Source organism: Electrona antarctica (genome assembly GCF_951216825.1).
Source record: "Electrona antarctica genome assembly, chromosome: 17".
Classification (NCBI taxonomy): domain Eukaryota; kingdom Metazoa; phylum Chordata; class Actinopteri; order Myctophiformes; family Myctophidae; genus Electrona; species Electrona antarctica.
Window position 1 is genome coordinate 11689692 of NC_136798.1, and position 68689 is coordinate 11758380.

Sequence of the window (68689 nt, forward strand, 5' to 3'; positions counted from 1 at the left end):
TCCAGTGTCCTGGTTTCCATGTCGGGCATAGGATGAGGTCTTTAGAAGCTGCATCATCCTACGAGAATAAGGGAAAAAAAGTTTTAATGTAGACTGGCATACAACGTTTTTAGAAGTTAGAGCTTTCATTTATATTGATCAGATAAGTTTGATGATCAATTACCGGTAGGGACAGAAAGGGATCGTCATCATATGGTGCCTTCCATGACGCCACCACATACGCATCCATGGTGACTACATCCTTTCCCTGTAAATACATACTACCTTTCAATATGTCCAAAAACATTTAAATAATTTCTTAAGAAACACAACTTACTCGACATCTGGCAATCTCAGAGATCATGGTGAGACAGCAGTTGACAATCTGTAAAGTTGCATGAAGCATAAGTTGAGTTTTAGAAAATTGAGATCATTGCCTTTTGAGATCATGATATCGTTGCTGTCGGGAAGAAACCTCCTAAGTCCATTTTAGATTTCTTTGTTGTTGCATAAATCAGTGCTATTGAACACCCTTTATGTCTGTGTGTTGTTTTGCAAATATTGAACCAATGGAAAGTAGTAAAAATTACTTTGGACAAAACCACTTAAGGCCATTGGACTCCACCACCTCTACTCCTCTCATGGAAGTCATTGACAATATAGAAAGTCACAACACCAACTTTGATGAGACTGTATTGCTTTGTTTTCAAAATATAAGGTTTTAATTTCCTGAAAAATGAACATTTTGGAGTTAGGTGGTTTCCTCCCGACAGCAGAGATATAGTACTCACCTTCCACCTCCCTCTCCAACCCCAAAGTCAGGAAATCTTTGCGCTTTAAAGTTATTGCGCCGACATCAATAATGTGCTCTTCAGGAGAACGTTTCCCATTCAGCACATAGTCAAGCTTTAACAGTCAAGGAAAGAAATTGTACACATTATTGTAGCAATGTCACAACACATAGTCTGACAGGTTTCTTTTTTTTTTCTTTGTACCAGTGTCTGCTGTCCCCCATGGAAAGCGAAGTCCCAGTCTCTTCTTCCCCGGATGTTTTCAGGTGATGTTAGAGCCTGGCAGCCATCGTCACATACTGACAGAACAAGATGAAAACCGAAAGACAAAAAGGACTGCATCAGCTACAGAAAAAAAAGTGTGTCATATTAGCCGAGATACCATGCCCAATACCACTGCATCTGTCACCTGGTTCTGCATGGTATGGCTGATCCATCAGTGAATCCTGTGGAGACAGATCCATGTCCCATGATCCTTGAACAAGATCCTCTGGCAGAATCCCTTGGACAAGATCATCAGACGACACAGGGTCTTGTCCCGAGGACACTGGCAGGTGGTCTTGTACATCAGATGAAACTGGCAGGGGGTCTACAGCAGAGGAGGCTGCCAGAGGGAAATTGCACATTTACAAAAAGATAGGGCATTTAACATGAAATCTTTCTAATTAAAAAGAGAAACATAAGTACCCATGACTGCCGGGCTGTATACATTGAATTGGACCGCTTTTCCAAAGGTGTTTTCAATGCGTGTTGTAGTCTCCTTATTCAGCCTGGCGTTTCTGTGATGCAACATATTTCTTAACATGAAGATGTAGGTTGCTGGTGCCGTGTTGTTGAGGAAATAATTAGCTTTCCTCATGTGTGCGAAGAACTGTTCTACAACTTGTGTGTTGAGAAGCCCAGACAGCTGTGGCACCAAACCCACACTTCGCAGAACATCCTTTGGATCTGTGGAATTGCCTTCGTGGAATTTGTCACTCAGAGCATAATGCTCTTTGGAGCCTGTGTATGGATGACAGTCAACAGCAGAAGGATTCTGCATTTCCGACAGCCAAGGAAGATCAACATGAATTCTACCCTCTCTGGCATCTCTGATGTTTTCAGGAGTTGGATCCAACAGCCGCCCCTCATGTGGACTGAAGGTGATGGGTGACCTCAAGTTGGTGTGCCTAGCCAAACCTCTTGCAAAGTCATACACACTAACATTAGGCATGTGCTGCCATGACAGAAGGAGATCTGCGTAGTCCCTTGGGCTCTCTCCCCTGAGTAGAACCTTCAAGCTGTACACAATGCCACATGGGCAAAGTATAGCTGCCCAGCCACCTGGACAGAGATAAATTATTAATAAATGGAGCAAACATTTTTATAACTATCCATCATAAGTAGTCAACTATCCATGAGTCATCGTTATAAGTCCTTAACTGTTAGTTATTAATGACTTGTTAAATAGTTAACGGTTTCTTAATTATGTACTTATAACTTATAATGAACCTAGTTATTATAAAGTGTTACCAAAATGTGAAAATAAATCATGCATTATGTAAGAAATACCTGATGCACCCCATATCTTTTCAAAGATCTTGTCATAGCCAGCCCTCGATGACATCTCAGTCTTCAGTCTCTGAATAAGGTCGTTTCTGGAGCCAACAGTATCCAGGCCACACTCTTTACATAGGTCTCGAATGACCCCAGCCTGGGTAATAATAAATGCAGAGACTTTAAATGTAATGAAAATTTCTGTTGCAATTGCCATTGTGTAAATCTGAACAGGCATGCACAATATTCCATACCCGTTTATTCATGAGCTCATCAATAAGACGACTCTCAGTTACACTCAGTTCCGCCTCATTAACAGAAACTCTAGCTGTAGGAACTTTGTGGAATTCAGTGTTCAACACAACTGCAGACTTCCTGGTCTTGGGACCAATCCAAGGAGCCCAGTACTCGTAGGATGGTGGCACAGAGAAAGGATTCTCCTTATTACCTTAATGGAAGAAAGAAATGCACAAGAGTGTACTGTAAACTTTTATCAATAGGAATCTTTTCAATAAAGTTTTACATCTCCATTGTTGAGTGCAAGTCAGCAAATCTTTTGTACTTACTAGTAAGAAACCCCCTGGCAATCTCTTGCTTGCCAACAGAATCCCAGAACTCTTCCACATTCACTTTTCCCTTGTAGCCCTCAGGTGGCATTTTGAGGTCACTGGCTACAAATAACAGACTTGTATCAATATTATGACCACCACAGAGAACCTTACAATCACATAAAAGCAATAATTTTCTGCACATTTAAAAATAAATGAATTTAGGAAGGGAAGTTGTGTAGTAGTGACCTTATACTATAAACACCCTCCCCATCTATGATTATGAGAAAGCCAAAATGTTTACCAGACATGTTGAACACAGCTTTTCTATGGAGATCCATGACGACAACTGGTGGATGGTCCCCACAACGCACACAGTTGTAACTGTAGTCATGCTCAGATAGAGCCTCAAAATGCAGGTACCCGTGATGGAGTGAATCAGCCAAGGGGAACTTCTTCTCTGTAAGATATTCTAGAGCCAGAATAGCACTCCCAATAGACTGGTTGGTCTGAAAGGGAAGGCAACATCAAAGCATTGTAAGGCATTCACTCTGCCTCCTATGCATGTATACCTAGGATTAAATTCCAATGAAGAAACAATATTTAACCATTTTGTTGACCAACTCAATTAAGAAATAAAATTACACTGTAGATAATTGCAGCATAATTAAAGAAAAATGCAAACCTGCAGATTAGACCTCAAATGGAGACAGAAGTGAAGACTAAGAAGTATGCTGTCATTGAAGTTATGTAGTCCATCTGCAAACTCTTGGTACCGATAGTACATGCCAATCATGGGACACCTCTTGCAGTATGTACTTATGTCTAAAAGATAATACTGTATATTAGTTCTTAAAATAAGATTTAAATTTAATATATGACTTAAATCAGATTTACGCCAATTAGATTTAAACTTACCTTCAATAATGCCGTCAGTGGTGACAATTTTAGCATGAGAGGTGATCTTAATGCAGTCACTCAGGGGCACCCTTCCAGGACAGATGGAGCACTGGGACTCGGGAGGAATCAAGTGTGTCGGGTAATCCTCCTTAGTCTTCCTCTTCCGCAAGTCCTCTTGCAGTACAGCTGGAAGCTTCTTTCGGTTGAATATGTATTCGACCATCCTTTTCAGAATCTCACCTTCAGGAGGGTATACCGATTCATCACTTCCATGTTGTCCAACTTCTTCCTCCATTTGCAATGAATGCTCTGTTGATCTCACCCGCCTGAAGAGGTCTCGATGTTCCTGAAAGAGGTGCCACTTTGCAATGTATTTGTGAGCGCATGACCTGCAAGAGCTGTTGCAACCACAATGCCAGGTGTTCTCCTCCTTATTATAGACGACCATCACCCGCCCAAGACGACTGTAATAAGAGACTGATGGCTCATAGACAGACACACAATATTTTGGAAACATCAGGGTGGTACAAACAGACAATGGAGCTTGCTGTGCACTGGCAGCCTCTTTTCTTTTCATGCACTCCCTCAACTTGTCTTCCCCAAACCATCTCTGCGTCACCATCAACTGCAAGGTGTCTTGAAGCAACTCTGGGGCTGTAACCGTCACTGTACACAGTAGTCAAGTGAGCGGAGGTGAACACATCTGAAGCTTGTGAGATCACTTCTTAAGGCCACTTCTTGATTCTGCCGACAGCTGAGGGACTCGCAACGAAGCTTGTGGTCTCCTCCCCAGGACCTCTGTTGCACATGCAAGGGAATAGTGCATCCATGCAGTGTCTTGAGAACAACAAACATGCCATTTTTGGGATCTAGTATGCACTCGCTTCTTAGGTAGGATGTTGCTGTGATGTCCTTGACACTATGCAGCTGGGTGCCTCTCGGTGTTCCTCGTCACCGCCGGAGGGTCTGCCGTGTGCAGCGAAGAGCTCTGTGGCCACGCCCAAGACTCTTGAAGGGGGAGGAGTCTTGTAGCTGCAGTACGGCCAATCCCTGATTGTCCTAGTGGTTAGGTTTGGGGGTGGGGGGACCCAGGCCAGGCCTGGCTGGTTGGCTGACCAGAGAGGCCTGGCCTATGTGGGTCCCCAGAACGGGCAGCTGTACTGCCGGCCGCACTTGACTGGCACTGGCTGGTCGCCAGATTTCACTTGTATAATATACAATATATAGAAATATAGTCACGGTATCATATATAATACATACCATCATCGAGTATGTAACACACTGTGTTGCAGACATTTATTAAGTCAGTTTAATATTGTTTTGGAGACATAGCACTCTATATTGTATATGCAGTATTATTATATAGATATTCCACTGTTAGGTTCTTAGCTTACGTATGATTCACATGACTATTTTTATGTATTACCATGTTTTTGTTCTTGCTCACGGAGCACGGCCCGCTCACGGAGCACGGCCCGCTCACGGAGCACGGCCCGCTCACGGAGCACGTCTCGTCTGCGAGGCTGCAGCTGGGTGCCTCTCGGTGTTCCTCGTCACCGCCGGAGGGTCTGCCGTGTGCAGCGAAGAGCTCTGTGGCCACGCCCAAGACTCTTGAAGGGGGAGGAGTCTTGTAGCTGCAGTACGGCCAATCCCTGATTGTCCTAGTGGTTAGGTTTGGGGGTGGGGGGACCCAGGCCAGGCCTGGCTGGTTGGCTGACCAGAGAGGCCTGGCCTATGTGGGTCCCCAGAATGGGCAGCTGTACTTCTGGCCGCACTTCTCCATCACTGGCAATGGCTGGTCGCCAGAATTCAGAACTGATATGCGTTTCTGAAAAGGAAAGAAAAAGTGCTAAATCAATATTCAGGAGTATGTTAAAATAGGCAATATTTGTCATAACCATCAGTCTGAAAGTTTGACAATAGAGACCACCAAAACCACTTGTAAGACCAAATACTGCTGATCCACGCCTTTTTTCTCAGCTTGATTACTGCAATGCACTTTTTTCTGGACTGCCATAGAAAATTGACAGATTACAACTTGTCCGTGAACAAATTCCCACTATACCTTCAACAGTCAGCCTCTGTACACTTTTAAAGCACAGCTCAAGACCCACTTCTACACTCTCGCTTTTAACTGATCTTTTAAATTCCTTGTTATTCATGCCCTCACTGTATTGCATTACTGCTATTATTTTAATGTTTTATGCTTCTTCTCTTTTTCTCCATTGCTCTGTAAATGCACTTTGAGTTGCATTGCATGTCACGAAAGGTGCTATACATAGTTTTATTATTATTATGAGTTGGCAGGTAATTAAGTTAACAAAACATGTTGGTTGTACAACATGAGTTTGTAGAATAAATAATGAAGTCCATTATCAGGCCTTCAAAATAGCATTAGGCAAATCATTAGGTAAAGAGGTATAATTTATGCCACTACATTCAATACATTACCTACAGGAGACCGTTTGTCTATTGAAACTAGCTGTACTGACAGTTAGCTTAAATTCATAATTTGAAACTGTCGTTTCTTGGCATTTCTTCAAAAACAGAATCTAGTATTTCTGCATTCAACTGCGCTAAGGGGCACAATGTTATTGTTAGATTTGCATGTCTTCAAATATGCACACTTACCAACTAATAAGCTTTAAATGAAACTATTTCAAACAAACTATATCAAACTTCTATATACTATATATATAAACTTATATACTACTATATCTGCGAGACTGCAGCTGGGTGCTATTGCAAACTTTTCCAAACGGAGCACGTAATTATGATTAAGCACAGCTGGTACTACCAACCGGCATTTAAGCGCACACCAGCAAGTGCGTGGCGTGCACGCGCATAATGTTGCGCATGCGCGTGCGTGCGTGCGTGTGCTCTTGTGCACGTTCAAGCGGAAAAAAAGCACTTCCGGCACGGATCACCCATAGCCCTTTCTGAAACCAGTCCCTTGACTTGAAGTGCTCTCGGGAGGTTCCCTCGTCAGAAAGTGCCCCTCCAGCTGAATCAAGTTCCATTGATTAGGGTGCTGGGTATAAAAAACTGTTTGGAAATACACTCGCCCTCCTTGTGCAGAAACAGGAAACAGACACCATTCGTTGCCATGGTTACCATCACGCAATTGTGTTACCTGTTATTTTGTTTGTACAGTTATATTGCATGTTTGTGACATGTGGATTTCATTAATATGGAAAAAGGAAATACAGCGTGTCAAAAATGACATGTCATATACATCCATGGTGTTTATAAATCATAAGTTGTTTTGTTTGTGTGGTTTCATAACTTTCATTTATCGTTTTTTTCACGGTGGGGTAAATAAAGAGCCCTTGTGAACATCAGTTGGAGTGTTGTCTATTCTGCATCAGATGAAGATTGTTTAGGAGGAGTTTATTTATCATTTATTTGTGGTGGTACTTACATTTGTAGGTCGCGTTTTCCATGCGGACAGAGAACAGGGCTGCACAAGGCAATCGAGTCTAGATCGGCACAGACTCGCTCTTGAGGGCTTTATAAGCCACTTCCACTCAAGGCTGCTTGGTTTCGGACGACACTTAATATGGCGCAGCCTCGCGTGAACGCGCATATCGAGGGCAAGTGTGTAGAGCGAGTGGCGAGGAGCTGGTTTCAGAAAGGGGGATAGAGTATGGATCACCGCCCTCACGGAGCACGGCCCGCTCACGGAGCACGTCTCGTCTGCGAGGCTGCAGCTGGGTGCGAGAGACAGAACAGAGCTGGTCAATCATACACCGTATCACTTCAGGGATCATGCCGCTAGATGGCAGAATTGGTACAATGCAACAACATTAGGGATAGGCCCGGATAGGCCACATTCGTCTTATTCCAGAATTATAGTTCAGTCAGTTACAATTACAAACATATGTGATGCAATGGGAATCTGTCTGTATTTTTTTTTAAAGGTAATGTTTTCCTTCTGTCCTATAAAAAAACCCAAATTGAAATAAACAACCTGTGATTGATTGATGTATTAATAATAATAATACAACTTTTTTTGTATAGCACCTTTCATGATTTGAACATGGTGGACCCTATTGGAAACAAGTGTAATGCTTAATTGGGTCGTCCACTCACAGTTAACAGCCTTTGTATTGAGTTTGTACTTGAAATGTACTGTAATTCTGCAAACTGTTAATAAATTCTTCAATCAATCAATCAATCATGACATGAAATGCAGCTCAAAGTGCTTTACAGAGCAATGGAGAAAAAGAAAAGAAAGGCATAAACATTAAAAAAACAAGAGCAGTAATGCAATACAGTGAGGACATGAATAACAAAAATAACTTAAGTTATTCAGTAACTCTAGGAAACAAAATTATGCCATTGACTGCAGGCCACCATCTGAAAAGGAGGGCACCACATAATAGGGGATGTAGACATGCATTTACAGTATAACTGATTGATTGATTGATTGATTACTGCATTACAGTTGTAGAATAAGCACAGGAAAGCACAGTTCAAACAAGGTCTGCTAAAGAGGATTAAAAACCCACAGCTTGTTTACAATTTAGGCATTTAGCAGACACTCTTAATCCAGAGCGATTTACAGTAAACAAGAACTACACATCAGATCTTGTAGATCTGCTATTTTCGGGTCCCTGCTTCATCTCTCTCAGCCTAAACACGTTGAACATGAATCCAATATGTCGTGGGGGGTCCCTGCTTCATCTCTCTCAGCCTAAACACGTTGAACATGAATCCAATATGTCGTGGGGGGTCCATGGAAACAATACCAGTCAGAGAATCCTTTATTCCAGATAGTTGCATATTAACCCATTTAGACCTGAGGACGATTCTAATAATGTCTTCTAAATCCTGACAGTTTTCTGAAAAATCCTATGTTTCTATGTCAGTCGTTCTCAAACATTTTCATGTCAAGGACGCCCAAAAATCAATGTAATTGGCCGCCGACCCCCACCTGAAAATATGTAGTTCCAGGGACCCCACAGAAGCAAGGCGTTGAGTTAAAAACGTTCGCTCTGAAAGAATATATATTCAAAGATTCAAATACCAGACCTACAAGTTCATAGCGCGGCACCGTAGATCAGTAGATCTGCTATATTTTCAATAGCTGAAGTATAACATAATGCTTTAAACACCAAAAGGGGTTAATGAAGTTCATTATGAACCCATTAAAACTGGCAAAGCATCTGTGTACTTTTCATTGTTTGGCTATTCAAAAATGTCAGATGTACAAGCTCACAGCATGCCACTTTGTGCCATGTTGCAAGCTTGTACAGTTGGGTGCCACCGATATTGTCCCTTATCATTTGACCCATTTAGGCCTGACCTCAAAATTTTAAAAAATCCTTCTAAATCCTCCAGTTTTCTGAAATAAATATTTTCACGATTTTTCAAAAATAGCAGACCTACAAGCTCGTAGCGCGCCACTCGGTGGCGCGCTAAATAAAAAATATTTCTCATCAAAATATATTGAAGTACAGCAATACATGGCAACTTGAGCTACTCTTGTTCACATCATGAAGGTACTTAAAGACCCACCCACCTCAGACATCAGCAACATTATGAAAATTACAAAAATATAATCGCCTGCTGGGTGAGAATCACCTGTGTTTAGTGTTCCAGGGTTAAAACGATCCTTCAGTAAGTTGGTTCACAGCTGCAACAATAAGGCCACAACTCAAAACCACCACGCATCTGCACATGGTTTTTCCCACTCAATTCGTAATTAGCCTTCCAATTTTGGGGCTCTGGCTCATGGACTATAAGAAGCGAACCGGTTCAACACTGGTGGAAGAGGGGCCTCAAAGTGACATACTCGTATACGGGGCCATTTGGAACTTTCAACACTTTGAGACCCACTGGTGTAGCGGAGTGTTTCCAGTGAGCCAACACATGCACAATACTGTAGCTGTAGAAGCAGCACCCTGACTCTGTTTGACCAGAATGGAATAGAGCCTAGTATCATCGGTAAAGTCAGAAGAGTGCAAACTGCAAAGAGCCTGTTGGATTCATGCTGCTGTCTAATCCTGTGTGGTCTTTCGTTGTGTTTGCAACTCCGTCGTATACGACCAAGGCTTAAAAGCATCAGACAGAAATAAATAATCTAGAAAAAGGTAAAAACAAACTAACAAAACAAAAACATAGATGTTCACAAAGACAGGGAGAGGGAGAGCAAGGTAAAAACAAATCTAAAAACATTAACGTGCATTGATTACATTTTGTGCAGAGGTTCTTTGTTCAGCTTCCGTCAGACAATGTAGCATGGGTAATAATAGTGAAAGTGAAAGAAAAATAAATAGAGAGAGAAACAAGAGCTTAAAAAAGAAGACTCTAGTAGCCTAGGCCCAGAATAAAGGAAAGAAACTGTAGTGTTTGTGGTGAGAACAGAAAGCCGAGAGATACACTGTCTGTGCATCCTGAATGCATTGAGATATATGAGGCAATGGCAATAAAGCACTTTACCGCACACGCACGCACGCACGCGCACACACACAGTGCACAGTGTGTGTCCAGTTGTCCACCTATTGACAATTAAGTCAACATGCAAAGTTGCCATCTGCTGGCCATTGGAGCGCAAGTGTGCATTTCTTTACACAGGCATTAGAATTAGATCATGTTTTTTAAACCCTGTGTATGGGTGTGAACATCTCACGTATTGCACCTACAGTACCCTGGCCTCTCTCCACTGGCTGGGGAGAGGTGGTTCAAAATAGTTTTTTAAGATTTTTCCGTTTGTTAGTGCCTCCTCTGGACGGGTCAACTGACTTGGGTTGCCTTTGCTGTTGCACGGCATAGATAGACTATGGAACATAGTGGCAGCGGTGGCCGAACGGATAGCGGCGCGGTCTAGATACCGGAAGGTTCCCAGTTCGAACCAGCCGTCCGACACGTTAAAAATTACCACCGCTGAAATGCCCTTGAACAAGGCATCAACCACTACGATGAAATGTGTTCTATGAGCAGGGCCTGGCTGGAAACAAGTTCTTGAGCTTAGCCCAGATACCCTGGGTAAATATAGATTTCATTTCATTTCATTTCAACAGCATTCCCTCTGTGTCAGATCTAAGCTGAATGGCCGCGCTCTTAAGTCCAGACTCAAAACTCTCTTTTAGTGTTTGTATCCTCCTGGTGTGGCTGCTTTTGTCTTGTGTCCATGTATGTCTTGTTGTAGTTCAGTGTTTGTTGTATTTGTGAGTTAGCTTGGCACTCTGGTCAAGATTGGTTGTTTTTAAGTGTGATTCATGCATTTGAAAATGGATTACCAAAATGGATTGATTATTAAAAAAAAATAATGCTTATTTTATTGTTTCAGAACAAATTCAGCAATTGATTATCAAAAGACATGTTTAGCACTACATTCAGTGAAGTAATAAACACATTTGCAGTGATAATGAAAATAGATAAAGAAATGCCAAGGAAAATATAAAATAAATACCACTGATTCATACAAAAAACAAAGAAAAGGGCTTACAATCTGTTGTTTAAAGTACACAAGTTGTCAGGATAGACATACTGTATTTTCAGCATGCAACAAAGTCTAATCAGCCATTATGACACTATCAAGGCCTGGCAAAATACATTTCAGTCAACTAAATCAACTGTAGGTTTAAAAAATCGTATGATATTCAGTCGACTGCATTTTCAACTAAAGTCGACTTTAAATGTTCTGATGAATTGAAAATGGAGGACCCTGATGTAAAGTCTTAGTGCATTTTCTGGTTTTATCTTATTCTTAGCAGATTTTGTATTGACCTGTACCTTCCTTGAACTGTACCCATTCTACAAACTGTTAATACGATTTTCAATCAATCAATCAATCAATCAATCAATGATTGATTGATTGATCCCCATCTCATTTTTATATAGTAAGCTAAAACAATATGTACATAAAACGTAAACTGAGGTGGCATCATTTGAAACTGAGGGTACCAGGCCCCCTTCTGGCACACCTGTGGTGCCGGGCCTGCTAAACTAAATCGAAATGCTGTCAAAATCAACAATGCGGAAGTTGCCCTGTATCCCCAGAACCTTCTACTTTGGCTCGTTATCTCTGCCAGGCCGAAGGCTGGGAAGCAGAGCAGAGATCATTGCTTGGGTGCTGTGGTGGTGTGCTTCTCTGCATAGTCCATGGCCTCCTGGACCCATGTCTGAGTTGGGTCAACACAGAACTTCATCTTATTCTTCATTGAGAAACTAGAACAGACAGAGAGATAGAGAAACATTTTCATCATTTAAGGTGTTTCACTTTTCATTTTGTTTGTTTATATTTATGCTATTACAAAATACTAGCATTTTGCACTATAAAGTAAAGTAACTATAAGTACTCAAGTACTGTACTTATTTTTGTATTTTTTTAATTCTTTTTTTTAACTTTACTGGAATAGGCCTATTTAAGTAAGTTACAAACCAGTATCTGTATGTATTGACCAGTATAGTTTGTCCACAACTGGTAAAAAACGTATAATACTCACACAACAGCATTGTGGGCACAAAAAGTGTGCGTGCGTTGGAATTTCACCAGTCCTTCTTTAGGCAGGCGAACGTGGCAGAGCTTGAAGCAACACTCCGCTGGCTGGGCACGGCCAGCGTTGTCTGGAAGAGAGAAACGAGACACACGAGTGAGAACTAGACACAGAGACACAAAGAATAACAATAAGAATAACAAAACAAATCTGTTCATCATTTAAAAAAAAAAAAAAGGTCTGTCATGATTAACATCAGACAATCCAGTAATAATAATAATAAATACCAACAAAAAAGTAGTAGACTTACTCTGTTGCGCCTGGACATCCAGAGATGAGAACAGCAGCATGCAGACCACTAGAATAACTGGTATCTTCTTCATCCTCAAAGTCATCGTCACGATCATTAGAATTGTCTGTCGGTCTGAGCTGTCTCTATCTCTGTCTCTCCGTCTCTCATGGGTTTATATGTCTTTTAGGAGATGCATAGGTGGGTGGAAACATGTGTGTGGAGGAAGGGGGCGTTGCTTATTAGCCTTGGAAACCCAGACGTTTAAATTTCCACTATAGAATTAAGGACATGTAGGTGTTAAGAGAGGCCATGCGCGTGACATCATTGACAATGATTGTGACAGTTACAGTGCAAGGGTTCAAAATATATCATTAATAAACAACATATTCCAGTCCATTTATGAATGTCCATCATTGTTAACAACGGTGTCGTTCTGTTGGTTTCTATATTCAGTCCATTTCTTTGTAGTCTCAGTGTATGAGTTAGTTTCCCCATTACAAATATCTCCTCCACAATGCTCAGCCACTGCTCACAAACTGGAGGTTCTGGTTTGTACCATAGCCTTGTAACTGCTTTTTTACTAGCTGCCAATAATACTTTGACCATATCTTCTCTCTGTGTGTTATCCTGTGTCAAAAAGCAAGGCATAAACATTAAAAAAAACAAGAGCAGTAATGCAATACAGTGAGGACATGAATAACAAAAAAAAAGTTAAAAGATCAATTAAAAGCAAGAGTGTAGAAGTGGGTCTTGACCTGCGCTTTAAAAATGTCTACAGAGGCTGCCTGTCGAAGGTACAGTGGGGGTTTGTTCCACGCCGTTGGCCCGTAGAAGCAAAACGCTGCTTCCCCATATTTTTTAGTTGCCATTTTTTTAAGCAAAGTGAGCAGGCTAGCAGTGGAAGACCTTAGGGGCGGTTTGGGACATATTTAGGCAGGCAGTCATGTAGGTAGGAAGGATTACTATTAATAGTTTACTATTAATAGTTTGTAGAGTAAGCACAGTTCAAGGAAAGCACAGCTCAATACATGAGGTCTGCTAAGAAGAGGATTGATATTCCAGCAATTACTGTGACAAATCATTGACACATTTAGGCCTACATTATGAAATATGGTGGCTTAAATGAAAACCCACTCAATTTTATTTTCATGACTGGTTTTATTAACAGAAAATGAGAACATCAAATATTTTGTAGAAATTGTGGAAAAATAAACACAGTTACCCACCTAAAATAGTATAGTTTTACTATAATATGTACAACAGAACTAAACCAATTTCATTTACATTGAGGTAAATTCATTTTAGGCTATAATGACATGAGCATGAAGTGAGATCAGTGTCACTGTCAGATTATGACTGTGTTTTTGGCAATCAGATGGGGTTCAATTAAGGTCAGGTTTTTAGCCATTAACCACTAGACATGGTTAACTGCTGAATGTGTCACTAGTCGAAGAATTAAGAACAGTGTGCTCGAAACGTCGCTCAGCCCACTCAAGTGTGTGTGGGGGGGTGGGAGTTCCAGACCCACAGGATGCCGCCCCAGGGTGCCGGCCCGATTCCAGCGAGCCACCCCGCGTCCGAACGGTTGAGAAATGACAGAGTTACCGTGTGGGGGTCCCTCTACTGTACGGTACTGTCGCTGTACTGTACTGACACACCCGAAATCACCATATATACAGTTAATATATGTGCGTGTGTGTGTGTTAGGTTGTGCACAGGTGGTGAAAAACAACCATGCTGTTTTTGTGCTCAGACCCAGCCACCCAGCCAGCCACCCACCCACAGACATAGCTCCGTAAGGGAGTGGTTGCACCACTCAAAAAGAGGAGCTACAGTGTGAGAACTTTTATTTTGTCTCTAAGTTTGTGTTTTGAAGTCTAGCATCCATTAAATGGAAAATGGATGTGCGGTTGTGCACCTCTTGACCCTCAACTGCAGAATGTGGAAAGCTGATGTTTTTAAGCCAATTTCAGAAACAAATAAGACAAACAATGTACGTCTAACAGAACAGACTGTGTTGACTTTGGCATGGACAGAATAGTTGACATGAAGAACCATCTAAGTCCATAATAATTATCCATAATGTATAAATTATAAGGTTTGTTTTGGAGAGGGGTCAGAATAAATTATTGTCTTATATGGTTCTTTGTCTCAACTGTTCAGTCTTTCAAGAGAGCCATTGTAGACTTTATTGTAGCAAAATTAGTATACATATAATTGTATATTGATCTATTTTAAACTAACTTACACGGAGAATCTTGCTGCGTAAGTTGTAGTCACTGTCTCTGAATAATTATGCACAGTGAGAGAACACAACTATGTTGCTGTAGATAAAGTAGCAGTTTTCTTATATTGACATTTTGGAACATTATTAATACTGGAAAAAGCAGAATCTAAGAATCAATAGTTGTTTTAAATGATGAGTTAGAATATACAATAGTAATAATGATACAGCAATTTACAGTACAAAATAGATATTCTGTAAGCCTCCCAGCTATCATGCAAACAAGATTGCACAGGATGTATTGGTACTTGGTAGCCTTCAATCATTGCAGATTCACTGCCACTATACGAGGCATGAATGCAGTGTGTTATTTTAGAAAACGAAACCAGTTACAAGATGTATTTATATTGGCCACAATATATGTGTAGTGCCCTAAACAAACATTAAAAGTCCATAGACGTGGCTGCCATATGACGTAATTTCAAAAGCCATGCATAGCCCCTCCAGGCTAGCGCCCCTCAAAAAGGAGGTATTGTGTTTGGCTTAGAGGTATATGGGCTTAGTGGTGACATAGTCGCAGTACATACATGTTGGCCATTGTTATTATTGTATAAAAATGAAACTCAAATATATTCACGGAAACAAGACTCATAGCGTGTAGATAGAGTACATACAGGTTCTATAGTATACTGTGTTCATATAGGAACTGGAGCTCTGAAAATGAGCTGCTGAAGCTCAAGAGGTCCATTAAGTCCAGTCAATGGAAAAAGAGGCATATAAAAGTATAGTTTTAGTTCGGCAATGTAAATCAAACAAGTTTAACTTTGGCAGTCCACTCTCCCTTAATTGTTTCTTTCTTTTTATCTCTCTCTTTTTTTTAGCTGTAAGGAAGCTGTGACGGACACAGAGAGGAATAGTATGAAAACAAGGAAGGAAGCTTCTGATGGGCTTCAATAGCCCAATCGCATCTCTGAACAGGTCTCAGTAATCTCTGAAGCATGTACATGTAGATCCGAACGTGTTTTGAAGTCACTTTTATGTTCACATGAACAATGACAATGTGTCATACCAAAGGAATCCGAGGGGGCAGGTTTCCTGAATCCTGCACCACTGTTTTGTCACATGCCCCTCAGCTCTGAGGAGTGTATGAGGACAGACCGAACCCCCCATTGGCTTCCCTCAGTTTTTCTTTGTTTCGGGCCTGCACCAGACCAAATACAACGCCGGCTAGCGTGTTGCGGCCTCCTGATCGCGTCCCCGTGTGGCCGTTCCTCTCAAGGTTGGCTTTCTTGCTCCGCACGCTGCTGATGAAATATGTACGGACTTTCCCCTGGCGCTCACTCACCTAGGATAACACAAGGTGGTGGTTAGACTGACAGATATGGTACGATTTTCTTGTGTTCACTTCACTTTGGGCTCATGTACATGCAACCCAAACCTATAATCAGAACTTCTGAGAGGATATGAATTTAACACTTTTCAGCACAATATTTAGTGCATCGTTCTATACTGGACAGGCAGGTGACTGGTCTGTTCAACATCATACTGTCTTGATTCTGTGTACAGTATATTCTTGCACAAACTTTAACAGGCTGTCTACAGTATAAACCACTGTCATTTAGATTTCTGATTCTCTATAAATATTTTCTTTCTATTTTACTTGATTAAGGTTTTGTGTGCAAACTGAGAGCAACCAACCAAGTCAAATTCATTGCGTGTGTGAGCGTGTGTGAATGTACTTGCACAATGAATTGATTCTGACCCTGCTAATACTGATATACTACTGTATGCGGACAGATATTGTGAATTCGACATATTTTCTCGACTATAAACCAAAACCTGTATCTATTGGCTGTACAACTTTTGAGCAACTCACCCCTTTGACGAAGATCTCACCACGTAGGTCCAGGACAAATCCCCATTCTGCCAGGACCTTGCGTGTGGCCTCAGGCACCTGGATACGGCCAGTCACCCCTGTGCTGTCCATGCGACTAGCCAGGTTCACGGTTGTCCCCCAGATGTCGTACTGTGGCTTGGTGGCACCGATCACTCCGGCTACCACTGGCCCATGGGCAATGCCTTTTTTCAGTCCGGAGAAGATGTTAATGAGGTTATTAAGAGGCATTTAATTGCTCAAGAATTATAAGAAAATGTGAGTCTTCTCACAGAGCTCTATTGTGTTATGAGATGCAGGTTGGATTTGTAAGTGTAACTGTAGGATTGGCTACTTACCAATACGCAGCTGAAAGTTTTTGGATAATTGCCTATTAATCTCTTTCAAGGTCTCCTGCATGGCCAGTGCAAACAGGACCATCTCACTCAGATGGTTCCACTGATCCATATGCCCCAGCTGCTGTGTGTGTAAGAAAGTGTTTGAATAAGCAAGACTGATGAAGCACCAAACAATGTTACTGGAAAATAGGTCTATTCTATACCATCTGTACAATGCACATACAGTAACTCACTAGCATCAGGTTTCTTATTCCTTTCGTTCATATTGTATTTTTATTTCCATATGTTAAATTATTTATGTTTCTCACCATGTTGTGTTATTGTGAGAACACAGAGACCAATCAAGTCAAGTCAATAAACGGCCACTGATTCTGATTAGTTTCATGTTTGCACTGTCCCACCTGTCTGTCTGGGTCTGCCAGGCCAGATGCTGCCATGTAACAGCCGCCAATGGTTTTGATTTTCTCCACTTCGTGAAAGTATGACTCCTCTAGCAGCTAGTGAGAAGAATGAAAGAAATAAAAAAGTATATAACACACACACACAAAGTATATAACACACACACACACACACACACACACACACACACACACACACACACACACACACACACACACACACACACACACACACACACACACACACACAAACATTCAATACAACTAAAACGTATGGACCAAAGAAATGAACCAATAGGAACCAATAGAGCGCACGCCATTCGCGATCCAACACTCACCTCATCAAAGCCAGCAATGATCTCATTCAACATTCTGAGGCAGTCCACCGCTTCGTGTTTGATCTCCTTTTGTTCTTGGAACTCATTGAACCCAGCGATGGATGCAAACATGACTCCAACTTCATCATAGGACTGAGCGTAAAGTTCCTACAGCAAAGACAGGAAAGCATTGTCTTTACTTTACTTTCATTTTTTGTTTTCTGTGTATGTGCCCTTGAAGCCTTCACGTAATTATCCTTTCGTTTATTGAATTTTCTACTTGGAAAATAATAAAAATGGTAAGTTACAAAATTCAAGCATGTTAGTAAAGTAAATATTGTACGTCAAATGGTTAAAGGGGCATACCACTCATTTTCAACATTTTAATATGTCATTAATATACCTTTGAGCTGTTGTGTGGAAATAATAAAAAAAAGTCCCCCCCATTCTGTGTTTCCTAGAACTGGAGGTCTGAAAAAAATCAGACATCATCAAGATGTTAATGATTTTTTTCAGACCTCCAGTTCTAGGAAACACAGAATGAGGGGACTTTTTTATTATTATTTCCACACAACAGCTCAAAGGTATATTAATAGTAGTAATAGTAAAATGTTGAAAATGAGTGGTATTCCCCTTTAACAGTATGTAGTTCAAAGAACATATTTGAAGGATCCAGGCGAGCACAGCTATCGGTATCTAGAGGTCAAATAAAGGTGAGCTAATATGACGTAGTTTAGGGTACAAAATCATCAAACAGAATTGTCCTTACATTATTATTCATGCTCCTCTGCAGGAAGTGTCGTGCTACGTGTGCAGGCAGGATGTTGTGCAGCAGACACTCGTTGTGTTCCCGGAGCTCCCTCATGTCCTCTACTTCCTGTTGAGCTTGTAGACGCCACAGGAAGTCCAGCCTGGCTGTGGCCTCCCACTGGAGTTTAAGAGGCAGTATATCATTATCACACATACATTTCTTTTAATGACTAGTTAGTATGAGATGCCCCTACCCTCAAAACCCACCTCTTTCAATATCGCTTTCCACAGCTAACTCCACCTCCCACATTCCACTGTTCATATTGATTTTACTACTTAGTCTTAAAAAAGGTTATCTTTGAAAAACAAAGAAGGGTCCCGCACACTGTCAGAAAACTTGCCAAAAATGTTGCTCTTTATTCAACGTTTCGGTCTATTCGACCTTCATCAGGACAGACAATACAGGACACAATAACCACCAAACATGTATAGACCACACTACTTAGTCTTAGCCTTTTCTTAGTGACCCCCCCACCACCACCAATAAAGTTGTCACAACTACCGCTTCTTGACTCGATTACACTCAGATTACACTCAGATTACACTCAGATTACTCTCAGATTGATAAAATGACTAATGTCAAACTATTGCTATTGAGGTACAGTATGGATGTACGCAACATTAATAAACAAAACAAATTTCAAGTACAACAAAACCACAACAAAGCTAAAGTATGCCAAACTCAGTGCCTATTGCCTCAACCGTTTTTTCAAAAAACATAAAAGGAAGAGGAATAGTTTAGGCTACCTGCTGTCCTTTGTAGAACACCGCCACAAGAAACATGGCCATGACAAGAATGGAGATTCCTTTTCTCCTCAGATAATGAGACCTGTGTACAGTATGTGATTAAATAGATGTTCAGAATCAGAACAATAGCAAAGAACAAACAAAAGAAATAACTCATTACTCACCATACACAAATGATGAGTATAACAGTGTATGTGTGCTGGAGCGCTCGTGTGGACGTGTGTGTATTTAAAGTATACAGAATAGATAGACAGTACAGACCTGTGCAGCGTGTCGTGGCTCAGTGTGTAGAAGGCCAGGTGGATGAGGTAGGAATAGACAACCACCACCATCAGCAGCACCACCAGCTTCAGCAGAGAGCTGAGGCGCAGGAACACTGCACATGTCACCATGGCGATCACCACGCTCAACACAAAGAACTACACCAAGGGGGGCAGGCACAGAACAGCCCATGAGCGGGTTTATTGAAGAATATTGACATAACAATGACTATATCAGCTATAGCCAGTGTAAATGTTGTAAAAAAACAACAACACACACCCGTGTGAAGTGAGGGGCGCTCTTATCATCGTACATCATCCAATAAAAAAATACTTCCTCATGAATTAACTTATGTTAACTTAAAAGAAAATATTCAACGTATTTAATGTTAAAAAAAATATATGTAATGTATATATAATATATAAGCCCAGAGCTGAATTAAAACGATGCACTGTTTAGAAAAGTTGATTTGCTCGTCCATATATGACGTAAATTATCCTTTCATTGTCAATGGTATTTAATGTTTGTGTTCCGAAAAATCCGATTTGTTTAGACACATATGACGATTCATTGTCAATGGCAAATGACACGTGTTGTGACGAAAAGCTGTATATAGGAGGGGCTAGCGCCCCTCAAAAAAAAAGTTGTGTTATATATGGCCTTGAAGACTGGACTAACTACACACTCACTGACTGATCCAAATTCAGTCCAGTCACTGTTCCTTACCTCAGGGTATGTGCAGGCTGTGAGGGGCCTTTGGTTTGGTGATGAATCTGTAATGAGCCTGTCCTTAACGTCAGGCACTCCTGTGTCAGAGTCCATAAGAATGCACCACAGCTGGACCCAGTCCACAAAACGTCACATGTACAAAGTTGTAGATGATTAGTACATTTGTGATATTAACTTTCCGTCTGGAAATCCGGGACTACAGGGATGAGTTTATTAGTGGCAGAGGGGAAATGGCTGTAGTTTCTCTGGCTCAATAATACAGAGAGTGCTGACAGACTTAGCACCAGGTATTGGTCAGAGTTACGCCTATTGATAAAGACATGAAGATATGATTAGAAAACAGTGGAGCAATTCTTGATGTGTAGACTAGAGGGTCATAAAGCATATTAATTAATTTCACCTCTCCCGAGTAGGCTGCCCCTAGAATAGATTAGATCTAGATTAGAACTACAGTAGGCGACCGGCTGCCTCAGATAATATAACACTGGCAAGGACAACCTCCACTACTGAGCTTTTGCATCTCTCACCGTGTCGGCGGAGGCCAGGCCAAAATTGAGGGCGATGGCAGTTAGGGTGAGGAGGTTGCGAGCACTGTTGTTCTCATGGATCCAGCAGCATAAGTGCTGCAGCACCAGAGGCATGTTATGGAACTCCTCGGCCAAGGCCAGAAGTAACAGTATCATGTAGGCGAGCAGGAAGATGGAAAATTGGACCACCACCGGGTATGGCCTGGCAGAGAAAAGACAAGGTGGTAAAGTTGTTGCAAAATGAAGATGTGAATTGAAAGAGCAATTGAGAAAAGGAGAAACGAAGAAAGAAAGAAAATAAAGAAAAAAGGAAAAAAAAATATATATGAAGAAATGTATGTTTTTTAAATTAAAATAACATTTGTGTTTTCCAGGGAAATCCCTTTCTCTGCTGGTCCACTATCACCACCCATCTGACATACTGTGCACATGCATGGCAAGGTATTGTAATCTAACCCCAGTTCTATCTGTGTGTGCAAAGAAGTCTTTTCTACCTGGGGGCAGGAATGACGGCCTGGGCAGCCATGAGGAAGAGGATCATGATGAAGGAGCAGACCAGGTTGGAGTTGAACATCTCATCTCTCAATTGGGAGAACTGGGACAACAAAAGGAAGATATATGTGATGTTGTGATGTGCATTGCAACAAGCAATGGTTCTCAATGTAGGCACCCTCTTCAGGGTTCCTTGAGGGGGTTCCAAATGGACCCTTACAGGTCTGTCACTCTGAGAGTGTGTAAATGGAACCAAATGGACCCTTACAGGTCAATTTGCTTCCATTTGTACATTCTCAAAGTTATCCGAGTACTTAAAATTAACGTTTGAGAACCACTGGTCTAATAGTATACCCAATCTACTCTAATCATAATGAATACCAAACGAGTCGCCCCTTTACCAACTCGCCCCGGGCGTACATCCGGCGGAACTGCACGGCCTGGTATTCCTAACGTAACCTAAGTAAATTATGCTTAAACGGTTAAACCTAACCTTATTCCTAACCTTAACCTCAGTAAAACTATGCCTAAACCTAACCCTGTACCTAAACTTAACCCCAGTAAAACTATGCCTAACCCTGAAATTAATTCTAACCTTATTCTCAGTAAAACAAAATAAAGAATACAAGAACCGCCACACCGGGCGGTCGGCGTGAGGTCGGCGGAGAAATCGAGGGGCGAGATGGTTTTGGTGGCGACCGTACCTGAAAACTAGTTCTCTCATCTCACCTTGGTCTCAAGGTGTGTGTCCTTGAACACCAGTGTCACAGCAGTGATGTGCTCCCTGTGCATGCGCTGACTGCTGCGCACCTTAATAGCAAGCTCAATACGCTTGTTAATCTCCTTGGAGGTGGACTGCCGTTCGTTCGGTAGCTGTGGCATGGAGCCATTAGTAAAGGAGGCCAGTATCTGTGAGTATAGATAACAGGAGGTTTGGTTAAATGGGTCAGGGGCGCATAATGTAAGCATTAACCACATGAACCCTGGCGGCGCTATTCTGGGGCAAACATTCAGTGAAAATACATCTACAAGCAACAAAGTATACATGGTTCAAGGTGATAAAACCTTCATGTTAGGATTATACTGAACTGTGGTCTAACAGTGTAATTACTGCATGTTCCTCATGTAAAGGTGTTTTCAAACGTTTTCCTACTTAGTCGTGTTTACATTACATATCACACACACAATATGCACTTCTGAAAATTGAGTATATATATTTTTGGAAATCAATGAATCGTCACAAAGAATTTCTACTTTGATTAACCCTTGCAGACTTAGGAATTCACGGTGCCACAGAAACACAGAGTGGTACAACGTACTTCACAGTCCACTAACACCAAGGGTGCCCACACTTCTTGGACCACCAAAAAAACTATTAAACCATTGCTGAAAATAGTTTAAATACAGTATGTATGTGAGGGGGCTTTGGAATACCGGAGCTGCAGGCGTTACATATAAAACATATAAAACCTAGGTGTTTGTAAAGACGATTTTAAACTAGTTATGGTAACAACTGATGAGGTAATTAAGAAACTGAGTGCCCTCCAACCCCACAAGGCCACAGGCCATGACAATATTCCCTCCAAATTTCTCAGAGACTCAGCCATCTCTATAGCTCCAATCATCACCCACATAGTAAACCTCTCCATCAAACAGGGACAGGTCCCCCAAGATTTCAAACTGGCCAAAGTAACCCCCTTGCACAAGAAAGGGAGTAAATTAGACCCCGGCAACTACCGCCTATTTCTATTCTAAGCTCCATCTCGAAAGTGATGGAAAAAATAGTCTATGAACAGGTTGAAAAGTATCTTGCCACTAATAAATTAATGTACGAGTTCCAATCTGGCTTCAGAACGTCCCACTCCACTGACACATGCCTTCTCTATTTGAGCGACCACATCAAACATGAGGTGGATGCTGGCAAATACTGCGGCATGGTCATGCTGGAGCTCCAAAAGGCTTTTGACACAGTGAACCACTCCATACTGGTTAACAAGCTAAAAACAATTGGTTTCGATAGCACATCAGTGAGCTGGATGCAATCCTACCTGGAGGGGAGAGAACAGATGGTGGAGGTGAATGGAACACTGTCCCCCCCCCCTCCCAGTGAGCTGTGGCGTTCCACAAGGGAGCATACTAGGGCCTTTACTGTTCCTAATATATGTTAACGACATGACTTCAGCTTGTGACTGCAACTTGTTCCTGTTCGCAGATGACTCGGCACTGCTAGTCTCGGACAGGAACAAACTGCAGGTTGAAAAGGCCCTCAGCTCGGAACTCGGTAGAATCTGCACCTGGCTCGCTGATAACAAACTATTTTTACACCTGGGAAAAACAGAATCCATTCTCTTTGGCTCTAATAGTAATCTCAGCAAGGCAAATGGCTTCTTGGTTAGAGTGGGTGACAATGTTATCACACGTAAAGATGAAATTACCTACCTAGGTTCCACCCTGGAGGCTAATCTTTCCGGTGATAAAATGGCCACCAACGTAATCAAAAAGGTCAACCATAGAACAAGATTCCTTTACAGGATCTCCTCACTGGTCGACAAAAACACCTTGAAGACCTTAACAGGAGCCCTTGTACAGGGTTTCTTTGACTATGCATGCACCTCCTGGTACCACAGCACCTCAAAGGCCCTTAAAACCAGGCTCCAGACTTCCCAAAACAAACTGGTCAGGCTCCTATTTGACCTCGCCCCCCGAACCCACCTCACCCCTGCCCACTTCGACAGGCTGGAATGGCTTAGGGTCGACGACAGAGTACAGCATCTTGCAATGGGTCTGGTCCACAAGATTCGATACACCACCAAGATACCCATGTACCTGTCTAGATACTTCCTTAATGTTAACGAAGTCCACACCCACAACACCAGAGGGAGTGCAACGAACCATGTACAACCCAGATTCGGCACAAACAAGGGACTAAATTCTTTTCGCTCCTATGCCACCAAAATGTGGAACGCCCTACCAACAGTCATTAAGACATGCGAATCCCTTGACTCCTTCAAAACCGCTCTCAAAGGGCACCTACGGACGGCTGCAATTCGAAACTGGCCCCTGTAAAATCGGAATCCCTCAAACACGGACGCAAGGACAACACAAGAGACGGTCGCGGCCACACAGCCAACTCAAGGTATGGCCACTGAGCCGACTTGGGGACCCAACGCAAGGACAACACAAGAGACGGTCACGGCCACACAGCCAACTCAAGGTACGGCCACTGAGCCAACTTGGGGACCCAACACAAGGACAACACAAGAGATGGTCACGGCCACACAGCCAACTCAAGGTACGGCCACGGAGCCGACTTGGGGACCCAACGCAGCTCCTCCAAGGAAAACAAAGAAATGAACGGAGCTGAACGTGAATCCCCCCCACCGCCCACCCCTTTTTTCCCCTCACTGTATATGTTTCTTTTCCCTTTTTACCTCCTTTATGATGAATTCCTGTTCTGTCCTTTGTCTATATAGAAGTGTCTATTTGTACGTCTCTAAATGTTTTTGATGAATTGAACATTGTGGACCCTATTGGAAACAAGTGTAATGCTTAATTGGGTCGTCCACTCACAGTTAACAGCCTTTGTATTGAGTTTGTGCTTGAAATGTACTGTAATTCTGCAAACTGTTAATACATTTTTCAATCAATCAATCAATCAAACAAACAAATGCACTTGGAATGCGAAATAGAGCGGGAGAAATGGAATAGGTAGGCCTGGGGTTTGTTGTATTCATTTGTAATGCTACCAATGTTTTTGTACACAACACTCTTGAAAACAAAATAGGCCTATTGCATTGTGGGTTTGAGCTGACCCTTTTGATGTCAATCAATCAAGTCACCTTAATTCAAGTGGCAGATGCCACTATTTCAATTAAATATTCCTTAGGCACCTGTCATGTGATCTACCTTCACAGCATCTACTGGTATGTAGGCCTTTCACTAGACCTCCTAGCCACTAAGATGACCACAGGCCCACCACTTAAAGACCACATGTTAGGGTGCCCAAATCTGAAGTTAGGTGGTCAAATTACCTGAAACTGAAGCAATTCAGTAAAGGTCAACGCTTCCTCATGGGGTCATTTTAGGGCCTAGGACCTCCAGTAAAGGGTAAAATACTCTTCTCGGTTGTGGGAACAACATATCCAATGATGAGGACCCCAGGCCCAAAGATGTCCCCCTGGCAACTGTTTCAACTTTGGGTCAGCCTACATGTAAAAGTGCCCAAAGTTGAAAGAAGGTTGTCAAATGAACTGAAACTGAAGCAATGGTGTAATTATGCCCAAATCTGAAGTTAGGTGGTCAAATGAACTGAAACTGAAGCAATTCAGTAAAGGTCAACGCTTCCTCATGGGGTCATTTTAGGGCCTAGGACCTCCAGTAAAGGGTAAAATACTCTTCTTGGTTGTGGGAACAACATATCCAACGATGAGGACCCCATGCCCAAAGATGTCCCCCTTGCAACTGTTTCAACTTTGCCTACATGTAAAAGTGCCCAAAGTTGAAGGGCAGAGCTTCAACTTCAGCTACCCAGTACCCAAGGTTGAAGCCCTTCAACTTTGGGCAGATCTACAAGCTCGTAGTGCGGCACCGAGTGCCACGCTACGAGCTTGTAGATCTGCTATTTTTCAGTGGGGTACATTTAATCACTGGTCCTGGGTCAATTCAAGGGCCTACCACTCCACTCTCTTGATATGTTGTTCCCCAACTCTTGGAGAGTATTTAGGCCTTTTACTGGAGGTCCCAGCCCCTAAAATGACCCCAGGAGGAAGTGTTGGCCTTTACTGAATTGCTTCAGTTTGAGTTCATTTGAGCACCTAAATTCAGATTTGGGCACCGTAGCATGTGGTTTTTAAGTGGTGGGCCTCGGGTCATCCTAGGGGCTAGAACAGGGGTGCCCACACATTTATGACGTGAGATCTACTTTCAAAATAACCAGCTCAACAAGATCTACCCACTGAAAAAATAAGTGTACCATTGCTGAAAATAGTTTAAATATATAATGTACCTGGGGGGGCTTTGGAATAGGGAGAAAATATGACAGGCAGTTTTCTGTCATATTTCCTCCCCGTATTTAACTTAAACGCCCAATGTATTCTCAATGGCAATAGCACAAACTTTGGCATGTTACTAGTCCTACATACTACACCTAGAAACCCCATTCAAACCTATTTAGGTTCATCTTACGGTGGACATGTTTGCCTGAAAAGAAATCTTTGAAATGTTTCATAGTTTTAGAAATATAGTGCTTTCAAATTTGAGAAATTTATAATGGGGCTCAATGGCAGCTCTATGGCACGTCAAAAAAATACTTTCACCTAGAAACTCTATTCACACATTTTATAATTCAGCTTACTGTGGAGACACATGCTGGAACTTTTTACTTTGAAATGATTTGTAGTTTCTGAGTTATTTAACTTACACAGTTCATATCAATGGTGTTACTTGATGGGAAATCTGGGTTCCAGGTACGGATGATTCTTTTAGGGGGCGAAACATGATGGTCAATGTTCCCCTCCTCCAGGGGGCAGATGAGGAAGGTGTCAATCTTGTGTTTCCGTAAAAACTCGCTCCTATCACTGCCACGAACGTCCTCAGTCTTATAGAGGCCTTGCAGGCAGTCCCGCGTGGCCCTGGAGATGTGTATCCGCCTGGATGGCACAGAGGGAGCTTTTTGTTGATACCCGACAGGTCAGCATATGCAGGTGACACGACACATGACAGGCAGTCTCTCAAAAAAACACGTACTACATGCACACTACACGCATACACAATACACGAGCATACTCTATTATCCAAAGTGATTTAAAAATTGCAGCATGAACTATAGTGACAGTGCACAAACACAGTATAAGCAGTCAAGCAAATAAGTGCCAGCAAAACAATTGCTACAACTAAGATAGCAGGTGCCAAACACAGCCTATGTCTAATAATATACTAACCCAGATATAGAACCCACTTTCAGAACCACTGGAGAGACGGATGGTCTACTAGCAGTGCACTTACCCTGGTATGCCCCCTGCCTCCAGCATGTTGGCGATGCCTACATCCCAGGACCAGACATCAAACTGCCACTTCTGGAGACCCAGCACCCCGCACAGGACCGAGCCTGAGTGAATTCCAATCCGCATGTCCATGTCGTAGTGCAACTGCTTTCTCACATATCTAATTACGCCAGAAAATCCAAATTAACAACTGTCCACAGGACTGTTGGCCTTCCGACATCCAAACTTTCTGAATTTTTATATGAACAACAAAGCCATCACAATGATCACACGTCTAGCACTCACCATAGCAAATTATAGTGATCATCCCCTCAACCGTCACTTTACAATATTTGGACAAAGATGAAAAACGCTCTGGATTAAGAGCCTAAATGCCTAAATTGTAAATTAAAATTGTCTTTATGATGAATTGTACCAGTATATTGTTCTTATATGTTTGATGTTTATAGGCTGTGAAACTCTGGGACAATAGAGGATAATCTAACATTGAGAAGGGAAAAAAGTACAGTTTGTGGATTCATAAATATTCATAAATGCCCAATATCATTCCAATATGGCTGCCACCGCTCCAGCAGATGGACTAACCGTATGGTGCTAATCATATCCAGACCCATCTCAACACAGTAGCGTGCATGTGCTTGCTGCGGCTCAGGGACTCCTGACACACAATAGTAACAGTCTCCTAGTATCTTTATCCGCAGACAGTTGTGTTCCTGTGAGGAGAAAGAGAAGAGGGAGCACTAGAAACACTGTTCAGCTGAAAAGAGATAAGGCAAATGCACACAATATGAAACTAATAGCCATGAGAAATTACAGTATATTATAAACTTATCATTTATGGTGTGGACACAGTGAGTTCATACAGTTAGAGATGCATATTTAGTGATGATTTAAGAAGCAAGGGCAGAAATAATCTCTAATGTCTAGATGGGTGCACACAGTGAAATCCTGATGGTCCATAATTGTCTATTTCTAATGAACATTTATTTAACCAGGTAGACCTGGAGATAAAATCTCTTTTACAAGAGGGACCTATAGGCCTATACAGTATACCAGTAACATTATATTACACATATGTTAGAACTAACAACTGTCTTTTTGCAAGGCATGTATTAACAATAATTCTTTCACAAATTGTGGTACGGTAACAACACTCGAAAATGGGATCTATCTAGGAATTCCCCTATACTTGTCTTGGGTCAGAATGTATACAGTATTGCCATGTACAACATGTACTGTACCTGTTTAACTCGATGATTGAATACACAAGACCACAATGGAAACAAGCCCTTAGGTCTCTTTGTATTATGCTTTTAGCACTATGTATAATCGTACCACTGTACGTTTTGCAAACTGTTGATAGTATTCAATAAAGCAATAAATCAACAATCTTATTAATAAAGTATTAAAACCGACAATATGTAAGTACTATGTAAGTATATATTGTAAGAATATGATTTTCTTTACTGCCAGTAATGAAAATCATATTCTTACAATTATATACTTACAGTTATTTACTGCTAAACAAAGTTTGGGGGTGAAATCTATGGCAGAAACAGTATATGTTATATTTCAACTGATATCCCATGAAATTGTACATGCTGTCACCTCTGCCAAGCGGTCAAAGCGTCCAAAGAGTTCATTAAGGGTTTGAACTAGCTCCTGGGCCGACATGTTCATAGACAGCAGAGTAAAGCCTTTGATGTCGGCAAAAAGTATACTATAAAAAAGAAGAAATGAGAAGTAAACAGTTAACCAGTTAACCAGTTAAACAGTTAAACAGTTAACAAGTAAAGTAAAGTAAAGTAAAGTAAAGTAAAGTAAAGTAAAGTAAAGTAAAGTAAAGTAAAGTAAAGTAAACAATGTTGGACACAGTATCGCTAATGGTCATACTGTCATACTAGATAAACAATCATTAAACGTCTATAATGCATTATAATCACATTAAGTATGCATTATAATGTATGCACTAATAACTAAGGCTTGATAACACTTGTTTTAAATGTTTATAATTATGCACAACAACAACATAACAACAAAGTTTATGAAGTATTATAAGTGCTGGTCATAATGCTGCATTTTGCTACAGTCACATCCCCACTAAGCTCTAATAAGCCTGAAAAGATTGTTTTTCCAACTCATTATTTCAAAACGTATGCTATGCAGTGCTCTGTGTGAGTGCATGCGTGTACCTGACATTCTTGTACTCTTGAATATAAATCTTGTGAAACGCTTGGGGACTGAGTTCATCATCCAAAGAGCTCATGTCAGCGATCATCTCCAAGGCAACAAAGCGAGGCAGGATAGACAGCACCAGCCGTTCCTGCTCAGAGACACAACAGGCTCTCATTAAAGACACTTACCGGTAGGTACAATACATATGATGATCACAGAAAGACATAACCAAATTCAGCATGAAACTTGGACAGTGGACACAGACAATTTGCAGCCCACACAGATAATGACACACACTGAAATTTTGATGAAGTATGACTTGAATTTGAAGTAGTTCATTTGAAAGCAACGCATGAACACACACACACACACACACACACACACACACACACACCTGTCTCTGGTTCTCTTGCTCCAGCTTGAGGCGTCCCTCGATGCAGCGCCGCGTCTCCAGGAACGCCTGCCTCTGGGCACGGTCAGTCAGGTAATGAATGAACAGGCCTGCTGTGTTCATACCCAGGTATAGCAGTCCTTTGGCAAACACCTGTAGCAATCATGACTTCAAGTTAAAGTTAAAGTCCTACTATTTGTCACATACAGTACATTGCTGTATGCAAGATTTGTTCTCCGCATTTGCCCCATCTCTTGGAGCAGTGAGCCACAGCCGTGCCGTGCTCGGGAATCATTTGTAGTTGATCTAACCCCCAATCCAACCCTTGATGCTGAGTGCCAAGCAGGGAGGCATTGATGGATCCCATTTTCACAGCCTTTGGTATGACCCAGCTGGGGATCGAACTCTGACCTCCCAGTTTCTGGGCGGACACTCTAACCACAAGGCCACTGAGCTGGCACCGAGCTTATACATTCATTCACTTCCAGTCACCGGAAAAAAGGTCGTGAAAATCTTCTGTGACATATGAACTGCACAGTGAGGTTTACCCAACATTGACAAAATTATTCTTTGTTTGTGGAGGAAATGCAAACAAACTAAAAATATAAAAATGAACCCACTGATAGGGAAATTGTGTATGCTTGATATTATGGTCAAAGCTGTGAAAAGACATCACAGTTTTGGTTCTCTCACCTTCCTCAACAGCACAGCATCATGGTAGTGCCGCAGCATCTCCAGCGTAAGGTGTAGCACTGAGGTGAGGGAGCCCGCGCACATGGCCCAGAGCAGGGGCAACGGGAGCAGTGTGTACGTGGCGAACAACGAGAACAGCACATACCACGACGGATCCTTCTCCAGCCCGTATGCCAGCCCGCCAAGCACCTGCGTGGTCTGAGACAGCCAGCTGACCAGGCCAGCATAACGAAGCCAGCGAGGGGAGTCTCTGCAGATCAATACGAAGACACAAACTGCTAGTGATAATGCCATGAAGATGCCTGTCAACCAGCCATGCAGGGTGTCCGTGGCTGCATCAGGAGCCACGACCAGGTACAACACCAGTATGTGTAGCTTAGCAACGGCGTCAATCACATTGGTGATGGCTAGCGAGGTGTGACGTTGGTGACAGGAATGTTTCTGGTACAGTTTCTCCAGGTCACGAGACTTAAAGGTGTGTCTCAGCGTGGGCATGTAGACGCCATGCACAGTTTGACCCCAGCGGACGAAAAAGTCTGCATCAGTAACGTAGTCACTTAGGCCCTCAACACTGCTGCGTGTGCTGCTGGTGGAACTTCGATCGTTTATGGGGTGGATGCGAGTAGAGGAGGACCGCCGCTTGGTGAACCCACGTGAGGCCTTGTTGCGTATTTCCTTGTTGATCTCCTCAATGTAGGCATCCGTCACAAACATTTTACGTGCTGGCTCCACACCCGCCTGTCAAAGCAAGACAGAAGAATGAATGTACTCACATGCATCGTAACATCATTCTCTGTTCCCTTTCTTTTTTTTTATATATAATTTTTATCCCACGATTTTGTAACCCATTTTTCACCCCTGTGTCAATTATCTAATGTGATCCTGGGCTCTACACACCCTCCGCCAACCTAGTTCCCATATATGGGGGACATGGGGAGAGCAACGGACTTGAACTCATGCTTCCTTCATGCCTGAGTGTCCAAGTTGCTCCTTTACACCTGACAGGGGGGAGTTTCCCTGGTTGGACGTAGCACGTGGAAGGAACACCCTTTCTGAACTCATTGCAGCTCATTTATTATTATTAGAAGCAAAAGCAACACAATCCTTAGGTTAAGTTCAACTTAACACAAGTTTTCAGCCATTTTGCCATGTGATCAAGATGAATGTTGATTTCTCAGATCCCATTCCAAGTAGCTATGACCAAAGTTTGCGGACACTGCTCCTGCCCTGCCTATAGGCAACCAGCTGGCCTGGCGAAGAGTTTGATCAGATTTTCCTCCTAGGACTAACTCGTTAAAAGTACGACTACTGTAATGGCAAAACAAATACATTAATATATCACAGTAAATTCAAAATGGCTGACTTTCTGTTGGGATAATGTTATGGATTTATTTGTGCAAAGAACAATAATAATTACAATAGTTACAATACTTTAGATATAGAACTTTAATTAGGGTCCTAGCACTGGTCCAGTGCTAGGACCCTCTCTAATTAAAGTTCCATTTAAAGTCCATAGCCTCGCAGAATGCATCTCTTATAGAGCGTCGCAGTCCCGCCTCCTACCCTGGACCAGGGTAGGAGGCTCTATAGCCTGCAGTCATAAAGATGACATAGTAGTTGTTGACCTAAATATTCTGGAATTGAGGTCTTTGCTCTACTGGCAGCATGCTCAAAAAGAATGCCGCTTAACGTCAGACAGACTGTCACACACACACACATACTACACATGCACATACTGTACAAGGGCAAATGCATGGATCTCCTAACAGATAGATGTGAAAAATGTAAGAGCACCATTCTTCGTAACCCTTGTTCACTGAAGCTCCAGAAAATTGAGATGTGTGAGGTCTTGACTAATGTTTATTCACCTGCACATCCAGCTCCTTCTGGATGATGATGTGTTTAACAGCATTTTGCCACATCATTTTCTTGCGTCGCAGCCCAGGGGAGAGGGGTTGCATGAGGCAGGAGGGCTCACGCAACTCCATAGGACTGGCAAAAGTCACCATGACGATGACCTTACTTGATCTTTGCTTGTTTCAGCCCACGAGAGGACAGGAACGGGAATACAGCAGGGCCACATTCCCTGTGGTGGTTGAAGAGAGATGATGACGTTAGAGGTAGTACATTTCAGTGAGGTTTTTTTTTTACATTTCAATGGGTCAGACCATAAACAGATGACAGCGGTCTTTTGAAGACAGCTGGCCTTGAGGTGATGTCTACTGATTTGGTTACATCGATGTATAAATTATAAGCAGAGTTACAACAACTGCTGTCTATACAACAACAACAATATTATTATTATTACAAACGTTGATCTCAGAATAGATGATCTCCTAACACTACCATGCTGCTATATTATTAGCAAGGTCTGCTAATAAATAACCGTCATGATTACTACCATAATTTCAAGGTGCACTTCCACCTACACATTGTTCTTTTTGCTCTCTACCAAGATGATTGATTACCGTATGGTATGCTATAAACCATTATGCAAGTATTAACAAAGAAGCCAAGTCGTTTTCATTTACACACTGAGCTACATCGGGCCTCTCGTTTCACAGTCACAAATAAAAAGATAATTCCCAAATTATTCGTCCAGTGCAAGGAAATGTGTTAGGGTCATATGATCAATACGGTATATGTTTTAGAGGAGGCTACAGAAATACAATATTCCCCAAAGACTATAAAAAAAAAATATATATTTTTTAGCTTCTCAGCATAAATTTACACCAGGCATAAAAGAGTGCATGAAAGTATTTTGTGCAAGCATTCTACATATTGCAGTTCTTTTCAAATTATTAGTTATTATCTTATAATATGATGTTTCTATTATCAAAACAAACACCTTTTTTCCATTATGATCTCTCTATAGTGTTTAGTGGGCATTACCTATACCTATAATAAACAAACAGGCCACGGCCATTCCCCAATTAAGAGAAAATATAAGAGAAATTCAAGATAATGTTGCTGATACTAGATACTGTAGGTGCAGTATAGAGAGACAGGAAACCAAGATCAGGGAGTGAAGGACGACATTCTTGCAACCCACAAGAAGTACGACAGTACGTGGTCAGTGCACGGCCACATGGTACCCTGAAAGAACCTTTTATATAATATGTGATACATTATCTCTGTTCAAATATTGTGGCGCAGTTCCCACGTGTTGGACAATGTACAACACAAGCTGCTGGTTGACAGACTACCCTACCTAGTCTGTTGCCATATTTAGACATGAGCTGGTTAAAGCCCAGGGATAAACTCCTCATGGCTTGCACTTAAACATGGAGTCACAACTCAACATAGATCTATAGCAGGCAGACTGGATATTATAGGATGTTTGAGGACATGGTTTGCAGGTCAATTGTTAGCAATGAAGACTGAATTAAATTAATTGAATTATCTCCCAACCTATAACTATAGTAGTGAATGTTAGGATGATAGGAATAGTCTTACAGAGTTGCATGTGCTTGTGAAGCTCTCTCAAGTTTATTTCTATGGCAAGATCAGTAGATTACACATCCATTACAGCCATGGAGAGTAAACATAATTGCAGTCTCATCAAGTAATAAACACTTTTATTTCCTACAATGAATAATGAATTCTTTATAACTAAAATATACTATATACTATTATGCAGAATGCAGATTACGCAGATCATTTACTTCTCCCGATTGTACACACAGGTACTAAACTGCCTCTGAACTGAAAACACTGACCTGCATTGACTAGCACACTGTAACTCCCGTCCTCACTTGTCCCGTCCTCACTTGCCATAGCAGATCAAGCTGGGTACTCTTAAACACCTCATAATCCACCTTTGCTTGTTTCTGGCACAATCTCTGCGGTGACGTCCAACAGTTATGAAAAACTAAATAGAATAAAACAAAACAAAAACATGTCCAGGAAATATGTATTAAGTTGCTCTGGCAGGGCTATGGCTCACCACCAGCATGGAGATAGGATTGGTACAGGGCAAAGCTTCAAGAGTGATTCAAAGAGGATTACTTAGTCAGCAACCATAGCCATTGTGCCTATGTGCCATTGTGCCTATCTTTGGATCTAATAGTAATCTCAGCAAGGCAAATGGCTTCTTGGTTAGAGTGGGTGACAATGTTATCACACGTAAAGATGAAATTACCTACCTAGGTTCCATCCTGGAGGCTAATCTTTCCGGTGATAAAATGGCCACCAACGTAATAAAAAAAGTCAACCAAAGAACAAGATTCCTTTACAGGATCTCCTCACTGGTCAACAAAAACACCTTGAAGACCTTAACAGGAGCCCTCGTACAAGGCTTCTTTGACTATACATGCACCTCCTGGTACCACAGCACCTCAAAGGCCCTTAAAACTAGGCTCCAGACTTCCCAAAACAAACTGGTCAGGCTCCTACTTGGCCTCACCCCCCGAACCCACCTCACCCCTGCCCACTTTGACAGACTGGAATGGCTTAGGGTCAATGACAGAGCACAGCATCTTGCAATGGGTCTGATCCACAAGATTCGATACTCCACCAAGATACCCATGTACCTGTCTAGATACTTCCTTAATGTTAACGAAGTCCACACCCACAACACCAGAGGGAGTGCAACGAACCATGTACAACCCAGATTCGGCACAAACAAGGGACTAAATTATTTTCGCTCCTATGCCACCAAAATGTGGAACGCCCTACCAACATTCATTCAGTCATTAAGACATGCAAATCCCTTGACTCCTTCAAAACCGCTCTCAAAGGGCACCTACGGACGGCTGCAATTCAAAACTGCCCCCCGTAAAAATCTGAATCCCACACCGCCCCCCCCCCCCCCCCCCCCCCCCCCCCCCCCCCCCCCCCCTTTTTTTCCCCTCACTGTATATGTTTCTTTTCCCTTTTTACCTCTATGATGAATTCCTGTTCTGTTCTTTGACTATATAGAAGTGTCTATTTGTACGTTTCTAAATGTTTTGATGAATTGAACATGGTGGACCCTCTTGTAAACAAGTGTAATGCTTAATTGGGTCGTCCACTCACAGTTAACAGTCTTTGTATTGAGTTTGTGCTTGAAATGTGCTTTCAATCAATCAATCAATCAATCAAACCTTAAAGGCAGAGCAAAAACAGTCTTTTAGTGCAAGTGCAAGTCAGGTCATTTGAGACAAGACCAATCAAGTCTCAAGTCTGTCAAAGTCTGTCTTGATGGGATTGAGGCGGTTAGTGTTTGAGGAGCGGAGGTTACGAGTTGAGGTAGGGAAGGAGCGTTGCCGTGGATGCATGGATGGGTTAGCAGGGATATCTTGTATTCAGTCCGAAATGAGACAGAGTCAGTGGAGTGAGCGGAGGATGGGTGTGATGTGCTCGAATTTACGCATCAAGATCCTAGCAGCGCTGTTCTGAATGTATTGGAGTCTTTGAAGTCTCTTGCTAGGGATCTCGATGAGAAGTGCGTTACACTTCCAACCTGGAGGAGACAAAAGCAAACATAAGGCAGAGTGAGGGTGGGATGTTCTTGAGGTGGAAAAATTATGTTTTGCAGAGGTGTTTGATATGGGCCTCATAGTTGAGGTGGGGGTCCATTCTAACACCCAGGTTTGTGACAACAGATGCAAGTGGGATGTCCTGGGCAGAGAAGGTGATGCTTGTTATGGGGGATGATTGAACCTGGTGTGTGGTGCCGAGTAGGTGAAGGACTCTCCTATTGTGGTGTCGCCTAGAGTGATTTGTTCTGCATAGCAATGGAAAGATATTCCATGCTGATGACACAGCCGAGGAGGAGCATATACAAAGTGAATAGGTTGTGGCTGAGTACAGAACCTTGGGAGACACCACAGGTGACAGGTTGGGTCTGGGATTTGACACCTCCCAAGGAGACGCACTCGGTTCTTTCAGTGAAGTAGAATCGGAACGAGTCCAGGGTGGTGTCACAGAGTCCGATGGTGGCGTGAAGGTGGTGTAGGAGGATGGTGTGATCAACTGTGTCGAAGGCTGCAGTGAGGTCCAGGAGGATGAGGACGGAAGGGGAGCCGGCATCAGCTGGCATGAGGATGTCATTTGTAACCCTAACCAGTGCTGTTTCAGTGCTGTGAGCGGAGCTGAAACCAGACTGATTTTTTTCTGAGAGGTTATTGGTGTGAAGATGGGCCTGTAGTTGGCATAGACATCTGGGTCTAGGGTGGGTTTTTTGAGGAGGGGTGTGATCATGATGGCAGTTTTCAGAGCTGATGGAACGTGGCCAGACTGGAGGGAGTGGTTAATTGCTTTAGTTATATAGTGACAAAGCCCTGAACCGGACATTTACGGAATGCCTATATGTTCTATGAGCATTTGGCAATATTTCGAGTTACATGAACCCACGTGACCAACCACACAATAACCCGACCATTGTTGGGTTCCCGGAACCTGAACACACTGATCGACACATGGCTGTACAATACATTGTCAGTGCAATAAGAGTGGAAGAATGAAGTACCAGAGAGGGTTTTGTATAACAACCCCAACAGAGAAACAACCGAGAGAAAAGTGTGTAAAGAAGCAACAGATACGGTGAAACAGAGTTAGATAGTGATGAAGACAACGTTGTAGTGGACTCAGGGGCAGCCAGGTTGGTCCTGGTGGATGTAAGCTGGCTAAAGCCCCTGACTGAGACTCAGTTTGCTAATTGTGAACACTGAACAGGCAACTCACAAAGCCCCTGAGACTGACCTAATGAGTCCCCATCTGTCTCACTATGACGGTGCCACGACTATTGATGTTGTTTAATGTTTACAGTATATCCTGAAAGATGACTCGCTCAGTTAGTGCTACTGTTGTAACTGATACCAACGCATCTGATTGTTCTCTGACAATCAGATACCAAAGCATATTTGAAAGTCACAATACCTTTAATGAGATGTCAAATTATTGTGTGAAGAATGATAGTTAGAAAATAATAATAATAATAATAATAATTATTATTATTATTATTATTATTATTATTATTTAATAATAAGAATAGTATAGGCCTAATTTAGAATAGAGGGTATGCGTGTGACATCATCATCAAACCCGGAAGTTATGCAGGAACGCCTACTGAGTGGCAAAAACTACTTTCTGGCCTTGATACATCCATACATCCAAACAGAAAAGTCCTATCTAATTGCATTAAACAACGTTAAACAATGTTAAACTCAATTTGCATGTCGCTTTGCCACCTCTATAATCATAGTCTTGGAAGTTCATCTCTGCATGAGGTATTTAATCAATTGGGATTCAGCTTATTTGTGAGTATTTGCTTGAGTGTACACATTCAAACTATTATTAGCAATTCCCTTACAGGCAAAACCCCAGAAGCTAATTAGTAGTAAGACTAAATGCTTTGGCTGTGTGCACTAATCAGCTGATTCTCACAGACACAAGCCCCTGGCACAATCACTACTGGCAAAACAGCACCAGGCTATCATATTATCTCACTACTATAATCAAATTTATACTTTGTTGCATGACAGTCGCCGAAAACATCCAACCTACAAGAGCTTGTAGATTTGCTATTTCTGGTATATATACACATAATATATATTACATGAACACTTCACCCATTTTCATATAATTGGTCTTCCTCACTAATCCTCATGATAAAACTCTACTCTTTTATCTACATACCGTAATATGTGTTTCAAAGGTGGGCCGTGGACAGCTCAGAAACCTGCAGCCTACCAATTACATCAACGGTAGACAGTAGACTGCAGTTTTGGTCATTTCAAACAATGTTTCAAACTTGTTTTTAATTTTCGTTGTAAGCATACAAGATCAATGGCTTCAGCATGCAAACTTTCCAGGAGCATGCCTTTCGGTAATGTCATTATATGTAGGTTTCTGAACTGTCCACAGCCCATCTCTGAGACAGAGTGAATAGACAGAAATGGTACCATCTTATAATCTTATAAAAGATGAACTTCAACATGGGTGAAGTGTTACTTTAAGCATATTTCTGACACTATGTGTGTTTATCAATAATACTTTTTGTGTGTGCTTGCTGTATTTTTATGGGGAAAGGTTGAGTGAGGGCTGTGCCAATGTATGCACATTGTTGTTAGCAGAGGAGAGGAACACTCACACACACACACACACACACACACACACACACACACACACACACACACACACACACACACACACACACACACACACACACAGACACCAAGTCAAAATGATGAGGTTTCTTTTTTAAGAGCTAAGTCCATCTGACGTATATTGAAAAAGTGCAGTGGAGGACAGCACACACACACACACACTGTTCTGTTACAATTTAGCGTGCACACACACACACACACACACACACACACACACACACACACACACACACACACACACACACACACACACACACACACACACACACACACACACACACACACACACGGGAAGAATGCACACTGTCTACTGTGGGCTTAGTGGTTGTAGGCTGTAGCGTGAAAGGTGTGACAGGGACGAAAATACTGCCACATAATACTCAGGGCAGGGGTCATGATGGCTAAGCTGGCTTAATAAGAGACAAGGCAGAAACTGGCTAAGCAGCATTCTAAGGAATATAATGAGAATCACCTTGCTTTTTCTTCTAACAATTATGCAATTAAAAAAAAATCAGACCTGTCTGAAGTGAGTGGTGCTGTACTGTACTTGTACTTGTACTGTACTGTACTGTACTGTACTGTACTGTACTGTACTGTACTGTACTGTACTGTACTGTACTGTACAAGCCCTCCTCCCTGGCCTGTGTGTGTCTGTGTGTGTGTCTGTGACTCTGTGTGGTAGTCTGCACAACAGTGACACTTGGTGGTGAAAAAAAATCTATTTCCATGCTCAGAGTCAGACCCAGCCAGGGACCCAGCCAGGGACACAGCCAGGGACACACATTGCTGGGCAATGGAGTGGTTGCACCACTCAAAAATGCTACACGTTAATTAAGAAATGCTGACTCGGGTGGCACAAAGTTAAAGTACTTTACCTGGTCACTCACCACTGTGGTGACTACGCAAGTGTGAATCATCCATGGTCCCGCCGGCTGGACTGCAGCATCCCAGTCTGGGGAGGCGACTGTCAGCAGTGGGTGTTGAACGGGAGTGGAGGCTCTTCACTGCGAGTTAGGTGAGCCAGTGTCTGGAGAATTTGGATATTGGTTGGAGCATAATGAATAAATGACCTTCCAAACAAACCTAAAAATGTCTTCATTCAAACTACAGACACCTGTAATGAAAACACTATTTTCGTTGAAAATTCCGAATGACCACAACATTATACGAGATGTTCAAAAGTTCCAATTTGTGTTATTTATTCAGGATAAATTTTTTTGTAATGACTGGATTATATTTAATTTGCCTAATCCTACCCTAACCAAGGTCAAGACAATAGCCCAACCCCACCCTTTGCTCTTATACTCAAACTAAATATTGTAAAACAGGTTAACACAGCACCACCTCTCAACTATCAATTATCCACATTACTGTATGGTTTGTATCCCACACACCCTTCCTTATACTCTCATTTAACCACATCTCTGATTTGTTATATGTTGGACCTTTAACCTGTATAGTAAAACTGTCAAGAAGCAACTTTAATAAAGACCACCATTAGTTGTACTGTCTGACAGTTGTTTTAATCTAATAGACTAATACAGTTTATTTTGTCTGTCTGTTTATCCACACTGAGTGACACACACACACACACACACACACACACTACTTGGGAACGATGCAAGTTGGGAACAATGATAATTCGGGAATACATACGCCAATCCCACCCTACCCTAGTATGCGACAGCCTACCCGTTATGTCAGTTGTCATAGCACCCGTTTCAACTGTCTGTCTGTCTGTGTAAGTCATTGTGCAATGTGCAGTGGTAAACGTCTGAGAAGAATGTGTGGAGCATGTCTGAAGAGTGCGCAAACTGACTGTGAAAAGTGGACTGACTATTAAAGTAATCAAATGGCAGGTGTGGGGAATAAGGATGGGGTTGCCATGGCAATCAATTGGCTCAGGCCATTAGGTCCACTGGCAGAGCCTTTTCTGGCGGTTCTGGACAACCGTGTATCTGACCGATTCAAGGGAATCAAGGCCGGGTACTGCACTCTGCATGGTGGTATTACAGTTACAGACAGAGACATACAAACACAGAGAATTTATTGTAAGATGAGAAAGTTCCAACCCCGCTTTGCAGCGAGAAGGGTGTCACAACTGTCTATGGGTCTGGTGCGGTGGTGCCACCTAGTGGCGCTAACCCTACATAATGTCCCACCATGACCAGATACATCACCTCATCCTCGTCCAAGCTCATCTTGTTTTCATAACAGCAGCACGTCGGCCACTTGGTAGACCAGTGAGTGCTTTTCAACCTTTTCAAGCTGTTATCCTCAAAATAATCAAATTTGAACTGGGGACCCCCCCACCCTGACAAGCACTGTAGGAGTTGAGGCATGATACATTTAGTTTTTCATAATTTTGGCGTCTATCATTTGACAATTTGACCAATATTTGACCAGTTTTTTATAATATAGTTTGTTTATTACTTTTAATGCAGCAGTGGTCTTTTTCTTTTCTTGAGGTAATAAAACGATCTAAAAGTCCTTAATTGTCACTGTCATCTGGGGACCCCCCCAAAATCATGTGGGGATCCCCCTGGGGATCCCGACCAACAGGTTGAGAACCACTGGCCTACATAATGTCATAATCTCAAACAGTATAAAAGTCAAAAAGTATGTGAACAGCAAAAATGCATCCTTATTTCACCCCCAACACACATCTGACAACTAAATGACCACCTTCACAATCAACAAAATATATTCTAAATCAGTACAATCACTAAACTAAAGTAAATATAAATGTGTTTTCTTTTGCATTTCCAACCATTACGTTTCCATTAATAATATCTCAAAAGGTTTTTCAAAAGAATTTCAAAAAGTATCTGAAAATGTAATTAAATGGTGCTAAAATTAATCCTTTGGCTCTCAGCTGAAAATATGTTGCGAACCACTGCCATAAATGTCTTTATTCCTGCTCAGTCTTCTTGAGGATCCAGACCTCGTTTCTGCGGTTGGTGAGTTTGAAGGGGCTGTCATAACCTGCTGTGTAGTAAGGCTTGTCTGTGTAGGGAACGCCGTCCTTCTGGAGACTCTCCAGGAGTTTCAGGAGCTGCTCACCCTTCATCTGTTGATTGGAGAAGCCCCCATATTTCCTGAAAGGGAAAGTGGGTACGGTTGGTGGTATTGAATGGTATATCATGAGTTCCAGACAGTCCTTTGGCAACTTTTACGCTTTAGCTCATTAGTCCATTTTGGAAAAAGGATTTGATCAGAAAAATGAATGAGATATGTTAGGGAGGAATAATATTGCTTTGTTTAACCCATTAAAACTGTGAAAGCCTCTATGTAATTTTAGATTTTAGCCGTGCTGTGAGCTTGTATATCTGCTATTTTTGAAAAATCTTGAAAGAACTATTGATTTAGAAGGCATTTGTAAAATCGGACTCAGGGAGAGTATCTTACATGTAAGTGAAAGTGATACATGTCATTTATGTTGAGAACATTGGATAACCCTAGTGGATATAACAACTTATTGAGAGACATTGGTCCCTGTGCCAATAATCCTAGGGACTTTGAGCCTTCTGCTCTACACTGTGCTGCACCTGGTGTAGACTGTGAACTCGTCCCTGTTCTCCATGAACACTTCAGGGTCATTGGGTTCAGGCGGACTGGCCTGGTGCTTCTCTGGGAGGAAGAAGGAGACCGTGAACTTAGTTTCACAGGCTGGCCCTGCTCCAGGCTCCACCAGACACGTGACAGGAGCAGTCATCTCCACACTAGCCTCTGCGGTACAAGAACATAAACACTGTTAGGAACATCATGTATGGATGACAGAAAAGGAAGGAGGGCTGCAACTATCGATTATTTTCTTAGCGATGATCCGCCGATCAACGAATCGATTGCGATTTTTACATTTCTAAATAGTAAATAATCGATCAGTTCTATTAACTGATGCAACCCTACGGACAAGAAAGCACAATACACATGGTCCTGGTGCAGTAGGGCACATACTGATAGTGGTTTAATTCTGTTAAAAGACCATGTGTTATGAAATGCACTCACTTCTGTCTATAGGGATATACAGTAAGCACACATTTAAGTTCCAGCTACTTTATCAAAAAGCCATACCTTGTTACTGACTGAGCCACAATTATTGATGATTATTTTTGCTTAATATTGAAATCATAATCCTCAATCATTAGTATTGTTAACATTGATTGTTTTTATGAAAAGGAGTCGAACCCGCGGCACGCCGTCCGGCTGGCTTGGCAGCCTAGGTGCCCAGACAGTTGAGCTAACCGTCCAGGAAAACATATAATTTTTGTAATCATTTGTTTAAACTAAAGCCTTTAACCTGCAACTCAAATGGTATGCAATGGCCTCTGTGATTGTATTGTTCCGCTATAAACCTGATAGATGGGGAGATTGGTTGTGCAATGCTCTAGTTATATTAAATGTAGGGCAAGGTGCAACAGCTAAGCTAAGGTGTTTGAATTAATTGCAAAGTTTCACGATGACATCATTGTGGGGCATAAATTCACAATTTACAGTATATACGGTAGACACTTATAACACTGTAAAGTACTACGGTAAATAAAAAGGTTTCTAATGCAGTTGGAACATTGACCACAAGACAAGAGCAATTCCTCATATTAAATTGTTTAAACAATTGAGCAACTGACCAATACCAGTAGTTAATATAATTACGCTCTAGATTAGAATTATCTTTTTCTGGGAGTTTTACATTATTAAGACATGGGTGCATGCATGAATGAACAAATAATCTTCTTTTAGGGTATTTTGGGGTGTCTCAGATAGTTACAAATTTCCATTTACCATTTCGTATTTGTACACTCTGAACAATGAACAGAGAGGCATAAACAAAACAGGTAAGGGAAGATCATACTGTTTAGATCACTGGTTCTCAAAGTGGGGTCCGGAGACCATGGGGTCTAACCCCCAGGGGGTTTGCAGCAAATAAGGCTACTCAGAAATAGCTGATCTACAAGCTCACAATGCATCGCCAATTCTTTTTGAAGAATTATGACAAATGTTGACAAATCTCTTATGGGGTCCCTGGCACAAAATCTTTTCAAACAAAGAAATGTTTAGCAACTACTGGTTTAGATGCATTTGGTTAGTGAAACTCACTGGGTTGATTGTTGCCTTGTATGTAGCTAAAGAGCCTGCGGAAGCCAGTCTTCAAGGCTGCATCCAACTCCATCCCACATAGCGTGGTGCTCACCCACTTTGCAGCATGGTACGTCCTCACCTCATAGTCCTGTCCCAGTAGATAAACACAGGTTTCATTTAAATGGTAAATGGTGCATTTATATAGCGCCTTCACCCAAGGCGCTTTACATAGATTGTGCATTACATTCACCCAGTCACACACCGATGGCAGAGGAAACCATGCAAGGCACCAACCTGCACATTGGGGTTCAGAGTCTTGCTCAAGGACACTTCGACACTAACTCTCAAATGTTGTCATTTCAAGGACCCCTAGTTTGGAATTCATAGTCCAGTTTTCGGTGAAGAGGTGACCACCGAATAACTACAACATGACGTCACGCCGCGGTGGTCATCTCTTCATCGAAAACTGGACTACCAGTAAGACGCGAGAAGCGACGTCGCCCTAGAGGGCGAGGTCGCGTCCACGCATCCGCCTAGGTGGCGGCAGACGGCAGACTGTTGGGCGAGCACTGGTGCTTTGGCATGGGGGGGTCAGATCAACAACAGATGGAATGAATTCTGTACTGGCCATATATGAAGCGTGTCTTGAGTGTACAGGGTTTGATGAGGTCAGATCAACATATGGAATGTCAGAACAGGAAGGTCAAGTGGAGAAGTACCTGTTCTGACATGTCGGAACAGGTCAGCTCCATATATGGAGACATATTTTTAAAAATGTTCATAGACTGGGCAAATTTAATTTCCCTTGGGATTTTGTTCCAATCCTCCACCCCTGTATATTTAAATGCGCTTCTACCTACCTTATGTTTTAGGTTTGGTGGTTTAAGATCAGCTACATCTAGCCCTTGTGTTCAAACTATGGGACTGGTTAACATACGGGAAGTAACCTTTAAAACATTTTGGGCATTGTTCTTTTAAAGTTTTATAGACCATAGTGAGTCTCAGCTGTTGTATTCTGCCTTCCACTGGGAGCCAATTTAATTCTCTAAAATGGTTAGCGCCAATGTGAGTTCTTGGGGAGATATAAAGGACTACCCTCATTAGTTTATTTTGCGATGTCTGGTATTTTTAGATAAGCCGCTGTACCAGGTTAGGCAAGTGTAATCAAAGAGACATTGTATTAATGCTGAGGCCAGTGTCCTCATAGTGGTTCTATCTAGGAATTTGGCAATCCTGGCTAGGAACTAATAGGCCATCGATTCATTAGATCTAGTGTGCAACCTAAATATGTAACTGAAGTTTTCTCCTGAATTAAACTGAAAAGTTGGTTACCTCTCTTAAGTTGTAGCTGGAAGCAAAAACAATACATTCAGATTTACCCAAATGCAATGGATAACTTGTTTTCACTAGACTTTTTTTTTAGCTTGTTTTCTAGGGAGCGACTAACTGATGATTATTTACTTGGGTTTCACTATTCACCTGTACTAGCAGGGAGTTTCTGGACTAAATCACTTGCAATATTGGTGAAAAAAGCATTGAAGTGCTCTGCCACACTGGCTTTATCAAAGGTTAAAGAACCATTAACCATAAAGACCTATATTGTCATTTTTTTGTTTTGGGCTTATCTTTGGTCCCCAGTAGGCTATAAACTTATTTTATTTACCTGAGAATTAGGTGGTAAGGTGGTATACTTCGGACTCTGTAGTGATGAAAACAGTGCTTGTCCCACTGTTTTCAGCATGTCGTTGTGCACGTAGTCAAATATTATGTTCAAATAAAAAGTCAATGATCAACAAATCACGGGTGTTATCTGGCCGCTGAAATACAAAGAGTTGGATTAATCGAGTTCCATTAAGGGTTGCAATTACATTCAGAAGCACTGACAAGTTACAACACATTTCCATAATTAACTAACGCTACAGATATAGATTAATTTGTCATCATATTATAACTTGCAGGTTGATGGATACAATTCAAATACCTGTAAATGTATGTCCCGTGACCCGTACCGTCTGTCAGCGTTCCTGCTGAATTACAGTGAAATGAGTAGGGCGCCTTTGTTTTGATACTATCTGTCCACTGGTCACGTGTGTTACGATGGTTAACTTCGAAACCTGATTGGATGAACATACAAGCGCTTCAAAATAAGGATACCCCTTTTATAACGTTAGAAATGGAGGGTACTCTTATTTTGAAGAGATCGTCCACTGGAAGTCTTATATTTGCTAGCTTAGATTTGCCAAAAAAACAGTGCCTTAGAAGGCTGTGCTCCAAAGAAACAGAAGTGAATGTTTATTACAGTACTAAAAAAGCAAACAGACTCAGTCACTATTAACGTTAATAAGCTAAAAAAAAAATTAAATATTATATAGGCGGCGGCCTATAATTTTATATATGTGTGTGTGTGTGTGTGTATGTGCAGGGCTTTTCAGTCATCATATTGTGCATTTTCCGTCATACAGGTATGCTATATATATCATAATGTATATGGTGAAATTATATGAAATGCATATTTTAGTTGTGGAATATTATACTTAATAGTGTTATTATTAGGCTGTTTTGTACATCCCAAAGATTAAAACCCCATACTTTACTGGGTGGAATCACAATACACAAAACAAAGTCGAAGACATTTCGAGAACTTCTGAGCATCTCTTTTTATTATTATCATTGATAACAAAGGAGATTGATTTCTAACTTTACAACTAAAACAAAACCACTCCTCATCTGCAAGAAATGAGTGCGAAACAGGTTCAGAGGTCAGGCAACGAGACGCGGCAAAGACAAGAGAAGCCTGATGATTTATACTTCATCGTACGACAGTTGTGTACCGAGTACTGACAATAGCTGAACTATAAGTTCACCACGTGTCACCGTCAACGATGCAACACATTGTGAGCTTGTAGGTCATCAATTTTCAGTATGCGACATGTTGCACAATGGAGCATTAGACCAGACGGGTTGTAGATCGAATTGACCTGCTGGGAAATTAAGCGGAACGCGAAAATGTCACATAACCATAAACCTACTCCAGGGCAAGTTGGTTATGGATGAATTTCAGATGAATTTGATACAAGTATGCAATTGACTCAAGACAATGAGTAATCTTAACATATTACACTTATACCTCAGCTACAGAGAGAGCAGGCCGGTGGAGAATTCAGAATAGTGGTACAAAGCAAACCAGTTGCACGAGAGGACGGCATGGGACAGATAGTTTAATCTCGAAGCAGTGGATGAGGAAAGCAGCCATGCTCTGGACCAAGGCAAGTCAAGCAAGGCTGTAGAGCGAATTTGTGTGTAGATAGTCTACTGTATTTATGTATAGTGTAAAGCCACATTGGACACTAACCAGTAGTATTAATCTGCCGTCAGTTTAATATCTGTCTCTAACTAAAAATACAAACCCGTAGAGAGACATTATTTGGAGGACCATAAGAAAAGCAAACAGGGACGCGATTTGGGGGACCATAAGAAAAGCAAATGGGGACATGCATAATGGCAATGGCAGTCTGTCTAGTGTTGAACTCTCTTATGTGCCGACGGCCTTCTGTACATTCTAATTCGGTAAGCCTAGGGGTGACAGAAATGAAGAACGAGAAAGTTGTCTATCCAAGGCTTAGGCGGGGGACTTCTCAAAAGACACAGCCAGAGACACAGCTCTGCAAACCATCCCTCGTCTTGGCTCCAAACGTTTCGGGACGATCCAGAATCAATCGTTAATCTGAGCCAACACGACACATTCTGTACGTATTGTACTGATTGGCTTGGGATTGCGAGGGTCGCTCAGGGCTGGTATTTCTGGCGGATGAAGTTGAGCACGTCTTCTTTGGACAGTTTCCCTGGATCCATCCGTGTCTGGGAGTCATGAACAACCACCCCGTCTACCCAGGCCCAGAAGAGGCGCTCCGAATGGCAGACGCTGAGGGGAAAAAAACCAAATACAGAAATAAAGGCAAAGGATCATCAGAGCAAACGTCGGATAATGAGATTATATAGATCATTGATTGACTAGCTGTTTAATTGTGATCTTATGCTGCACTCGCCTAACCCTCATGGACACAATTCATTAAAATGTGATTAATATGAGCATTTCTAGCATTTCATTTCCAGTAGGAGTAAATTAATTATTTTATGAAAAACTATTTGAGCAGAGTTTGTGATACGTACTGGAAGGGAGCGACAGCAGTGGGGTGCAGCTCATAGGTGGACTCCTTGGTAATCTTATTGAAGAAGAATTTCTTCTTGGAGTTCTTGCTGTAAGCCATAGTCCAGGGTTCTAATGGACAGAGGAGGAGGTTTAGAATCTAGGTTAATGGTTTTGACAGACATTCTGAACTTTTCTATTCACATTACTAATAAATAGATAAATGCAATAGATAAATCTTGTAATATAGAATTTTATTTTGACAGAAATTGTACCTGAACTTGATAGTTCTAACTAAAAAGTAAACTCTTTATAGGGAGCATAGTAGATTATTGACAACATTGTGACTGGCGAGCATGCACACATGCTGCACGTGACACACACACACACACACACACACACACACACACACACAAACCAACCATTGACTGTTTTGACGACGTAAAGGCCTGCGGGAAGGAAGTGTCTGTCGTCTCTGCCGGTGTAGGACAGACGCGGCACTCCTCCTGAGCTCTTAGTCACCTTCATCTCCAGTCTTGGTGAAGCAGACCAAACCAACAAGAAGAAGACATGGTTATGATCATTTCCAGTAGATCTTGGTCTATGCATGACATCTCTCATCATCATACCTGACAAAGATCTTCTCCATCTCTTCCAGTCTGTACACCTCCTTCACTCTAGGTTACGAAAGAAAGGAGATGAAATGGATTATAGTTCATGGAATGTTATACGATTGCAGGAACCTTGCAGAGTGATTCTAAAACAGACTATTTCTTTATTTTACCTGATAGGGTTCATGTCTGGTCTGCTGGGCTTAGACACAGCCTTGACAAACTTCTCAGCCATCTGGATCCTTTAAAAGAAATGGCCATCGTTTGTTTAGTTGTGTGGTCACTCAATTCATCTAAAGTTAGGTAAAATGCTGGTAAAGATGTGGGATTCCTACGCCTCAGTGTCTTTTTACCTTTGGTTGAAGTGCTGCTCTCTGACATCCATGCCGTTGAGTACTAGAGCATCCAGTACGTGTACTGCGTTGATTCTCCGTTGGGCCTTGCCCTGAGGAGCAAACATGTTACACATTACAGAAACACAGCCAGCTGCAGTTGCAGGGTCAACAATTACTGAGTAAAACTTAGTGAATAGTCAAACATTCCTGTGATTCAAGTGTAATATCATCCAATATACTATTATTATTATTATACCCAGTATTATACTGGGTACAGAAATCTAGCCAGGCATTAAAAGGTTTTGATTCTCTTAAGTACTTTTCCACAAATGGTTACCACCTCATATCTATTCCTCCCTCCGTTTCCTGCACTCTCGTCTCACCTCTCCCTTAAGCTCCTGGACGATTTCTACACTCAGCAAGGTGTCTCTGGGCAGCTCCAGCTTAAAGCACTCCAGCTTCTTCCAGCGCAGAGGCATCTTACCATCCCACGTGTAGATCTGGGATTTCTGTACCAGGTAAAACATAAGAGGAAAGGGAATGGACAATATACATCAGAAGAAGTCAAATGGACAGTTACATACATTGATTGGAATTTGCTGCATTTACTTGAATTTCTTTTTAATCTTTTATCTAAAAGACGTCTTTTTGTGTCTATTAGGACTCACCCCAAGCGCTAGCAGGAAGATCTGTTCACCTCCTCCCACCATGCAGCGGTAGTCCAGGACATGATGTATCTTCTCTAGCGTACTGGAGTTGAGAGGGCCGATCGTTCTCTGGAACACCTCCACATCTGAACCCTGACGTGGAAATGATCTACTATTTAAGCCAACAGCTCGCACTTACAGCATCATTAATGAGGTAACTCATAAAAATGTATAATGCAACATCAGATGACAAACTGACCTTGATGAGCTCAAAGAATTTATTCTTGGGGTCTGAGGAGGCAGGAGTCACTCTGGCTTTATCAGGGATCTAGAAAAGGAGATATGCGCAAATTGTATATAAGAGCTACACAGAGAGATACACTTACAACTACAAAATGTGCTCAGTAGAGCACAGACTTCTGTCAAGGTGAGTTTGTGCAGGCGACACAGTCAGTGACGTAGAGTCTGTGGGGGGGGGGGGGGGGGCCACGGGCCCCCATGAGGATTATGAAAACTATTCGTATTCGACACAGTGATGCAGTCGGTAGCGCTGTCGCCTCACAGCTAAAAGGTCCTGGGTTCGATTCCTGCTGGGGATGATGTGGGCGTGTTCTCTCCTCCGCCTCATCAGTGGCCATACCCTAGGTGGGGTTGGCGAAATGGCCTTTCTGTGTGGAGTTTGCATGTTCTTCCTGTGTCCCCTAGGGTAGGTACCCTCACAAAAAACATGCAGTAGTCCTGGTCTCTAAACTCCCTCCAGCTGGCCAGTCGGGACGCCTAATGGAGGGGAAAGGAACTGGTTGGAATAACGTGTTCCTTCCACCTGCTACGTCCAGCCAGGGAAACTCCCCTGTCAGGTGAAGAAAAAAAAGCTGCTTGGACGCTCATGCATTGATGGAAGCATGAGGTCAGTCCGTTGCTCTCCCCAGGTTGGCGGAGGAAGTGTAGAGCCCAGCATTACATAGACAATTGACACTGGATGACAAAATCGTGGGATAAAAATTATAAGGAAAAAAAAGATGACAGTTTGTTTATAAGGTCAGTTGGTCAGTCACTTATATGAAGTGATTAATTGTGTCTGAATTGTGGGATGAATTGTGGTGCTTCTGGTCTTACATTCCCTTTTGGCTAATATAACTTCATGATGCATTACGGAGAACTGACAATCCTTTGGCTGGATATGTATAACAAAATGGGGTAAATCAGTTTTTCCTGGGCCCAGGACCAAACTTTCCACCAAGAATTCCTTCCTTGGCAGTGGAATTTAGCCTGGAATATGTAGCAAAAATGTGCTTTACTTCTGTGATAAGAGGTACAACTGTTACAGTGGTTGGTGTTACTTTCCCAGTTTCCTACTCACCCCCCAAAGCTTAAAACAGTCCTTCCTGATGTCAGCTTGCCTGGTCTCAGAGAGGGCCCTGGAAAAACAAAGCAATTAATCAATCAAACACATGTCTCTCTCTGTCTCGCACACACCAAAATAATAGGTAAAATGAAAAAGAACAACTCACGGGTCTAAGACATAGGCATGAATCTTAGCCAAGGCCTTGATCTGTACGACACAGTGGCTGCAAGAGAGACACAATCTCACATCAGTAACTGACTAAGTGATAAGAGCTGGGCAATTAACCAAAACATTGACTGACATTGAGAACCAATAACTGACTTAATCTTGCTCATATACACAGTATGTTAATCAAATAATCAAGAAAAAGTTTATTTATTTTACATACAAACAATTCGGCACAAAAATATTCTAATAGATTTTTTGTTTTGTCTGATTAGCTACAAAAGCTGTAGCTTGGTTGTACAATGGCGTTCATAGCGTGTCACATGATCACATCATGACGCGTTATTAACATTGTAGATGGCCTGGGCCGTGGCTCAGCGGTCCAGGCACCTTGGCCGGTAGTCCGAGCCAGTGTGCCGCGGGTTCGACTCCCGACCCAGACTGCCTTTACTGCATGTCACTCCCCCATCTCTCCCCCCCATTTACTGTCAGCCTCCTGTCTGTCCCTCTATAAAAAATATAAAATAAAGAGCTGCCGTTTTCGCTATTTTATTATTGTTTACTAATCGTAATGAAGATGGAAATAATGGTGACATTTACTTGAAGTCATATCGCCCAGCCCTACTCTGAGTGTTCATGACACATCCCTACCTCTCATTGCCGTTGACCATGTGCTGATAGAAGTCTGTGTCCTCCTTGATAAGGCTCAGAGGCACCACCTCCACAACATCGTCTTCTGAGTTCTTCAGATGGTTGAGTTTCAGGTTTATTCTGAACATGTAATCCCTAACGAACTCAGAGCCGGGCTTCAGTCCACGGCACACTATGTACCTATTGGACAAAAGTAACGTGTGTCGTTTTATTCATATACTGCATACAATGGTCTGCAACAATGAAATGTTTATTCAGGCAAAAGCCTCCACAAAAAACATAGTATAATACAAATGGCCAACATTGCTCCAACATAAAACACAAGTTTAAAGGTGTAAAAGCACTGCTAGCTGCCTGTAAAGGTTGTCTACTTCTTACATTTTTCTGGCAATCTGCCATGATGATTTTAATAGCTTTTGTGCAAAGTTGACATTTTGGCCTAAAGATGGCGCTAGCATAATCAGTAGGATTCATCATCCAGAGACTAGAGCATGAATATACTAAAAACATTTTGGGGCAATCTGCCCATTAGATTTGTATATAGTGTGCAACTGAACATTCTGTGTACAGTACCTAGTGTATACAGTGTGTTCATTAGTGTCTGATGTATTAAGGAGTTAAGATAGGAGTGGTAAATGGTGCATTTACTGTATAAAGCGACTTTATCATAGATTGTACATTCACCCATTCACACACCGATGGCAGAGGAAACCAGGCAAGGCACCAACCTGCTCATCGGGAGCATAGGGGTTCAGACTCTTGCTCAAGGACACTTCGACACCAACTCTGGGGGAGCCTGGGTTCGAACTCCCTGAGTCACTGCCGCCCCAGTGCATACACACACACGTATAGGCATTGAGCGTTCACAAAGCCTTACCTCTCGGAGTTGGCAGGCCTGCTGGTAAGGGGCTTGAAGAGGGAGATCCTGTCGAAAGAGAGGTAGAGCAGGTAGACCAGGCCCACACTGAAGGGAGTGAACAGGTCAAAGGTCTTACACACAAAATGGCCACCTGGGGGAGACAAACGCCACTGCTGTGACTCAGTAGTCTGGCATTAATCAGCTGAAATATTGCATACAAGACTAATAGCATGAATGACTCAGGAAAAAGCATGTGCACGCTTAATAACGGTTGGACTGCAGATCGATAAGATGGCAAACGGACACAAATGTTGCACATAGAGACAAACTTCAGACGCGTGTACCTGTCCTCAGTGTAGACATGGCGGTGAGGAACTGACAGAGCAACAACTGTTTGCTCAGGATCTCCTGAATGTTCTCCTGGCCGTCCACACAGAAGCCCTACAAACCATAGCATAGACACACACTTATTACAAATATGTCTAAATTGTCTAAATAAGTGTTTCTAAAAAATAATATTTAAAGGACACCCATAACTCTGAGAGCATATAAATAGAACCAAATGGACCTACATCTCTCAAGAGTTACAGGCCTTGAACCTTGAGGGTCCCAGGAGACCCCACTTTGAGAACCACTGTTCTAAATGTATATTTTTGTGTTATTCTAACGTCATATCCTCTTTATGGAAAGATCAGGGCATGGTATGCTAATAAACCAACTACTGAATAAGCATGATCTGGATTTACCAACATCATTTTGCATACACTAACCCTAACCTAACACTCAAGTAAGATCATTTCTATGCACATATATTAGTGAATGAAGTCCAATGACTTAACGAAAACCATCCGCCAACTACAGCTATTGTAGCTGAATAGTGCGTCGCAGTCCCGGCCCCGATGAGCCGCCCAGAAGAGAATTTCCAATATTTCTTTCCCATACGTTTCAGAAAGTATTTATTTAAAGATCTTTAAGCCTCGGACACATTTTTTGTTGTTTTTCTTTTTTCTAATTATTTGTTCAGCCCAAAAAAAATTGTTTATTGTCATGATTTGTCACCATCCGAGTTGGCGTTGTCCAAGGCTTACAGGTCTTTAAATAAATACATTTTGAATGGGAAAAATGTATGGGAAATTCTCTTCCGGGCCGCTCGTCGGCATGACTGCGACTCTCTATTGCCAATATAATCATCCTAAAGGCTTTGTTGCACAACCCTTCTGCACGAGGGAAATGTACGTATTCTAAAATGAAAACACTGTTGAAAAAGAACCGACATGTCAAAAGGGTTGTGCCACAAAAGTTGAAATTAAGCCACAATACACTTTGTCTCAGAGTTTTAAACATATAATGGTTGAAATAGACTTTTGAAGTCGGTACATTTGAGATGGGCATACCCCATCAGCCATGAGGAAATGCAGCCCTCTCCTCTCTGTACTCTCCAGGACAAAGTTCCGGAAGGCGCTCACATTCTCTGGAAGAGTGACGTCTCCATCCCCATCCACCCCTCCTTCACCTAGGACACACAGAGTGGACCAGTTTATACAAGTTTGAGGACACTTCTATGTTCAACAATTAGGTCTCTGTGGATATGCATTTATACATATGTACAATAACTCTTACACAAGAGGGAGGCCTAAACCATACATGGGCAACTGGCGGCCCAGGGGTCATATGCGTCCACTACCTTCACTTAATATGGCCCTCAGGTTAATATCAGAATATTGATATATTATTGATTTCAGCTGTTACAATTCCAAACATGCCCCGCTTTAATTAATTCAGTAGTATTAAAATGTTTTGTCTTTTTTATGTCCAATGTATTTGTATTTAGTTCATAAAGTAACTATAAATAAATAATTTGAAATTGACCTGCAGGCCATGTCTGCTTTTTATTTAATTGGAAATGTGGAGAGAGATGAGGAGTGACATGGCATTGCAGCCTATAGGGTGCCTGGACCACCACACCAGCGGCCCAGGCCCATGTCTGCTTATCTCCCCGACCAGCCACGCCTCCACTGCCAAACATCTGTGTACCGTAGTAAGGCTCAAAGAGTTCACTGGGTGCTGCATAGAAGTCTTCCAGTTTGAAATCGCAGGGGCCCTTTAGTGTCATGCCGAAGCCCTTGGCATGCCAACGCCTCTTCCACAGTATGTACTCAGAGAAGCCGCCAGGCCCCGCACACACGTCACCAAAGTACAGCAGCTCGCCCTCGCGATCCTTCGTCAGAGACTTCTGTGTGGCAAGAGATCAAAAATATCTAAATATATGGAAAATCAGCTTTTCTCATAATCTTGGTACTACCGCATCACTTTACCTTCACCCAAAAAAGTGGATACATACGTTAGAAGTGAACTCACCCCTTGTGAATCCTTTGGGTTGGTGAACATGTTGTCAAAACAATGGTCCATGTTGGCCATTTTCATCGCTGCCCTAAATGCGATTGATGCAAAATACTTTCGTTACAGAACAGAATAGCTCTGAAGTAGGATGTGGGCCAAGCTATTGCAACTTGTGGGTTGTTTTGCCCTAAATGCAATTGATGCAAAATATTTCTGTTACAGAATACCTCTGAGGAAGGATGCAGGCCAGGCTATTGCAACTTGTGGGGTGTTTTTATGGAGGATTTACCTGTTAAGGAAGAAGCCTCCTCTGATGGTCTCGTAAGGGTTAGAGCGTGTCCGTGCTCTCCTCATCTCCTCACCCTCAAGGTCATCAAACACAGTCTGAACACAACAAACACACATGGTGAGATGTTTTATCTATTACTCACAATTCCTGGTAGACATACTGAGTGTCAGTGTTACTGGCCAGCATTGACATGGTACCCTGTGGTTCCCACCAACAACCAGAACTTGCTAAATACATAGACTGGTGTGTTGTTGTTTTTTCATTTGATAGAACAGTAGAGAAAAAAGAAATTAATGGCAGAGATGGGGAGAACATGCAATACAGGTGTCCAGGCAAACCAAGAACAAACAACTTGTGTATGTTTTTAAATTTCAAATAAACCAAACAATCTGGTCTGATACAGAACTATGTTGTGTTCTGTTTTTCTAATGCTGCTGCTAATGTATTGTGTCGCGCAGTGTGTGCTATGATTTTTTTAGGGGCCCTATAGTCCCTCCAGCTTTGAGGGTTTGTTTGAACACAAACATTGGCTGATGATTGGCTGATCACCCCATAGCGATGATTTGAATTGATTGGCTGAGCAAAGTACATATTGAGGATAAAAGTGCCTAAATATATATATATTGATTGATAAAAGTGAAGTTGCCAAAAGTGATTGGCCGGAATGACATTTGTGATTTGATTGGCTGAGCATGGAATGTGATGTATGATGATAAGAGCGCCCCTCACTTCACAGGAGTGTGATTTTTTTCTTTTCTACTCACCTTGCATCTAAGAAGTGTGTGAAGGAGGTCTTCAGTACAAAACTCTGTCTCATCCTCAATTTTTAATTTCCTCTGCAAGTACAAAGCAAACAAAGAATGATAATTCAAAGATGTAAAATGAATATTCACAGGTGAACTGAATACACAAGATAAGGTCTAAGTGAGCATGGCAGTTAGCGATAGTGTGGGTGTGTAGGGTGTACCGGTCCCAGTGCCATCCAGTCCTTCAGCTCATCTGCATCTGGGATCTCAGTGGAGCATTCTGGGAACCAGTCTACTTTCTCCACAGCACTTGGCTGGATAAACAAATGAAAGACACAGAGAGAGAGAGAGAGAGAGAGAGAGAGAGAGAGAGAGAGAGAGAGAGAGAGAGAGAGAAGGGGTGCAGCAGAGAAAGAAAGGCAATCGATCATATGAGAAAGATAAGATAAAGAAAGCCAAATGTAAAGCACACTAAATGCTAGTTCATCGATATAGTTTAATATCACCACTGACTCAGGGCATCATGGCTACGTTCTCTGATGATAAACGTATTGTAAACAATGTGCTTGAAATGTCGTAGAGGTCATTATTGCTGTTCTACATACCTCGGGTTCGTCCTGCCAGTCGACATTGAGCTCCCCCTGGAAGCCCTGCAGAGTGAGGCCCAGACCTCTCCTCCCTCGCTGTGTGGAGGCCTCAATGATCTCCTTGCGCCCTTGACCAAACTTTCCCAAACCCTCGCCCTCACGGAAACCCATCTTGGCCTAAGGGTTGAAGGTTTGACACAGGTTATAGTACTGTTTTCTCTATTATTTCCATATATAAACAAATCGGGGGTGGGGGTGGGAGAAGGGGAGCAAGCTAACTGTATCTGTATAGTCCTGTGTATTTGTACTGTATGTTATGTTGCACCTATGTGTCTTTAGTACTGTGTACTTGCACTGCTGTAATGTTGTAGATGTATGTATAGGACCCCCTCTAAATCTCAAGGGGCCATCCTCTCAATAAAGTTCAATAAAGTTCAAAGTGGGGAAAGTGAATGTTAAGTGAATGGGACGCGACACATATCAAATTCAAAGACAATTCATGGATTTCAGTACAGTACCATGAGTTTCTGTGACACACTGTTGTATATGCCGAACTTCGAGGCTCCCTCAATGGAGGAATCCTCCATGGTGGGGAGGCTGTCGGATGTGTTGGACATGGAGAAGCCTGGTCTGTGGTCCTCCTGGTCACTGTGGGAGTCACTTTGGCTGGAGTCTGCAGGACAAAATGGACATGACACACACACACACACACACACACACACACACACACACACACACACACACACACACACACACACACACACACACACACACACACACACACACACACACACACACACACACACACGCGCAGACATAAACAAACAAAAAAGTAAATAAAACATTACCTGACTTTCTAGGGAGAACCACATGAATCACCATACCATCCAATTGCTTCCCATTCATGGCCTTTAATGCAATCTTGGCCTCATCAAGCGTCATCAACCATGTAACCATAGCCCTGGGACTTTTCTTTTTATGTAAACTTCCAGTATTTTCCCATACCTGGAGAAGACATCTTCCAGCGTCTGTTCATTTGTGTCAAAATTGAGAGGGCTGACAATAATCCCTTCAACAAAAGACATCTTTCCTCTTTTGGGTTTCCCCACCAGTCCTCCTGCCTCCTTAGAAACACTTCCCCTAACTTAAAGCCTGTCCCCTAACGCCAAGGGTGTATCTGCGCTTTTATAAATGTATTAAATGTATTGTTTTTGTGCGAACTCAAAGACTTTGTTATTTTATTTCCAGAAAGGAGAAAGGGCATAAGAGGGGAGGTCTTGGCAGGGGGAACAAATAAATGTATATGTAATTTAAACCTGTGATGTGACAATAAAGCTTTACTTTTGTCTTTGGTCTTGACTCTTTATTCATTGGCTTTGTCTTACCTTGACTGGCTGATTGCCGAGGTGACTCTTCATCGGAACTGCCATCGTCACACCGCTTCTTAGCCCCCAGCAGGGGCATTGAAGCCCCCTCAGCTTTCCTCTTCATCATGGCTGAAAGTAAGGTGGGGAATACCAAGGGATTGAATGAAGTTAATAATTGCACGAAGAGGATGCAAGAAATAACAGTGGGAACACAGTAAAAGAGTACAGTACAGCAAAACTGTCAAAGTAAAAGTCATAATTTGAACATTAAATGGAACAGTGGGGTGCACCCTCTTGTAACATTAAAATGCAATAACAAAATGTTGCGGTAACAATATTCAAAACTACTATCTCAAGTTTGAAGGCAATGGAAATACCAATCCAGAGAAAAATAAATAGACTTACTTGGGCTTCATATTATTATTATTTATTTATTTATTGCCGTGATCTTCTCTGAAATCACAGTCAAATTTGGACATATGGAAATGGGGGAGTCAATCGGATTCAAAAATATATATAATTATGAAGTAAACTACAACAAACATATGTCCAGTGGATGCGTGAGTCGTGACCATAGATTATATAACGTTGCATGCATTCAGCACATTGTGCACTCAACAACACACTGGCGGGACCACAGAGTAATACTTGCACACAAGTGGTGTCAGTTACCATGCATGTTTCTATTCATGTCGAAATGTAGCAGTGGTCAGATAGACTTAAGACACGTATGTTCTCTGGAGAATAATATTCTAATATTTACCTCTTGTTTATTGTAGTTATCAATAGACAGCTACTCTACGCTGGGTCATATGGGCCCATACCACAGTCCAGGATATACTTTCCGACCAAAACACCAATATTCAATTCTTTACTTGGAATTAACAAACAATGGGTGTGTTTCACTTTCCTCGCTAGTTGTCAGAAACGAAACTGAGCGAAGAGATAGACTGCGCAGCAAGCACCGCTAGCACAGCTAGCTGTTAGCCAGTTGTTGTTGTTTTATTACCAGCTACGTGTGCAACTACATTCTCCTTTGGAGAAAAACAAGCGACATTCCGTCGACAGAAATCATATCCGTATATTCATCCAGATTTTCCAATCGCGATTTTTATTAATTTGCAAAGAAAAAAAAACATAAAATGTGTTTGTTTATTTAATTCAGCAGTAACCCGCGTTCTATTTCGGAATCCTCGGCTACTGTGGTCCTTCGAGTCGCACTGACGCAGGTGAATGACGTTGATGTTGATGGGATGGAATGGCTAGGCTGTCCAAATAGATGCCTTGCTAATAGTCCAGTTCCCTATGTTCAGCCATATGAGTTTGTAGGCTGAAGACGAAGATTTTTAAAACTATATATTTTTGGAAACCTTATAGCCTAACGAATCAGAAAATGTTAAAGATAAGTAGATGAGGACACAAACAAAACTAGTTAATATCAAGCTGTGCAACACACACACAAACAAAACTAGAAAAAGTGCCCCTCGGGGCACAGGTCTCCACCAGGGCAGGTCAGGCCTTCGGCCTGGTAGAGACAATGAGGCGCCTAAATTCTATAATTATGACTAGAGGCTGTATGTACATACAGTAATGTAACACACTAAAGTAACACACTAATAATTGCTGTTATTCTTCATTTATAATGATTGTGTTTTCATCATTTGTCTTAGTTATGGTATTACCGGTACTGTTTATTATTGCTGCAAAAATGTATGACAATTTAGACAGATCTAATTTAGAAATAGGCCCCTCACCCCCTGCCACTAATTCTGCAAGCCAATTACAGCCAGGTAAACAGTATGGAATATCAAAAATATGTTTTACCCTCATTGTCACATCAGGATCATGTGTAGCTAATTCAGTGGGGGGTGAAAATCATGTTTCTGCAATAAATGAATGAAATGAACAGTGGCGTGTCCATTTGGGGTGCCCCCTATGGGTCTAGGTGAAATCACGTTTGGCTCTGCGTTGTTAGTGATTCAGATTTGGGATCGATCAGACATGATGTTTTCTGATTGGAAGCCAATAATTGCCAATCGGTGTGGATTCTGTGGAATATTAAAAATGGGTATGATACATGTTTAAATCAGTAGTGGAGGCAGGCTCCCCCAGAGTTAGTGTCAATTAAAGGGTCCTTGAGCAAGACTTCCAAGGGATCCATACAATTTTCATTATACGATCTACGTTCATGTATAACAGGTCGACAAAGAGAGAGTCAACCAGGTTCTCGATGGAGGTGCAATAAAAGTAAAAACATGTTGAAACATGTTGGCTGTTTTTAACTTTTCTAAATAAAGTACCTTGACTTTTATCCACCCTCTCCTCATTTTTACCTTTTTGAGTGCTCAGATCACCGCCTTTTTTCAGGGATAACAATAACAGGTATAGTGTTACCTTGAGGCCGGTTTGAAACATTCGTGTGTGTTTTCCTTGGCCTACTGGCAGCGTTCACATGCGGTTTGTGTCACCCACTAATACAGACAAGCGGGTGAAAACTTAATCTCCGCCTTCACACCATTGCATGTCAATGTGCATTGCATGTCATGACTGTAGACGACAGTCACAGAAATAACCGAGCTTGGAGAATCCTTCCTGGAAAATCCACTGGGAAAGACCGAGCTTGGAGAATCCTTCCTGGAAATCCACTGGGAAAGACAGTTTTCGTGACAGAGGGAGCAGCCAGTGTGAAACCTTGAATCTTAACAAGCACGCATAAGTGTACCATCATTTCAGAAACTAGGAGTTGAATAGCAGTGACTAGACTACTAGATACTACTTAATGACATCATTCTACACCACACAGACTGCTATTTTATTTTCTCATTTATTTATTTTTCTACAAAAGTTGAGGCAGATTTTGAAGCCCATATGTTGTGTTACAACAATGTAGACAATTCTTGAGTCAGAATATGAACTATTCTAGTGCATAGGCTTACTTGGAAAACCTCACACACACACACACACACACACACACACACACACACATATATATATATATATACACACACACACACACACACACACACACACAGTATTCATTATTATTATTATTATTATTAATTGAATGGATATAGCCAGCATCCACTGTACCAAAACACTTGATGCATCCAATACTATATATCCTGTTAAGGTAATTTGCCTTTTAGCTGTAACTAATTGCAATTTGACGTCATGCCAGCTAGTGTGTTGCAGGCCGCTGATGGGGTTAGCGGTTTGTTTATTCCCTACAATATGGGACAACCAAGGTACATCACAGTGGCCAATGGTCCACTAATCCCTCAGACAGACACACACACACACACACACACCATGTGACTGCCTTACGCAACCAAGCCTAGCCTTTATATATTACCTGTGGGGATGAGTCTCCCTCAGAGACATCAACAGAGTCCAGGTGTGTCTATTTGAGTGGAGGGAGCAGGTGTGTGTCTGTGGACACTGGGGAGAACCTCCACCGTTGTTGTCACACTCAGGTTGTTGGAGGAGAACCAGGCTAGAGACAGAGAAGGAGAAGGGACACGAGGAAGGTGTAGGAAGTCTTCAAGGATCTTCTTTTTATGCTTTGTTTGTGAATCTCCGGAGACAACAAATATGTTTTTCCGCTTTCCTCGTCTGACCACTGGGTACATCAGATACCTCCAGGTGCGTACAGTAACATGCTTTTGTACTTATCCTTCCTTTTTAGAGAGATTTTATTAGAATTAACAAAGGGAAAATTGCCCTGGCATAAGAGTAGAGAACATTCCATCTAATAATCAATTTGATTATTTTAGTTTTAATGTCCTACACTACAGTATGTACATTTCCTTCTTCTAGTGTATAGTAACATGCTTTTTGAGTTATCCTTCCTTTTTAGAGAGATTTTATTAGAATCAACAATGGGAAATTTGCCCTGGCATAAGAGTAGAGAACATTCCATCTAATAATCAATTTAATTATTTTAGTTGTAATGTCCTACACTACTACAGTAGCCTATGTACTTGAATTGATGTGACTCAATGAATCCATCCACTTCAATTGCATAGCCGAAGGAAAGGCCATTATTAACAGAAGATGAGTGTGTTTTCACTGGTGACATTTGCTCAAAGAGTATTACCAGACCAATAATGTTCTGGCGGTTCAGAGACCAGTGTGTGCCAGGCCGTGTAGGATTAGTTGAGAGGATTATACAGTAGCATCCTGTTTTAAAATGGACTTGAGACAGTGATCTCATGGATCGTCCAGGCCAGGGTCAAGATAAGTGCCCGCTAATAGGATCTAGCTGCAGTGGAATATATGGCATGAGATCCACACTCTAAATCACCCTGGTATAGGTATTTCGGGTGCCTGCAGCTGCATTTAGATGCCTGTGACACATTATCTTTCAAACAGGAGGTTGTCAGGCCTGATTATCTTCAGTGCTTTAGTTCATAGGCGTTACGGTTAGATAACCGCTCAGACATGGGTGGATGGGAAAATGAATTGAGTTGTATAGGTCTTATGCCATTTGTGTAGAACAAAGCTCAGAGTGGGATACTTCATTTACTTTGGTACATTCTTGCATTAGAAAATGTAATAACTCTTTATATACTATTTATATATATATGGCTTCAGGGCATGTGTTGGCCTAAAATTCAGAAATGCCCATTATCTCCATAATCCTGAAAAGAGAAACATACAGACATACTGTTACTGTAGCTGCATGGGTTTGCCTAATTATTTTCCTCTCAATTAACCATATAAACCCTTTTTTAATGTCTCACATTTTTCATAAACTCTTTCAAAAATAGTGAAAATAGCAGATAGCTCACAGCGCATTGCATCGTTATGCGCTGTGAGCTGTAGATAGGCTATTTCGCTATTTGTTGACCAGACAGTGGCCTTGTGGTTAGAGTGCCCGCCCTGAAACTGGGAGGTCGGGGTTCGATCCCCGGCCGGGTCATACCAAAGACTCTAAAAATGGGACCCAATGCCTCCCTGCTTGGCACTCAGCATCAAAGGGTTGGATTGGGGGTCAAATGTACTAATCAAATGATTCCCGAGCGCGGCGCACGCTGCAGCTCACCGCTCCTTGGCTGCGGCTCACCGCTCCAAGAGATGGGTCAAATGCAGAGAACAAATTTCACTGCGGTAACGTGTGTGACAAATCGTATGACTTTGACTTTGTCTTATGATGAATTATACAGGGCTTAAGTGGTTCAAATATGTGCCAAAACGGAGATCCTAGCACTCCCCTTTGTTGAGTCTTTATTACTTTTAGTGTTAGTTTTATTTGTATATTTTAAATAGAGATTTTGTCAAGGGTGAGTTTTAAAAAGGTCAGAGAATGTACTGTAGTATTAAAAACATACTGCCACAGCAAAAGAAAAAAGATTGAAAATGGATTTCATATCCACCTAAAGTATTAGGCTTATACGAAATAAATTGACAATGGTGAAAGATTTTACTTTAACTAGTTTTATAATCATAAAATGCTGTTTCAGTTAGCTATCATTTTTGTCAACCCTCATTAACATGCCTGAGGAAGGTCCCTAGTGACCGAAACGTTGCTTCATTAAATAAGACAATACTCTTGTGCCGAGCAGATACACAGTGTGCGGGTGTACCTTATTGCTTTCTTTGAAACCCTCATTAACTAAAATGTTTAGTTTTTTCCATATCTAATTTTCATCATTTTTGTTAACCATAATAACATGAAGGCATGTAACGATGACAAAAACTCACTATACGAATTATCACGATAACAAGTCAACGTGATCTGTTGGACACAACTTTTAATTTCCCAACCCTGTCATAACATAAGCTGTGACTGTGATATAACTGAGTAGGCTTAACAACAATACTGTTACATGCTTAATAATAACCTTGCCCTGGCGTGATGCTGACTCTTAAATTAAGTGGTGGTTGTCATGGCTACTGCGTGGGTGGCACTACACTAGTAGTGACCCTTTGTCTCTCTTTCAGACTCAGGCAGCTCAGACGGTGCTGCAGAGTCGGGTAGGCCCTGTGATGCCACGCATGGCCATGATGATGGGACTGTTCGGGATCGGCGTGTCTGGCTACAGCTCCCGACAGCTCACCCTGAACTACAAGCCAGCAAGTCACCTCCTGAGATGAGATGTGATGGCACGCACACACACACACACACACACACACACACATGCACAGAAACATGCACATACACATTACAACTGTGACCCCTTATTCAGCCAGTCTCCATCAGACTTCCACTGGACAACGATGACGTGGACAGAAGTAACATGTTCCAATTGGGAACTCACAGGAATGACCTGTGCTTCTTTTCCAACAGTGGTTTGCTTTTCTGTGTAAAATCCCTGCACAGTAAAATCCTCAGTGTTAATTTAACTCTGATCATTTGTAACTCTCAGAATTATGATTAATGAGGATTTTACTGTGTACTCCAAAATGCCCTCTGTGTGGTGGAAGTTCAAGATCGGCCCGCTCCGGATTTAATTCTGACTTTGTTGATAACTGGTTGAATTGAGAAGATTGTTGCCTTACGGCTCAGCTTATGCATAGTAACATTAGGATTTTCTCCACAACCCACCCTCTCCACAAACTACCTCTCCTGTTCAACACAATGCAGATTCTCTCTGCAGTGCTGAATTTAACTATGCAGTATAAGACAGACAGTGGCAGCTTTTGATGTTAGATATGGAGCCGGGTTGATGTTGCACTTTAACCACAGTCCCTTTGGTATTCCCCTGAATGCCCTGTGCCTTATAAGGACGACATTCAAAGATATCTCAGGTTCTTTACGGACAAAGTTAAAGCACACATTTGCACACATTTAGTTTCTAATCTATTTTATATTGTATGTATAGTGTTACTGACTACTGAGTGTCCCCTCAATATGACAGACTGGGGTAAATTTTGACTAGTGTATTTTGTGTGTACACAGTACAATCTTCAGTGTTAAGTCATCCATTGATTCAACCAGATGGAACCAAATAGACCCTTTTCATTTGTACACCCACAGTGTTAAATTAGCACTGAGGATTTTACGATGTATCTGCTTTTAAATCCTATCCTCCGGCATTTATCGTGGCATGTAATGGTAATGCCATGATGGAACACAGTCACAGAGCATAAAAGTCCCTCCTCTGTGGGAGGCCGGCCAGTGATCTGACATCTATGGGCTGTTTCTTGACTTGTATCCTGTGCTTAGGTTTATTGTGTAGGATTATGCATGGCAGAGATACAACTGCTGCATAACAAAATAATGTTTGCTTATTTAATTCCTCTCTCACTCATAATTGTAACATATAAGGGGGAGATCTACCATAGGAACATATTCATTTTTCATGTATATTTGTATTTTGCTGCAGGGCTCAGCACAATCTTTTTATATATAAAAAGAAGCGTAATTATTAAATTATTACGCTTCCAAGAGTTAATTTAACACCTTTTCAAGAATGCACAGACAAATGCTTGTTGTCTGCAGTTGAAACAAGGTGTCTCTTGGTGGTAAACACTGCTACTTTGCACTTTTAATATTGTATGAGTGCATGAGATGTACTCATACACTGTATATACTGTATAAATATCTATTTGAAGCTGAGTGAGATTAGTAGGGGATTACATGACGTGGAGTGCCTCCACCCTGTGTTGTTAGCTGGACTGGACCAGATCTAGCTGGATTGACACTGCACAGCTGTTTATTGCCGGGCTGAGTAACCAGGACAGCAATCCTGGATGCCAGCTTGCTGAACACGTGCCCACAAAACCTGTGTGAATTCACAAGGACATCTTCCAGTTGTGCACCATTGTCAACTCTAGCAACCACATGACGCGAAATGTATTTAGATGCTTGACCTCTGAGGTCTCTTAATATAGAATAGGTCTACTGTTGTTTTCTTTGCCGAATAGGCCTATTACTTGGGAACAATGCTTTGTAAGGCTACAATAAATTTGACAGCATATGAATGTGTCACCGACAAGCAATGTAAATAGAAGTAAAATGTGATCGTGAAATTAGAGTTAAGATTTAGTATTGAAGACTAACTTTACTGTCCCAAAAAACAGAATATTTGGCTTCGGCTTTCACCCATGCTGCAGGCTGCAGCCAAAAACCATAGAAATAAAAACATACAGTTCTTAAAAGCACCTAGAAAAACAAGCACATTAATAAAAGCAAAGATCTGCACAAATCCCTTTAATAAAAACAAAGGATGGGTGCTGTACCAATATAATCTTCCATACAGTCTGCACCAATCAGACACAGAGCGGTTACCTAACCAAACTGTGATGCTGTATTTGATAAGGCAGCATAATTGATAAAAGACTAAAAGAGTTAGTAAACAGTTGACACAGGAAGCAGTCGTAATCTGCTACAGAGACTTTCCATATGTGTTCCAGGGTAATGAATTATCAATAGAAACACCAAGAGATTTGTATGAGGAGACCTGTGAGATGATTTAAATGTGAATGACCACAAGCCTGTGGTCACCAACGCCCCTAGGGTAAAACATTATGCCCTCAGTCTTTTTAACATTCAAGTTGGTTGTCATCGCACTATTCAACAAATCTATCCTTTTTCATTAAAGCTAAGATGACAGTGTTATAAGTAGTATTTGTGCCGTTTCATAAATCATAATCACCCATTCATACCGGTTCAAGGATATACAGGTAGTGGTTACTGTGTATATACTGTAGGCATTTACACAGTACCCTGAAGTGAAAACAAGAGATTAGCTTTTCAAGTATAGCTAATCTAGCCAGAAGCCCTATCATCCATTACGTTTTTTAGACTATCCATTATTGAATATGAAAGGTGCACTAAAACCCAATTTATAGTATAAGTACGACCACATCACAATCCAGAAATAAGCTTGACATGAGTCAAGTCATGAGTAGTTTGGTTCTGTGTTTATGTTTAGCTTTGTAATGAGAAACAAGGAATTTAAAATCGATGCATGTGAATAATGTGAACAATTGTGTTTTGCTTGTTTATTTGTTGTGTACTTTTTTATATATTAGAACTCTAGCATGCTAGAGTGGCATTAAATTCCCCAAATAATACCACTACTACTAAGAAGGATTCTCACAAATTGCAAATGCCATCTCATGTAGAGAATTTAGTTGCAGAAAATGACAATGGTCAAAATAACAAATCTTGCTTTCAGACTGAGGCATGTTTTGGTGAATTCAATTGATTGATATTGATTGAACAGACTGGCTGATTTAAGTCCCACAGCCTATGTGTTTTTGTTTTTTTTATTTATAACTTTGCAATTCATATGGTCTTGGTAGTGAGTCACATTCAGATGTGTTGGCAGTTTTATTTAGAAAAGCCATTGTTAAAGATAATATAACATTCTAAATGCCCAACTAAGCACCTTGAACATGTATTGATGTTTAATGTCATGATGTAATGAAGTATGAATACGTGATAAATAACTACAAGCACCGAGCTCTGTTGTCTGTGTCTCCTCTTTTGTAAGAGAAACACAAACGCAACACAACACAAACCCAGGGAAAATGGAACCAGAGGGTCATCCCTCTCATGCTGAGGATACTTTCCACCTCCACTAGATGTCAGCACACATATTTGGCCAAGAGTTGGGTGATGACATTGAGGTAAACTAATTTGACAAACCATTACACTGCAAATATTTACTTGTTGCTGATGGAAATCACTATCACTCCTACACAACGAAATGTTTGTATTATAATTCGCACAACACTGAGGATTTACCCTAAGCGGCAATCTCTCCAATACAACATAAGCATAACTTATACATTAATATGATTAGTATTATTATCTACCCAGCAGCACATTAACCCTAGAACACTAAACATAAATTTCGTCACACCATCACTAAACACAGGAATATTTTACCCAATGTAAAATATTCCATAAAAGATATTTCTCATAAAAATATATTGATGTACAGCAATACATGGCAACTTGAGGTAGGCGGTGTACTCTTCTTTAATATTTCATCATGACCTTTCACAAGAAAAACAAAAAATAGATATCATATGGGTGGCCCTATATATAGGGGGGCAAAATCTGTGAAAAACATGGGTATTATTTATACTCAAAATGGAGCTGGGGAACTTCTCATTTGGTCCAACCATTCCTGGGACATTGAGGGTGTATGGGATTTTTCTCTATCACTCTATCACTAAACGCCCGAACACCTGCCTGTAGAAAAATAAATCACACCTGTGTGAAGTGAGGGGTGCTAATATATTAAAGTCTAACTCATGTTGCTATGATTAGGTGATGGTGATGTAAAATAAACACAGAGAAAACTAGAAAAAGTGCCCTTCTGGGCACAGGTCTCCACCAGGAGGATAGGACTGTGTGAGATGTTTGGCAAAATGTTTAGGATTAATTTAAGGCATGTTTTTGAGGCATTTTGTTCCAAAAATGTGTTTTGCAAAAATCAACCTGTTGGTGGCGCTATAACAGGCCAATGTGAAAAGGGTGGGATATATTCCTCAGCCTAGTAAGAAAATGTGTGAAAGATTTCACGTAAATTGCATGCTGCGTTCATGATTTGAGGCTTTTGTTCAAAACGGGGCAATCTTGCAAACTGTGAAAGCTAATTATAGCCAATTAGGATGGAATCTGAAATATCGGACAGATCCGACTTGAGCACATGACCATAGAGATAGTGTGTAACGATTTGTGAGATTTTTGGACAGAATCTGGAGGAGTAATATAAAAAAATGTGTTTTACAAAAGTCGGCCTCCTGGTGGCGCTATAAAAGGCAGATGCGGAAAATGCAGGTCAACGGTTTGTCCTTGGCCTCTAGGGAGTGTGCATGCAACGTTTCACGCAGATCGGTGCAGTTTTAGGTAATAATTTGAAAAGCTGCCTCATGGTGGCGCTATAACAGGCCGTTCTGGAAAATGTGGGGCAGAGGTTCATCGTTGGCATCCAGGGAATGTGTGTGCAAAGTTTGGCATCGACCGGGTTAAGGGTGCCGGA

General features: G+C 41.7%; 5 protein-coding genes across 8 annotated transcripts in view; all 5 read right to left on the minus strand.

Moving 5' to 3' along the window:
• The window catches only part of LOC306940402 (HMG domain-containing protein 3-like), a 7638-nt gene extending 3023 nt beyond the window's left edge, over positions 1 to 4615 (minus strand). The window contains exons 1-13 of one of the 2 annotated variants that reach the window (XM_079525461.1): positions 3773 to 4615; positions 3540 to 3679; positions 3159 to 3363; positions 2873 to 2977; positions 2561 to 2754; positions 2322 to 2463; positions 1458 to 2093; positions 1180 to 1374; positions 975 to 1069; positions 771 to 885; positions 317 to 364; positions 164 to 247; positions 1 to 58 (exon numbers count right to left, since the gene is read on the minus strand). The exon at positions 1 to 58 is cut by the window's left edge and continues 8 nt beyond it. In XM_079525461.1, coding sequence (XP_079381587.1) covers positions 333 to 364; positions 771 to 885; positions 975 to 1069; positions 1180 to 1374; positions 1458 to 2093; positions 2322 to 2463; positions 2561 to 2754; positions 2873 to 2977; positions 3159 to 3363; positions 3540 to 3679; positions 3773 to 4376 — 2463 coding nt within the window. In that variant the 5' untranslated portion in view covers positions 4377 to 4615 and the 3' untranslated portion in view covers positions 1 to 58; positions 164 to 247; positions 317 to 332. Of the gene's footprint in view, positions 59 to 163; positions 248 to 316; positions 365 to 770; positions 886 to 974; positions 1070 to 1179; positions 1375 to 1457; positions 2094 to 2321; positions 2464 to 2560; positions 2755 to 2872; positions 2978 to 3158; positions 3364 to 3539 lie in introns of both variants that reach the window. The other variant, XM_079525460.1, reaches the window with a different exon arrangement.
• A 6398-nt stretch (positions 4616 to 11013) lies between these two features.
• On the minus strand, positions 11014 to 12626 carry LOC306941308 (C-C motif chemokine 4-like). Its single transcript, XM_079526706.1, has 3 exons — positions 12509 to 12626; positions 12208 to 12328; positions 11014 to 11929 (listed from the first exon to the last, which is right to left on the minus strand). Exons 1-3 carry the CDS (start codon positions 12603 to 12605, stop codon positions 11821 to 11823), a joined length of 327 nt encoding a protein of 108 aa, XP_079382832.1. The 5' UTR covers positions 12606 to 12626; the 3' UTR covers positions 11014 to 11820.
• A 3217-nt stretch (positions 12627 to 15843) lies between these two features.
• LOC306940648 (adenylate cyclase type 8) lies at positions 15844 to 32497 on the minus strand (the record flags this gene model as incomplete). The annotated part of the gene is made up of 20 exons (XM_079525754.1): positions 15844 to 16059; positions 16591 to 16793; positions 16947 to 17061; positions 17348 to 17443; positions 17683 to 17829; positions 18431 to 18589; positions 19219 to 19300; positions 19480 to 19637; positions 20206 to 20316; positions 20736 to 20937; positions 21230 to 21330; positions 21957 to 22136; positions 26647 to 26875; positions 27231 to 27389; positions 27815 to 27942; positions 28838 to 28949; positions 29422 to 29552; positions 29799 to 29948; positions 30489 to 31226; positions 32357 to 32497. The coding sequence occupies 20 exons, from the start codon at positions 32495 to 32497 to the stop codon at positions 15844 to 15846; spliced, it is 3558 nt and encodes a 1185-aa protein (XP_079381880.1).
• An 8116-nt stretch (positions 32498 to 40613) lies between these two features.
• hebp2 (heme binding protein 2) lies at positions 40614 to 45776 on the minus strand. The gene is made up of 5 exons (XM_079526123.1): positions 45639 to 45776; positions 45321 to 45474; positions 43676 to 43805; positions 42127 to 42307; positions 40614 to 41676 (listed from the first exon to the last, which is right to left on the minus strand). The coding sequence occupies exons 2-5, from the start codon at positions 45396 to 45398 to the stop codon at positions 41490 to 41492; spliced, it is 576 nt and encodes a 191-aa protein (XP_079382249.1). The 5' UTR covers positions 45399 to 45474; positions 45639 to 45776; the 3' UTR covers positions 40614 to 41489.
• A 519-nt stretch (positions 45777 to 46295) lies between these two features.
• cmtr1 (cap methyltransferase 1) lies at positions 46296 to 58952 on the minus strand. 3 transcript variants are annotated; one of them, XM_079526957.1, is made up of 25 exons: positions 58510 to 58952; positions 58152 to 58199; positions 57765 to 57875; positions 56898 to 57052; positions 56398 to 56556; positions 56014 to 56106; positions 55811 to 55882; positions 55047 to 55141; positions 54776 to 54848; positions 54452 to 54650; positions 53812 to 53930; positions 52762 to 52858; positions 52436 to 52568; positions 51559 to 51738; positions 50909 to 50965; positions 50758 to 50815; positions 49657 to 49725; positions 49419 to 49550; positions 49134 to 49259; positions 48769 to 48860; positions 48589 to 48657; positions 48434 to 48481; positions 48227 to 48339; positions 47828 to 47936; positions 46296 to 47579 (listed from the first exon to the last, which is right to left on the minus strand). In XM_079526957.1, exons 3-25 carry the CDS (start codon positions 57871 to 57873, stop codon positions 47444 to 47446), a joined length of 2493 nt encoding a protein of 830 aa, XP_079383083.1. In that variant the 5' UTR covers positions 57874 to 57875; positions 58152 to 58199; positions 58510 to 58952; the 3' UTR covers positions 46296 to 47443. The 3 variants fall into 3 exon arrangements, with proteins under 3 accessions (XP_079383083.1, XP_079383084.1, XP_079383082.1); XM_079526958.1 differs by lacking the exon at positions 58152 to 58199 and having other exon boundaries at positions 58756 to 58952; XM_079526956.1 differs by lacking the exon at positions 58152 to 58199.
• Positions 58953 to 68689: the final 9737 nt, after the last annotated feature.

Coding starts and splice junctions, on each gene's coding strand:
- LOC306941308 (XM_079526706.1), bottom strand. CDS start 12,605: ATGATCGTGACGATGACTTTGAGGATGAAGAAGATACCAGTTATTCTA. Junction 12,329..12,508: donor GGATGTCCAGGCGCAACAGA/GTAAGTCTACTA, acceptor TCTCTCTTCCAG/ACAACGCTGGCCGTGCCCAG. Junction 11,930..12,207: donor TGTGCCCACAATGCTGTTGT/GTGAGTATTATA, acceptor TGTCTGTTCTAG/TTTCTCAATGAAGAATAAGA.
- hebp2 (XM_079526123.1), bottom strand. CDS start 45,398: ATGCTGAAAACAGTGGGACAAGCACTGTTTTCATCACTACAGAGTCCG. Junction 43,806..45,320: donor CCTTACCACCTAATTCTCAG/GTAAATAAAATA, acceptor CTACTGGGACAG/GACTATGAGGTGAGGACGTA. Junction 42,308..43,675: donor ACAAGGCAACAATCAACCCA/GTGAGTTTCACT, acceptor CTTGTACCGCAG/AGGCTAGTGTGGAGATGACT.
- cmtr1 (XM_079526958.1), bottom strand. CDS start 57,873: ATGATGAAGAGGAAAGCTGAGGGGGCTTCAATGCCCCTGCTGGGGGCT. Junction 49,726..50,757: donor ACTGTTTTAAGCTTTGGGGG/GTGAGTAGGAAA, acceptor CTCCTTTTCTAG/ATCCCTGATAAAGCCAGAGT. Junction 47,580..47,827: donor ACTGCTGTCGCTCCCTTCCA/GTACGTATCACA, acceptor TTTTCCCCTCAG/CGTCTGCCATTCGGAGCGCC.